The sequence below is a fragment of the Tachysurus fulvidraco genome, chromosome 13 (assembly GCF_022655615.1).
Source record: "Tachysurus fulvidraco isolate hzauxx_2018 chromosome 13, HZAU_PFXX_2.0, whole genome shotgun sequence".
Classification (NCBI taxonomy): Eukaryota; Metazoa; Chordata; class Actinopteri; order Siluriformes; family Bagridae; genus Tachysurus; species Tachysurus fulvidraco.
The window spans coordinates 24765446-24826828 of record NC_062530.1 but is presented as its reverse complement, the minus strand read 5'-3'; the positions used below and the strand labels follow the sequence as shown (position 1 = coordinate 24826828).

At 39.7% G+C, this 61383-nt stretch overlaps 7 protein-coding genes across 7 annotated transcripts; all 7 read right to left on the bottom strand.

Moving 5' to 3' along the window:
* Nucleotides 1–1712: 1712 nt before the first annotated feature.
* LOC113652527 (extracellular calcium-sensing receptor-like) lies at nt 1713–7535 on the bottom strand. The gene is made up of 7 exons (XM_027161640.2): nt 7269–7535; nt 5119–5270; nt 4714–5002; nt 3404–4153; nt 3090–3317; nt 2792–2915; nt 1713–2626 (listed from the first exon to the last, which is right to left on the bottom strand). The coding sequence occupies exons 1-7, from the start codon at nt 7533–7535 to the stop codon at nt 1713–1715; spliced, it is 2724 nt and encodes a 907-aa protein (XP_027017441.2).
* Nucleotides 7536–10933: 3398 nt separating this feature from the next.
* Nucleotides 10934–18243, bottom strand: LOC113652525 (extracellular calcium-sensing receptor-like). The gene is made up of 8 exons (XM_027161639.2): nt 18237–18243; nt 16521–16800; nt 14504–14665; nt 14056–14344; nt 12656–13405; nt 12341–12568; nt 12013–12133; nt 10934–11847 (listed from the first exon to the last, which is right to left on the bottom strand). The coding sequence occupies exons 1-8, from the start codon at nt 18241–18243 to the stop codon at nt 10934–10936; spliced, it is 2751 nt and encodes a 916-aa protein (XP_027017440.2).
* Nucleotides 18244–18597: 354 nt separating this feature from the next.
* Nucleotides 18598–23188, bottom strand: LOC113652524 (extracellular calcium-sensing receptor-like). Its single transcript, XM_047822804.1, has 7 exons — nt 23166–23188; nt 22233–22394; nt 21812–22100; nt 20336–21085; nt 20022–20249; nt 19677–19800; nt 18598–19511 (listed from the first exon to the last, which is right to left on the bottom strand). Exons 1-7 carry the CDS (start codon nt 23186–23188, stop codon nt 18598–18600), a joined length of 2490 nt encoding a protein of 829 aa, XP_047678760.1.
* Nucleotides 23189–28853: 5665 nt separating this feature from the next.
* On the bottom strand, nt 28854–33665 carry LOC113652523 (extracellular calcium-sensing receptor-like). The gene is made up of 7 exons (XM_027161637.2): nt 33607–33665; nt 32455–32616; nt 32017–32305; nt 30571–31320; nt 30252–30479; nt 29933–30056; nt 28854–29767 (listed from the first exon to the last, which is right to left on the bottom strand). The coding sequence occupies exons 1-7, from the start codon at nt 33663–33665 to the stop codon at nt 28854–28856; spliced, it is 2526 nt and encodes an 841-aa protein (XP_027017438.2).
* Nucleotides 33666–39682: 6017 nt separating this feature from the next.
* On the bottom strand, nt 39683–46136 carry LOC113652522 (extracellular calcium-sensing receptor-like). The gene is made up of 8 exons (XM_027161636.2): nt 46022–46136; nt 44629–44746; nt 43279–43440; nt 42830–43118; nt 41430–42179; nt 41116–41343; nt 40758–40881; nt 39683–40596 (listed from the first exon to the last, which is right to left on the bottom strand). Exons 1-8 carry the CDS (start codon nt 46134–46136, stop codon nt 39683–39685), a joined length of 2700 nt encoding a protein of 899 aa, XP_027017437.2.
* Nucleotides 46137–47337: 1201 nt separating this feature from the next.
* Nucleotides 47338–53615, bottom strand: LOC113652521 (extracellular calcium-sensing receptor-like). The gene is made up of 8 exons (XM_047822803.1): nt 53469–53615; nt 53003–53126; nt 50485–50701; nt 50061–50349; nt 49071–49820; nt 48755–48982; nt 48417–48540; nt 47338–48251 (listed from the first exon to the last, which is right to left on the bottom strand). The coding sequence occupies exons 1-8, from the start codon at nt 53613–53615 to the stop codon at nt 47338–47340; spliced, it is 2793 nt and encodes a 930-aa protein (XP_047678759.1).
* A 1966-nt stretch (nt 53616–55581) lies between these two features.
* Nucleotides 55582–58885, bottom strand: LOC113652520 (extracellular calcium-sensing receptor-like). Its single transcript, XM_047822802.1, has 7 exons — nt 58866–58885; nt 58553–58714; nt 58126–58414; nt 57220–57975; nt 56910–57137; nt 56660–56783; nt 55582–56495 (listed from the first exon to the last, which is right to left on the bottom strand). The coding sequence occupies exons 1-7, from the start codon at nt 58883–58885 to the stop codon at nt 55582–55584; spliced, it is 2493 nt and encodes an 830-aa protein (XP_047678758.1).
* Between the last annotated feature and the right edge of the window lie 2498 nt (nt 58886–61383).

Genomic DNA, 61383 nt, shown 5'->3' with positions numbered 1-61383 from the left:
AGACCAGAGGGTGCCTACCCAAGGAGTCCTCGGGGCCTCCTTGGGTAGGCACCCTCTGGTCTGTCGCTTTCTGTGTGGTGTCAGGTGGCTGAGGCCTTCCTGCAGACTGCCCCTTTCTTCCTGGGACCTCTCTGTGGTCCTGGAATGGCTGCTGGAAGCCCCCTGTGAGCCCATGGAGTGAGCCTCTAAGAAGTTTCTGACCCTCTGCTCCTAGCCTTGGCTTCTCTCAAGAGAGTGGGGGATTTGCAGGCCTTGGTCAATAGCCCAACACACCCCCACCACCCGCTTAGAAATTTTCCCCTGGCTTGTCCAAGGCTTCTCTGCACCCCAGGGCAGGATATTTCCCTAAGGTGCCCAGGATGGCTGGCTGTCCTCAACTCATTGAGTCAGCAGAACAGGAGAGGCTGCATTTGCTTTGCCCACTGAGGGCCTTGAGGACTTATGTCCACCGCTTTAGCTCACGGAGTAACTAGTCCACCCTTTTTGTCTGTCTTGGGCCAGAATAATAGTAATCTGGTTTCCAAGCAGCACCTGGCATACTGGGTAGTGGAGGCCATTAACTCAGGCCTATGAGGTGCATGGACTTGCCTCGCCACTTGGCATAAGGGCTAACTCCGCTAGGGGTATTGCCTCATCCAGTGCCTTGGCCAGGGGTGTTCCCTTTGAAGATGTTTGTGTTGCAGCAGGTTGGTCCTCTCTGCACACCTTTATCTGGTTCTATAACCTGCGCTTGGACCCCAATCCAGGATCCCAGGTCCTGCAGGGCCTCGATGGTCTGTTCCCAGTCTGCTCGTGCTCTCTCACGGCCTCTGGCACAGTCATCAACAAGTGCGTGGCAATGTGGGTATTGGCGTTCCCATAGCGTCAGCACTGATGCAGTGTGGTTATATGGATTTTAATAACAGGTCTGAACAGCAATATGTTGGCTATCCATGATCCAAATCATGAAGGATGCATGTTAATGTCATGTAAGAATTGGACCCAGACAGGTCAGGTATTTACCCAGGCTTTTCACCTTCTAATGTGACAACTTCTGCAAACCCAGATGTGATTTCTCTGAATCCTTTCTGCTTTGGACTTTCCTCTATCTGTAGGGTCAGTCTTCACAGAACCTCCAAAAACAAAACCACCTTTGCCACCATTCCACATGATCTGCCTCCAAAATCTGAATTAGACTAAATAAGCAAATTGGCTAAATTGCGTGAGAATTTTTGTCTACTCTTATGGGGTTAACTACCAGTCTACAGTGCCCAAAAGTGATCTGATAGGGACCATAGAAGATACCTTTTAAGCGTAAATGATTACTTATCATTCATCACATAGTACAACCATATTTTGTTAGTTGCAGTTTATTTTCAGTTCTGTCATTATATATGCATTTATTTGCAGGATTGTTGATGTATGCTACTAAACACTCTTCTCTTTTTTCATGAGCATTGACACATCAGAAATTGTTTGTGCCAATTAGATAATTGTACTAGACCTATGATTACAAACATGCATATTGCTGAACACAGGATATATTCTAGGACAGAAATAAAACACAATTCAAATTTTTGCATGATTAGTTTAATCAGGTCCCAATCATATCTATGTTAGATTTTTTAAATTAAGTATATTACACAATTTCTAAATATGATTTAGTTAATTATGTATTCAAGTTAAACATTCTTCAAGAAAATCACAATGAATATAGGTGCACAGTTTCTTTCTCATAGTGATTTAGATGCCGGTTTCCCCATCATATTTTTCTTTGTGTTCAGTTCAGGTTTAAACAGAATAATATAACATTTAGGTGTAAATATACAAAATAGTAAAGCAAAACTGGAGGCCAGAATAGCAAATATCTCCACAGCTACAGTGAATTTTCCAGGTGAACTCACATAAGCTGGAATAAATGTGAACCAAACTGCACAGAATATCAGTATGCTGAATGTGATGAATTTAGCTTCATTAAAATTATCAGGCAGCTTCCTAGCTAGAAAAGCTAAAACAAAGCACAACAAAGCAAGAACTCCTATATACCCCAACACAGCCCAGAAACCTATAGCTGAGCCCAAACTACATTCTAATATAATCTTTTCCTTGTAGTAGTTCATGTTTTTATAGGGGAAAGGAGGAGAAACAGTTAGCCAAATTACACAGATAAGAACCTGAATGAGAGTGAAGGCAAGTACACTGAGTCTCTGCTGTGGAGGCCCAAACCATTTCATGACATTACTTCCTGGAAGTGTGGCCCTGAAGGCCATTAACACCACTACAGTTTTCCCCAGAACACAGGAGATACAGAGGACAAAAGTGATTCCAAACGCTGTGTGACGCAGCATACAGGACCACTTAGAGGGCCTTCCAATGAAAGTAAGTGAACAGAGAAAGCACAGAGTCAGAGAGAAGAGCAGCAGGAAGCTCAGCTCAGAGTTGTTGGCTTTAACAATGGGAGTGTCTTTTTCTATAAGAAATAAAATAGCTACTAACACAGATAATGTAGCTCCAAGCAAGGAAAAAAATACCAGTATTATCCCCATATCCTCTGTAAATGAAAGAAACTCTACAACCTTTAAAACACATTTATCTTTGAGAGCATTAGACCAAAATTCTTCTGGACACTGCTCACAGTTATTTGAATCTGCAAAATAATTATGGTTATCATCATTAGGAAGGAAAATATATTTTATCTGAAGGATTTATTTATTAATATTATTATAGAAGAACTGTATCTTAAATAATAAAAGTAGTATACAGAATGTACAATTGACAAATATTCTTTGTAACTTGGTTATGCTGAAATTACCTGTCTGGTTACTGATCTCTCCTTCTGCACATGGTACACAGTCATAGCAGCAGACGGGCCTTCCTTTCTGTGCTGCTTTCCTGGTTCCTGGAGGACAGCTCTCACTGCACACAGACCTTGGCTTCTAAAATACAATATATCTTGGCTACAACCTTGAAATAATAAGGTTTTATCTGTTTATGCAATAATTAATCATGTAGAATCAATGGGAGATAGAACAAAAAATGAAGGAGATCTATTTCTTTCTTTCTTTATTTATTTCAGTTAACATTGTATTTTATTAAAATACTGTTTTCACCTCTGTTTTCTCTCCAGCCCAGGCTATATCTTCAATATTTAGTACAAATTGCTGTCCAGCTGGCAGAGAGGAATCATAATAGCCCACAACCTTAAACACCACTTCTCCATTGAGCCCTCGTTGCCAGTTCAACACTTCATACTTTCCAGGCATTGCCCCAGTACTGTCGAACAAAATATGGTCTCCAATTTTAGTGGTAAAATTTAACTTTCTTAGAGACTCAACAACCTTCAGTTTGAAAAGAAAGCAAGTATTAATTCCAGGGTAATGTCAGTCATTGATATTGCCTGCCTTGCTTTTCATCTTTGTGTTACCTGCCATGATTGTATTGTTTCGTTTTTCTCACAGCTCTTTTCTGTGCATCTCAACAGGCTGTGCAGAGAATGTGCCACAGCATAAACTGCATTGTAGACATTATTTGTAAATCTCAGTTCTGATAAATCTTTACTATAATTTTTAAATTGAATCATCTCTTCATATTTGCTGCAGTAGCTTTCAGTCTGAGAAAACTTTCCATCTTTATCCAAGCAAGGGAAATCTTTTTGCCAAAATCCATTGAGAGCATAGTCAGCAAAGCCAGCAATTTTCAGCTTTCCCATATCAAATCCAATAGCTCCACCAAGTACAGTGACACTTGCTGGTGTTTCTAGGCCATCAGCAAAAATCCATGACATACCAACGATTTGGTAGCCCGTGAGATTATTTAAATTGAGCTGTTCTACTAGAATGGTTATATCAAAGGTGGCGAGAAATACAATGATTACTTTGGCTGTGCCTTTCTTAATAATATCAGCAATTTTTTTCATTTTAGAAGGAACTGACCGGTCAAACTTCTCAGAATACTCAACACATATTCCCTCCTCTTTGGCTGCTTTCATAAAAATAGCAATTCCACTGTTTCCATAATCATTATCACTGTTCACAGCTCCCACCCAAGTCCAACCAAAGTGCTTGACCAAATATGCCAGAGCTCTACCAAAGTAGTAGTTACTACGTATGGTCCTGAAGAAAGATGGGTACTCTTTTATGTCACTTAGACATTCACATGTAGCAGCATGGCTTACCTGAAGCAAGAAAGACAGGTAAAAATAATTAATGCCTGTTTGTTTTTCTGTGCATCCTACACCAAAAAGTCTCCACCAAGAGATAATTATGCACAAGACAGATAGACAAAACAAAAGAACACAAAATCAATTGTTATAAAGTAAAATCTTATAATGTATGATATGATGTATATGATGTATGATTGAGTTAATCCTGGAAACACTGCACATAATGCAAACACCATGTTACACCATTCACACACTGAAGTAACCACAGCATACAAGGGTAAAACATGCAAAAATCTACACAGGGGTTAACTCAATAACCCAAGCACCACTTTGCTTATGAGCCATATACGCTGTTCAAAATGGAATATATATATATATATATATATATATATATATATATATATATATATATATATATATATATATATATATATATATATCAAAGAGCCTCAGATTGATATATTGATATTTAACAAATAGAACAAAATAAATGTATCTTGACTTTAAATTTCTTTGTTAAAGTCTATAAAACCCATTGTTATTAAACAATAATTAAAACCATTAATCCTTACCACTGGGATCTGAAATGGTCCTGTAGTTTTTGTGAGTGCTACAGTAGGAGTAGACTCTGACTCTCCTATGATGGCTTGTACTACTGCTTGCCCAGAACAGGCACCATCTGCTGTCATGTCCTGACCGTTCATTAAAGCCATGGCTGCTTTCATAGATAACGAACCTGAGCGACAGCTGTCATAAATCCTGTAACCAACTGTGATATTTGGGAGCAAGCTGTTGCTTCTGTTGATTTCTTCAATGGCAAAAATCATAGCCTGAGTATGGCGTAATTCACGTAGGTCAAAGCTACAAATGAAATGAAAAGTAAAATTATAAAATTCAGAAATGCAATTTATTTTTTAAAGAACAAAATTCTAGATTTCCGATAATCACAATCATGTTAAAGTGTCCAACAAACAAACCTATTGCAGATTAAAGGTTGAGGTTCTTCAGTGTATGTCAATGACTGTATCTCTGTACCACGATGTATTGTAAATATTGCTCCAATGATCACATCTCCATCTTTAGATAGCAGAGGAATAGATGAGTTTTCCAGAATATGGCAATACTCTCCCTGTGCCAGGGTAAGAGAAAAGAGTAGTACAAGGAATAACATCACAAGGGTTTACACAGCTTTTGCTGCATTACTCTCAAAAGGATATCCTCATCATATATTTATTGGCATGCTCTGGGACTGCTGGGTATGACAATTTGGGTTGGACAAATCAGAGCGGTGGTGAGATTTGTGATGTCATTCAGGGATATTATGCTGCCTTCAACTCTCAGTTGAATTGAATTGAATTATTTCTGTGGTTAATTAATTAATTAAATAAGACCACAAAAAATATTTTCAGTCACTATTGTTGGTTTGTATATGCTGGGGCTGCACAAGCTGTGAAACAGTGTGGACAATCAGTGTGTTCATTTAATCATTTGGGTGATCACTAACCTTTAGGTTTCCTGTCATATTGCTCCTAAGTAGAAGCCTATAAGTTTTAGAAATTTGCTTTCAGAAATTTTTATCACTTCTAGAGATTTTATCACTTCTATACACATTTTAATATACTAAAACTAGGTATGTATTTATATCTTGTTGGAGACAAAGTTTCCTTACAAGGATAACGTAACATCCAACACAGACATATCCTTTCAAGACTACTGGAACTGAGTTTTCAGCATTAAATGTAATGTAATATAAACTATATTAAATATTAATATATATACTTTAATATTCTTATTCTTGCCTAATATAGTTAGATATTAAGACAAAAACTAATATAGAATTAGATTTATGAATTACATGTCCAGAAACTGTATCCTAAATAATAAAACAAGTATACATAACATACAATCAACTTTGGTTGAAACATGATCATGCTAAAATTACCTGTCTGGTTACTGATCTCTCCTTCTGCACATGGTATGCAGTCATAGCAGCAGACAGGCCATCAATTCTCTGCAGCTTTCGAGGTTCTTGAAGAACATCTCTCACTGCACACAGACCTTGGCTTCTATTATGAACAAAATATTACAGCTACAACTTGTAAATTGAAAGGTTTTATCCAGCAGTTCTATGCAGCTGTTGAGCTAACACTTTTTGTTTACTAATGATTCATAATATGCAGCTGTATGTATCTGTAATTTTTACTTTCATGCAGTGTATTGTTGCAGAAATCTTCATGCCAAGATCAATTGAGAGCATAGTTAGCTAAACCAGACCATCAAAACCAATGGATCCAGACAATATTCTGTATCATGTTGTGACTAGATTCACATCAGAAATCCATACCTCAACACCAATCATCTGGTATCCAGTGACAGTTTAAAATTAAATGATCTATTAAAATGTTCATAACTATGTACTGTAGACAAGAAAAAAGAATAGCCAAATTGCTTGACCAAATATGCCAGAGCTCTTCCCTAGAAGTCGTCACTCAATATGGTCCTGATGAAAGATGGGTACTGTATTTTATTATTTATAGTTTTTATTTTCTCCAGCAAGAAGGTATTATCTATTATTATGTCCTACATATATTATGTGTATAAATGTATTTGCCTACCAGCTCACTCAGAGACATGTACGAGGTCAGGCAGATCAAACCAAGATCGACACTGCTTTCAGACACTCTGTGTGCTGCATATTATATTGGTATTTTGTTCCCAAGAAGGATATGTGGCTGCATCCAATTTTGTACCTGCAAAATTAACTGTGAGTGCCTTTAATGCCTCATTTTCAGGCTGGCAAGCGGTCTTGGACAGGGGTCTTGGGAACCTTCCCAGGGTCTTTGGGATGGATTTTTTTTTTTTCATTTGGCACATAAATTGCCTGGAAAAGAGGGCCATGTTTCTAGCATTGAAACACTTTCTCCCACACTTCAGGGACTACCATGTGTTAGTGTACACAGACAGTACTGCTGTATTTTTATATATCAATTATCAGGGAGTTCTGGGTTTGCACTCTCTGTTCAGGTTGAAGGATCAGAATTTGTTCTGGGCAGAGACCAGCTTACTCTCGCTTAGAGCAATTTTCATCCAGGGGGCATGTAATTCTGGATGCAGACTTTTGACTTACTGGTGTTGAGGCCTGAGGAGTGGCATCTCCACCTGCAGGTGGTGGATTACATTTGTCAGAAGAGTCGACCCACTGTCCGCTATGGTTTACATGGTACAGACATGGCTTAGGCTCTATCTGCACCTTACCCCCATTAACTCTGCTCTGTCGAGTGTGCACGATCGAGTACAACTTGACTAGCTTCTCATTGACCCACTCAAATTTTGTTTGCTGACACAAAAGAGATATCTGTCCGGAAAGATCTCCTCTCTGAGGTGCAGGGGGCATTCCTACACCTTCAACCTAAGATGTGGAAGCCCTGGGTATAGCCCTGAGGGGGAGCAGTTCCTAGAGGCAGGCCTCTCATCTCAGGTAGTAGAGACTCTGTTCAATGGTAGTGATCCCTAGTGTAGAATAGTGTACACTGTGAAGTAGAGGCTTTTTCACCTCTGGTGTGATTGGTACCATCAGGACCCAGTTCAGTGCCCAGTTGCTACAATGCTGCAGATTCTGCAATCTTGAATTTCTCATGGGCCTGTCCCCCTCTACATTAAAAATCTATGTTGTTGCCATTGCTGCCAACAACAAACCTTCCCTCAAGGCCTCCTTGAGTAGGCACCCTCTGGTCTCTCATTTTTTTGCACAGTGCCAGGTGGCTGAGAACATCCTCTAGAGTGTGGATCCTGGGATCTAAGCTGCTGAGAAGTTTCTGACCATAAAGATGGCTCTGCTCTTAGCTCTTATATCTGCAGTCTATATTAGTCAACTCCACTTGCTTAGAATTTGTCCCTGGCATGTCCAAGGCTATCCGACACAACAGGGAGGGATGTTCCCAAGGTCCACAGGATGGCCAATCGTCCAGTCATCTTCCAGGCCTTTTGTCCTGTGCCCCATGAGTTGACAGAACAGGAGAGGCTGCACTTTCTGTGCCCATTAAGGACTTTGAGAACTCTGAGAAGCTGCTTCAAGCCAATAAATTGATGTATGTTCACACAGAGCTTCAGATGCAACTTTCTCAATAAAGCTGATTCATATAGGATCAGCCATGACGCAGCCTCTTGTTCCCTTCTCAGGGAAACGTGTTACATGTGTTACCTGGTGTAGATAGTTCATGTCCATCTTTTAACAATTCTGGGATTTTCTGGGTTTTCAAGGAAATGACAATATATTTTCTTTGCCTGGTAAAAACAAAGGATTAGTGCAAGGAATAACATCACAAAGTGTGCTCACAGACCAAAAAAAAAAAAAAAAATTACAGCCATTATTGTTGTTGTGTACATGCTGAGCCTGCATGTGCTCTTAAACTGAGTGTCAAATCTGTTTGCATTGTCATTTTTTTTGCATGTGTTAACTCACCCATAGAGGAATAGATATTGCTCCTAGACCTCTTTGTCAAGGATTGCTTAAGTAATTAGGCAATATCAGATAAATATGTATATATGAACAAAGGTGTAAACTTACGTGTAATGTAAACTATTTAACAATATAGATATAGAGCAAAATGTTATAAAGGTTGAATTTCCATGGTTACTCGAAGAATGGTGAATTACAAATATGTTCTGATGGCTAATGTCTAAGGTAGTGTATTACAGGGTAGTGTGATGGGCTGTTATGTGGAGAGTAAACACTGCGTGTTGTGTAATATGAAAGCTTATGAAATTGCTAAACAGTGTATGTCTGCTGTGCCCTTTTGTAATTTCCCTGCTTCTGCTCAAGGGCGATTATTTGCTGCCACACTCATGGGCTGACAGCTGTTTTTCTGCCATCCCAAATTGAACCTCGTGTTACTTTGCTATCTACATCATGATGTGTGTTAAAATGTTGCTGTCCATTCAGCACCCAGGTGGCAGTTAATTCAGGAGCATGTTTTGGCTGTGTGATGTGTGAGTCCCTCCTTAGCTTTGAGCCTAATGCTGCTTGATGCATGGGCCACAGGGAATATCTACACAATAGACCATTTCATTGGTAGACCTCTGCTCAGTGTTGCAAAAGTAAAGAGAGGTCCTGCAATGAGAGCAACCATTCGGTTACCCAGATATTCTCGTCCTTAGCCCTGACCATCCACTGCAGTGGAGCATGGTTGAGGAAATGTGTAAAGTGTCAGCCCAGATAGTAATGTTGATAGCCCACTTTATTGCAAGCACTTCTGTTTCAAGAAGTGAATCCCTTTTTTAGTGGGGTTTAGTTTTTCTGTCAAGTACAGACTGAGTGTTCCTCAACCTCCAAGGTTGTGGCAGGATGGTGTTCAGTCCCCTTTGTCCAGCTGACTTGTGTGGCTTGGCCATTGGAAAAAAGAATTTTATTGTCATATTTACACAGTAAAACTCTTTCTTTGCATATCCAAATTTCTGAGGTCCCCTGGAGCAGAGTGGGTTGAAGGATTTGGTCTTGGCTTGAACTCTAACATTCCAATCAACAACCCAGAGTCTTAAACACTTGAGCTACTCCCTCATCAGTTGAACATTTTAGAGCTCTGTTTGCCCGTTTGGGGGAGTGGAGGATGGCTATGTCCAGGTATGACACTGCAAACTGTCCACTGGGTCCAGGATAAAGTCTAAAGCCATTGCAGAACCCTAGACTGCTGCAGTTTTGAGTGGAAAGCGGTGGAAAATAAATTTCAGCAAACTGGTCAAAAAGCTTCATCAGCTCAGGATTGCTGGACAGGCCAAGGTTACTGATCTCTCAGATCCTAGGAAGCCTGCTGTTCTCCTCAACGGGGATAGTGGTGGCATTAGGTGAGGTTAGAGTGTCTGGCTCAGTCAGCGGTAAATTTGGGAGTTATGTGGGAATGGCATGGCTTATGTCATGCTTGCTTGCCATCTCCAGGGTGGCCATTGCATACTTGAGGGACTCCAGCTTCTCTCTAGGGGTGTTGGGAGCTCATATCTCAATGGACTTCCTTAGCCATATCCTGTTCAGGCTGAAGCCACCTTTTAACACTATGTGGCAAGGTGTCCATCTGAGTTTGTCAACGTGTTGGGAACCTGGCCACAATGCACTAGGATCTCTCTTTTGAGCACTCTGTAGCCTCTACTGGCAAGAATAAAAAATTAGGAGCCTATAAATTGGTCCTACCCAGACTGGAATAAGGCCGAATATCCTGACTCCTGTAGGAGTTTTTCTGTAGGGTCAGTCTTCACAAATCCTCCAGACACAAAACTACCTCAGCCACCATTCCATGTGTTCTACCTCCAATATCTGAGTCAGACTAAATAAGCATATTGGCTAAATTGCATGAGAATTTTTGACTAGTCTTTAGCTTCTGGTGTTAAATACCAGTCTACGGTGCCCACCTAAATGACTGTACTGATAGAGACCATAGAGGATGTATTTTTACTTGATTACTTGATTTTTACTTGATTTTTTTGCATGATTACTATTTACTTCTCCCATTCATCACCTAGTACAACCATGTTTTGTTCAAATTATTTGTGCCAATTAGATAATTGTACTTGACCTATGATTACAAAGATGCATATTGCTGAAAACAGAATATATTCTATGACAGAAATAAAACACATTTCAAATTTTTGCATGATTAGTTTAATCAGGTCCCAAGCATATATATATTAGATTTTTTAAATTAAGTATATTAGACATTGTCTAAATATTATTTAGTTAATTATGTATTCAAGTTCAAAATTATTCAGCAAAATGACAAGGAATATTACTGAACAGTTTGTTTCTCATAGTGATTTAGATGCTGGTTTCCCCATCATATTTTTCTTTGTGTTCAGTTCAGGTTTAAACAGAATAATATAACATTTAGGTGTAAATATACAGAATAGTAGACCAAAACTGGAGGCCAAAATAGCAAATATCTCCACAGCTACAGTGAATTTTCCAGGTGAACTCACATAAGCTGGAATAAATGTGAACCAGACTGCACAGAATATCAGTATGCTGAATGTAATGAATTTAGCTTCATTAAAATTATCAGGCAGCTTCCTAGCTAGAAAAGCTAAAACAAAGCACAAGAAAGCAAGAACTCCTATATACCCCAACACAGCCCAGAAACCTATAGCTGAGCCCAAACTACATTCTAATATAATCTTTTCCTTGTAGTAGTTCATGTTTTTGTATGGGAAAGGAGGAGAAACTGTTAACCAAAGTACACAGATAAGAACCTGTATGAGAGTGAAGGTGAGTACACTGAGTCTCTGCTGTAGAGGCCCAAACCATTTCATGACATTACTGCCTGGAAGTGTAGCCCTGAAGGCCATTAACACCACTACTGTTTTCCCTAGAACACAGGAGATACAGAGGACGAAGGTGATCCCAAACGCTGTGTGACGCAGCATACAGGACCATTCAGAGGGCTGGCCAATGAAAGTAAGTGAACAGAGGAAGCACAGAGTCAGAGAGAACAGCAGAAGGAAGCTCAGCTCAGAGTTGTTGGCTTTAACAATGGGAGTGTCTTTTTCTATAAGAAATAAAATAGCTACTAACACAGTTAATGTAGCTCCAAGCAAGGAAAAAAATACCAGTATTATCCCCATATCCTCTGTAAATGAAAGAAACTCTACAACCTTTAAAACACATTTATCTTTGAGAGCATTAGACCAAAATTCTTCTGGACACTGCTCACAGTTATTTGAATCTGCAAAATAATTATGGTTATTATCATTAGGAAGGAAAATATATTTTATCTGAAGGATTTATTTATTAATAGCATTATAGAGGAACTGTATCTTAAATAATAAAAGAAGAATACAAAATGTACAATTGACAAATATTTTTTGAAACTTGGTCAGGCTGAAATTACCTGTCTGGTTACTGATCTCTCCTTCTGCACATGGTATACAGTCATAGCAGCAGACAGGCCTTCCTTTCTGTGCTGCTTTCCTAGTTCCTGGAGGACAGCTCTCACTGCACACAGACCTCGGCTTCTAAAATACAATATAATTTGGCTACAACCTTTTTTACCTGTTCATGCCATCATTTCATGTTTAATAATATAATATCCACAGCTATACAGCTTTATACTTTTTATGTGAAGCACTATTGATGTTTCATGTAGAATCAGTGGGATATAGAACAAAAAACAAAGAACTTACAGTTAAGATTATATTTTATAAAAATACTGAATTCACCTCTCTTTTTCCTCCTCCCCAAACTATATCTTCATGATTTAGTACAAATTGTTGTCCAGCTGGCAGAGAGGCATCATGATAGCCCACAACCTTAAACACCACTTCTCCATTGAGCCCTCGTTGCCAGTTCAACACATCATACTTTCCAGGCATTGGCCCAGTGCTGTCGAACAAAATATGGTCTCCTATTTTAGTGGTAAAATTTAACTTCTTTAGAGACTCAACAACCTTCAGATTTGAAAAGAAAACAAGTATTAATTCCAGGGTAATGTCATTCATTGATATTGCCTGCATTGCTTCTCTTCTTTGTGTTACCTGCCATGATTGTATTGTTTTGTTTTTCTCACAGCTCTTTTCTGTGCATCTCAACAGGCTGTGCAGAGAATGTGCCACAGCATAAACTGCATTGTAGACATTATTTGTATATCTCAGTTCTGATAAATCTTTACTATAGTTTTTAAATTTTATCATCTCTTCATATTTGCTGCAGTAGCTTTCATTCTGAGAAACCTTTCCATCTTGATCCAAGCAAGGGAAATCTTTTTGCCAAAATCCATTGAAAACATAGTCAGCAAAGCCAGGAATTTTCAGTTTTCCCACATCAAAAGCAATAGATCCACCAAGTACAGTAAAACTTGCTGGTGTTGCTAGGCCACCAGCAAAAATCCATGTAACACCCATGATTTGGTAGCCAGTGAGATTATATACAATAAGCTGTTCTATTAGAATATTCATATCAAAGGAGGCGAGAAATAAAATGATTACTTTGGCTGTGCCTTTCTTAATAATATCAGCAGTTTTTTTCATTTTAGATGGAACTGACCAGTCAAACTTCTCAGAGTACTCAACACATATTCCCTCCTCTTTGGCTGCTTCAAGGAAAATAGCAATTCCACTGTTTCCATAATCATTATCACTGTTCAAAGCTCCTACCCAAGTCCAGCCAAGGTGCTTGACCAAATATGCCAGAGCTCTACTCTGGTAGTAGTCACTATGAATGGTCCTGAAGAAAGATGGGTACTCTTTTCTGTTGCTCAGACATTCACATTTGGAAGCATGGCTTATCTGAAGAAAGAAAGACAGTTAAAAATAATTCAGGCATGTTTGCATTTTTGTGCCTCTTACAAAACAAAAGATATGTACAAGCCTGTTCTGACAGATAAACAGAAGAACACAAAAACAAGTTTTATAAAATAAAAGCTTTATGATGTACAATATTTCCTCTTGTATATTTAGGCAAATACTGATGATAGGTTGAATAGCATTTATTGATTGAGCATTTCCTGTGGGTACTAAGTTAATCCTGGAAACATTGTGCATAACACAAAGACCATGTGACACCATGCACACACTGCTTAACACAAATGGACAATGTAAATATTTAATTTGCATTTTTATAGACAGGTGCTGGAAATGGGGAACCCTTACACACATGGTAACCCAAGCAGAGGATTGAACCCGGTTCCGACTGCACCACTTTTATGCGATGTGCATATACTGTATGATTACATGATTATTAAAATGTACCTACTTATGAAAAATGAGTTTTAATTCTGATTCAAAGAGCCTCAGATCTGTGAATTGATATTTAGCAAATAGAATAAAAATAAATATATAATGACTTGAAATTTCTTTGTTAATAAAGATCATCTCAAATTCATATTTATGTCTAAAAAAATTCATTATTTTAAAACAATAAATTACTTTCTCCTTACCACTGGGATCTGAAACGGTCCTGTAGATTTTGTGAGTGCTATAGTAGGAGTAGATTCTGACTCTCCTATGATAGCTTGTACTACTGCTTGTCCAGAACAGGCACCGTCTGCTGTCATGTCCTGGCCATTCATCAAAGCCATGGCTGCTTTCATAGATAACAAACCTGAGCGACAGCTGTCATAAATCCTGTAACCAACTGTGATATTTGGGAGCAAGCTGTTGCTTCTGTTGATTTCTTCGATGGCAAAAATCATAGCCTGAGTATGGCGTAATTCACGTAGGTCAAAGCTACAAATATACATACATGAAAATCACATCAAATTTCAAATATTTTTTTCATAAAATGAAAAGAAAAATTATAAAATTCAGAAATGCAAATCATTTTAAAGCATAAAATTACTGATTCCCCATAACCTTAATCATGTTAAATTGTCCACTATAACAAACCTATTGCAGATTAAAGGTTGAGGTTTTTCAGTGTATGTCAATGACTGCATCTGTGTTTCACGATGTATTGTAAATATAGCTCCAATTATCACATCTCCATGTTTAGACAGCAAAGGATTTGATGGGTTTTCCAGAATATGGCAATATTCTCCCTTTGCTAGGCTAAAAGAAAAGAGTAGTACAATGAATAACATCACAAAGTGTTTCCACCGCTTTTGCTGCATTACTCTCAAAAGGATATCTTCATGATATATTTATTGACATGCTCCGGGTCTTCTGGGTATGACAATTTGGGTTGGACAAATCAGAGAGGTGGTAAGATTTGTGATGTCATTCAGGGACATTATGCTGTCTGCACCTCTCAGTGATTTCTGTTGTAATTAATTCAATAAAGAAAAAAAATATTTTCAGCCACTATTGTTGGTTTGTATAATTTGGGCCCACATGACCTGTCAAACAGTGTGGACAATCTATCTGTTCATTCAATCATTTGTGTGATCTCTAACCTTTAGGTGAATTTCTGTCATATTGCACCTAAGTAGAAGCCAATAAGTATACGCTTTCAGATACATCAGATTTTAGCACTTCTATACACATTTCTATACTAAAACAGGTGTTTTTTAAATATCTTATATTGAGTTTCCTTACAAGGATAGTGTATCCTCCAACATGGATATATCCTTTCCAGACTACTGGAGCAAGCCCTCAACTGAGATTTGCTTCTTTGCATTTTATATTGCATGCATTTAAACTTTGGTATGAAAAATTGACAGTTTGTAACTATTCATGTGAGTTCTGAACCATCTTTATTGAAAGTTTTGTTCTTCAGTGAATTTTTTTATATCTGGTATTTTGTCCCTGCCCTCTTCTTTGAGCACTTTTAAATATTGTCTTGGATTTGACATTTTGATCTCTGTGTTTTGTGGTAAGAACTGTTGTGACCCTGTCAGTAATCCTCATGCATACTGTATGCATCTTTATTATGGTTGGGGTGCACTTATAATAGTAACTTGTTTTTTTGTTGTCAGAAAGTATTGTTGAGTTTCCCATTTTGTTGAGTTTCCCATTTCCCATTGTACAACCTAGTACAATGGGTGTGGGCTTTCCACAACCATTGTACTAGGTTGTCCAAAGCCGTTGCAGAACCTCAGGCTGCAGAAAAGGGGTGGATGAAAATATGTCAGCAAACTGGTCAAACAGCTCCATCATCTCAAGATCACTGGACAGGCCAAGGTCACTGAGCTCCCAGATTCAAGGAAGTCTGCCATTCACCTTGATTGAGATGGTGGTTGCATTGGGTTAGGTCAAATTATGGGGGGCACAGCCAGTTTAATAGGGCTTGACAGCTTATTGTGGGCCTAGAGGGTCTGGTTCATGCTTCCTTTCCATCTCAAGGGTGGCCATTGCATACTGGAGGAACTCCAGCTTCTCACTGGGGGTGCTGGAACCTCATATCTCTATGGACTTCAGGTCATTTAGTGACAGAGGGCTCATAAAGTGGTCCATTACCAGTTCCTTAACAACTTCCTTGGCCATATGCTGTTCAGGCTGAAGCCACCTTTTAGGGGAGGTGTCCATCTGAGTCTGTCAGGGTGTTGGGAAACTGGCCAAAATGCACCAGGTTCGCTCTCTATATCACAACATAGTTCACGTTCAAGTTTCTTTATTTGTCATTTTCGCTACATGTTGAGACATGCAGTGGAAAGAGATGTTGTGTCTCACAGGTCAAACAGTGCAACATCCATACAGACATTAAACAATTAAACAAGACATTTATAATTTAAATACACAAAAGAATATACACTCAAGCAGTAAATATAGGTATGAAGACTACAATGCTTCCTTGATATTGTACACATGCAACAGGAGGCATTCAAGGTCAGCCATTTTTAATGTGCCAGTGTCAGTGTGCTAATACTGGGGAGAGTGTGACTGGTGGCAGTCAGTAGGGTCACGTCACAGGAGGCCTGTGTATATTCAGGGGGTGGCAGTGGAGCTTTGAGTTCAGGGCTCTGACAGCTTGGGGGAAGAAACTGTTCCGCAGTCTAGTGGAGCAGGTTCTGATGCTCCTGCACCTTCTTCCTGAGGGTAGAAGCTGAAAGATGCTGTAGGAGGGATGGGTGGGATCCCTGCCATGCTTTTGGCCCTGCTGAGGCATTGCTTCATGAAGATGTCCTCGATCGAGGGGAGAGGGGTGGCGATGATCTTTGTGGCTGCATTCACTATCCTCTGAAGGGTCTTGCGATCAGCTGCACTGCAGTTCCCATGCCATACAGTGATGCAGTTGGTAGCCTCTTCTGGCAAGAACACAAATTAGGAGTCTATGAATTGTTCCTACCCAGAGTGGAAGGATCGAGTATGCAGGCCCAGTTCTCCTTGTAAGATTCGTCTCAGAAACCGACTCACAAAAGGCCTGCAGGTAGGTCTTGATATTTTACATGCTGTTAAGTTTCATGAAGAGGCACTAGGCATGATGAACAGGCAGTCAAGTAGAGGAATGGCAGTGATTGTGGGGGCTGTGTCAGGATCTAGCCCAGACTTTTTTCCATGTGCCTTTTGTTTACGTTTTGTGTTCATATGTCTGCCCCACCCTTGTCTATTCTTTCCCCATCTCAGCACACCTGTCCCTTATGTGTCCCTTATGTAAAAGTCCGGGCTAGGTCCTGACAGTAACAACCCCCCACCTAACAACAAACTAATTAATATGGGAGCATTTTTTTATTAGTCTTTCTGCCCTTTTAACCCCTGGATTTGGACTTTTGTTTCATTTTTATTCTTTTTTGGTGGACATCGCTTTGCATTTGTTCTGGTGTGAGATGCTGCTCTGCTTCCTGTTTCCCGTGGAGGACAGCGTCTCACTTCTTGGCTGCGGAGGGTGTCACCAACCTAATTTTGCTTTATTTTTATTTTTTGGTGTCCTGCGACATCGCCCCACACCTGTTCTGGTGGGGGACGTCACTTCACTTCGTGTTTTTCCGTGGAGGACGCCGTCTCACTTCATGTCCATAGGGGTGTTGCAGGCCCATATGTTTGCCATATTTTGTTTTATTATTTTCTTATGCTATGTGGTGGAGAATTTTCACTCCCTCCCTTTCTCCCTTTCTGGGTTTCTGGACATGGGTCTGGCCGTGGCTTGTCCTGAGTGGTCGCTTGGCTGGGGACAACACTCGGCACTTCTGCTTGGCTGGGGATTAGACTCTGCACTTCTGTTCAGCTGGGGACGTCAATTGGCACTTCTGCTGGGCTGGTTTTGAATGTCTCTCGACGCATCTGTTTCGCTGTGGACATTGCTCGGCACCTCTTTTGTTTTGCTTTTTGTTTTGTCAGTGTTTGGTTTTGTTTGTTTTAATAATAAACATTGTTTCTTTTACTATCCTGCATATGGGTCTGTTTTAACCCCAGTACTCTGACAGTCTGTCCATTTTTGATCCAAATCATGAAGGATGCATGTTAATGCCATGTATGAATTGGACACAGTCAGGTCTGTTAGTTATTCAGGCTTTTCATGTAATGTGACCCCTTCTGCAAACCCAGATGTGATTTCTCTGATTCCTTTCTTTTGTGGACTTTCCTCAATCTGTATGGTCAATTCTCACAGAACCTCCAAACACAAAACCACCTCAGCCACCATTCCATGTGCTCTGCCACCTATATCTGAATCAGACTCCATCAGATCACTAGTTGGCAGATGGAGACTATAGAAGATGCATTTGAAAAGTAAATGATTACTTACCATTCATCACCTATTACAACCATTTTGTTTGGGAATTTTATTCTCAGTTCTGTTATTGTATTTATTTGTAGGATTGTTGGTTTATGATAATGTGCACTGGGCAAAGCAATCTGTTTTCATGGACATTGATAGATCACAAGTTTGTTGTTTGTGCCAATGAAATAATTGTATTAGATTTATGATTACAAACGTGCATTTTGCTGAACAAAGAATATAGTTCTATGGACAGAAATAAGACACAATTCAGATTTTTGCAATTCAGATGATTACTTTATTCAGCATCCCAAGCATATCTATATTAGATCCAAGTTCAACATTCTTTAGCAAAAATGACAATGTAAAAGGCTGAACAGTTTGTTTCTTAAAGTGATTTAGATGCAGTTTTCCCCATCATATTTTTCTTTGTGTTCAGTTCAGGTTTAAACAGAATAATATAACATTTAGGTGTAAAGATACAGAATAGTAAAGAAAAACTGGAGGCCAAAATAGCAAATATCTCCACAGCTACAGTGTATTTTCCAGGGGAGCTGACATAAGCTGGAATAAAAGTGATCCAAACTGCACAGAATATCAGTATGCTGAATGTGATGAATTTAGCTTCATTAAAATTATCAGGCAGCTTCCTAGCTAGAAAAGCTAAAACAAAGCACAAGAAAGCAAGAACTCCTATATACCCCAACACAGCCCAGAAACCTATAGCTGAGCCCAAGCTACATTCTAAAATAATCTTTTCCTTGTAGTAGTTCATGTTTTTGTATGGGAAAGGAGGAGAAACTGTTAACCAAAGTACACAGATAAGAACCTGTATGAGAGTGAAGGCAAGTACACTGAGTCTCTGCTGTGGAGGCCCAAACCATTTCATGACATTACTGCCTGGAAGTGTAGCCCTGAAGGCCATTAAGACCACTACTGTTTTCCCCAGAACACAGGAGATACAGAGGACAAAGGTGATCCCAAACGCTGTGTGGCGCAGCATACAGGACCACTCAGAGGGCTGACCAATGAAAGTAAGTGAACAGAGGAAGCACAGCGTCAGAGAGAAGAGCAGCAGGAAGCTCAGCTCAGAATTGTTGGCTTTAACAATGGGAGTGTCTTTTTCTATAAGAAATAAAATACCTACTAACACAGTCAATACGGCTCCAAGCAAGGAAAAAAATATCAGTATTATCCCCATATCCTCTGTAAATGAAAGAAACTCTACAACCTTTAAAACACATTTATCTTTGAGAACATTAGACCAATATTCTCCTGGACACTGCTCACAGTTATTTGAATCTGCAAAATAATTATGGTTATTATCATTAGGAAGGGAAATATATTTTATCTGAAGGATTTATTTATTAATACTATTATAGAGAAACTGTATCTTAAATAGTAAAAGAATGATACAGAATGTACAATTAACAAATATTCTTTGAAACTTGTTGAGGCTGAAATTACCTGTCTTGTTACTGATCTCTCCTTCTGCACATGGTATACAGTCATAGCAGCAGACAGGCCTTCCTTTCTGTGCAGCTTTCCTGGTTCCTGGAGGACAGCTCTCACTGCACACAGACCTCGGCTTCTAAAATACAATACAATTTGGCTACAATGTTGGAATAATACGATTTTATGTGTTTATGCCACAATTGCATGTTAAATAATGAAATCTTGTAGAATCAGTGTGATATAGAACAAAAGATAAAGGCATTTATTTATTTATTTATTTATTTGTTTGTTTGTTTGTTTATTATTTTATTTATTTATTTCAGTTAACATCGTATTTTTTTTAAATACTGCATTCACCTCTCTTTTCTCTCCAGCCCAGATTATATCTTCATGATTTAGTACAAATTGCTGTCCAGCTGGCAGAGAGGCATCATAATAGCCCACAACCTTAAACACCACTTCTCCATTGAGCCCTCGTTGCCAGTTCAACACATCATATTTTGCAGCCATTGCCCCAGGGTTGTCGAACAAAATATGATCACCTATTTTAGTGGTAAAATTTAACTTTTTTAGAGACTCAACAACCTTAAGATTGAAAAGAAAACAAGTATTAAATCCAGGATAATGCCAGTCATGGATATTGCCTGCATTGCTTCTCTTCTTTGTGTTACCTGCCATGATTGTATTGTTTTGTTTTTCTCACAGCTCTTTTCTGTGCATCCCAACAGGCTGTGTAGTGAATGTGCCACAGCATAAACTGCATTGTAGACATTATTTGTAAATCTCAGTTCTGATAAATCTTTATTATAATTTTTAAATTGAATCATCTCTTCATATTTGCTGCAGTAGCTTTCAGTCTGAGAAACCTTTCCATCTTTATCCAAGCAAGGGAAATCTTTTTGCCAAAATCCATTGAGAGCATAGTCAGCAAACCCAGCAATTTTCAGTTTTCCCATATCAAATCCAATAGATCCACCTAGTACAGTAAAACTTGCTGGTGTTGCTAGTCCACCAGTAAAAATCCATGTAACACCAATGATTTGGTAGCCGGTTAGATTATATACAATAAGCTGTTCTGTTAGAATGTTCATATCAAAGGAGGAGAGAAATACAATGATTACTTTGGCTGTCCCTTTCTTAATAATATCAGCAGTTTTTTTCATTTTAGAAGGAACTGAGCGGTCAAACTTCTCAGAGTACTCAACACATATTCCCTCCTCTTTGGCTGCTTTCAGGAAAATAGCAATTCCACTGTTTCCATAATCATTATCACTGTTCACAGCTCCTATCCAAGTCCAGCCAAGGTGCTTGACCAAATATGCCAGACCTGTACCAAAGTGGTAATTACTAAGTATGGTCCTGAAGAAAGATGGGTACTCTTTAATGTTACTAAGACATTCACATGTGGCAGCATGGCTTACCTGAAGGAAGAAAGACGGGTAAAATAATTAATGCCTGTTTGCTTTTCTGTGCTTCCTACACCAAAAGTTCTCTACCAAGAGATAATTATGCATGAGACAGATACAGTAGAAGAACACAAAATCAAGTGTTATAAAGTAAAAGCTTATAATGTATTATATGATGTATAGGATGTATGACATTTCTTCTTGTATTCTCAGGCAAATAATGATGATAGGAAAAATAACATGTATTCATTAAGCTTTACGACTCAGTCCTGGTCTGGTTTCCTGTGGGTACTGAGTTAATCCTGGAAACACTGCCCTTAATGCAAACTCCCTGTTACACGATGCACACACTGAAGAAACCACAGCATACAATTGTAAAACATGCAAAAATCTACACAGGGGTTTATGTAATATACTGTTTATGTAATATGCTGTATATATATATATATATATATATATATATATATATATATATATATATATATATATATATATATATATATATATATAGCATAAACATTTATGTTTGAGGAAAAATAAACATGATTATTATAATTTACCTAATTTGTTTCAAATCTAATTCAAAGAGCCTCAGATCTGGGGATTGATATTTAACAAATAGAACTAAAATAAATATATAATGACTTTAAATTTCTTTGTTAATAAAGATAATCTCATATGCATATTTAAGTCTATAAAACCCATTGTTATTAAACAATAATTAAAACCATTAATCCTTACCACTGGGATCTGAAATGGTCCTGTAGTTTTTGTGAGTGCTACAGTAGGAGTAGACTCTGACTCTCCTATGATGGCTTGTACTACTGCTTGTCCAGAACAGGCACCATCTGCTGTCATGTCCTGACCGTTCATCAAAGCCATGGTTGCTTTCATAGATAACAAACCTGAGCGACAGCTGTCATAAATCCTGTAACCAACTGTGATATTTGGGAGCAGGCTGTTGCTTCTGTTGATTTCTTCAATGGCAAAAATCATAGCCTGAGTATGGCGTAATTCACGTAGATCAAAGCTACAAATATACATACATGAAAATCACATCAAATTTCAAATATTTTTTCATAAAATGAAAAGTTTTGTATTCAGAAATACAAATCACACAACCCACAACCGCAATTATTTTAAATTGTCCACTATAACAAACCTATAGCAGATTAAAGGTTGAGGTTTTTCAGTGTATGTCAATGACTGCATCTGTGTTTCACGATGTATTGTAAATATTGCTCCAATAATCACATCTCCATGTTTAGACAGCAAAGGATTTGATGGGTTTTCCAGAATATGGCAATATTCTCCCTTTGCCAGGCTAAAAGAAAAGAGTAGTACAATGAATAACATCACAAAGTGTTTCCACTGCTTTTGCTGCATTACTCTCAAAATGATATCTTCATGATATATTTATTGACATGCTCTGAGTCTTCTGGGTATGACAGTTTGGGTTGGATAAATCAGAGAGGTGGTGAGATTTGTGATGTCATTCAGGGACATTATGTTGTCTGCAACTCTCAGTTATTTCTGTTGTAATTAATTCAATAAAGACCACAAAAAATATTTTCAACCATAAAAAAAATATTTTTGGTTTGTATATTTTGGGCTCACATGACCTGTCAAACAGTGTGGAAAATCTGTCTGTTCATTCAATAATTTGTGTGATCTCTAATCTTTAGGTGAATTTCTGTCATATTGCACCTACCTGGAAGCTAATAAGTATTAATTTTCAGATACATCAGATTTTATCAATTCTATACACATTTCCATAATAAAAACAGGTGTTTATTTATATCTTGGTGAAGACGGAGTTTCCTTAGAAGGACAGTGTATCCTCCAACATGGATATATCCTTTCCAGACTACTGGCTGACGTGTTTGCTTGCTCCGTGCTCAAATGTTGGATTTTTCTTCTTTTTTGTGTGTTTCTTGTTTTTCTGCAGTGCATAAATGTCATGCATTGCTAACATACAACAAAGTCATTGTTTGCTCCCAGAGTCACCACCGAAACCATCCCGGGGGCCACGAAGCACCAGGCTCGAGTGAGTTAGCTGACACCAGGAGAGCGCTTCGGAGATGGTGACGCAAACGAGGCAAGAGCGGAGGGCTCCATGCTAGGCTAAAAGCTCACACTAGCTGCCTGCTAGCGAATGTGTGGCCCATGGAAAACAAACTGGACGAGCACCGAGGATTACAACTCAATGGGAAATCAGAGAGTGCTGCACCCTGATTTTCACCGAGACCTGGCTCTCAGACAGAGTCCCAAAGGACAACATTCAGCTACAGACTCACTCTGTTCACCAAGGCGACCAAACGGCCGCGTTCGGTAAGGCTAATGGGGGAGGGGTGTGTGTTTGTCAACAACTTGTGGTGTGGAGATATACAGACAGTTGATGAACACTGTTCACCAGATGTGGAGTTTCTACTGCTGAAGTGCGATCTTTATTATCTACTATGGGAATTTACTGCTGTGTTTTTGGCCACTGTTTACATCCCCCCGCGAGCTAACTCCACGGCAGCACTCAGCAAACTCCATGACTTCATCAGCACATTAGAAACGGCTCATCCTGTTTTTATTGTTGCTGGCGACTTCAACCAGTGTAGTTTACAGACTGTATTCCCCAAATACCACCAGCATGTGGACATTCCCACCCGTGAAAGAACACTCTGGACCATGTTTACAGCAACGTACTTGGTGCATACAGGGCTGCACCCCACCCCCACTTCAGGCGCTCAGACCACATCTCTTTGTTCCTGTACCCTGCTTACAGACAAAGACTGAAACAAGCACACCCTGTCACCAAACAGGTTAAACTCTGGACCCCAGAAACTGAGAGCACCCTGCTCGACTGTTTTGCTCTGACAGTCTGGGATGTGTTTAAAGGTGCAGCTACTCTGGAGGACTCTTCCATCAGCGTACAGAACTATGCTGAGTATATGACTGGGTACATCAGCACTTGTGTCGATAACCCACCATACAAATCAGGAAGTTTCCAAACCAGAAGCCCTGTATAAACAGGTACGTCACATGCTGCGTGCTCGATCTCTTGCATTTAGATCAAGCAATGAGACCGAGTACAAAGCTGTGAAGTATGGACTGAGAAAAGCCATTACAGTGGCCAAGAGGCAGTACAGAGAGGAGCTGGACAGCTTCTATTCTACTGCTGACTCGGGGCGGATGTGGCAAGGCCTGCAGCACATCACAGACTACAGGACCACCACCAACAATATCACCTCAACAGACAGCCTGCTGGATGACCTCAACACATTCTACACCTGCTTTGAGGCCCACAGCTACACTGCAGAGAGGGGGCTCACACACACTTGGACCACCCAACCCCTCTCCCCTCCACCAACCATATCAACAACCCATGTACACAAAGCTCTGAGGAAGATCAACCCCCGCAAAGCAGCAGGACCAGACAACTTTCCTGGGCGGGCCATCAGAGCATGTGCCAACGAGCTGATGTTCTCACCTCCATCTTCAACCTCTCCCTCAGCCAGTGCACCGTTCCTTCGTGCTTTAAAACCATGACTATCGTCCCCCTGCCTAAGAAGAGCCCACCCACCTGCCTGAATGACTACAGGCCAGTGGCATTCACTCCAATCGTCATGAAGTGTTTCGAGAGAGTGGTGCTGGCCCACATTCAGAGCAGCATACCAGACACTATTGACCCCTGCAGTATGCCTACCAGCCCAAAAGGTCCACCTCGGATGCCATTGCTACTGCCATCAACTATTCCCTCTCTTATCTGGAAAATAAGGACTCATACCTAAGGATACTCTTTATCGACTACAGCTCCGCCTTCAACACGGTCATCCCCCACAAACTCACCCACAAACTGTCCACACTTGGTCTGCACCCCACCCTCTGTGACTGGCTCCTAGACTTCCTGACTGGCAGGCCTCAGTCTGTCAGGATTGTTAGTATTACTTCAGCCAGTATCATCACAAACATTGGCACTCCACAGGGATGTGTACTCAGCCCCATCCTCTACACCCTGTTCACCTTCTACTGTGTCGCCTCCCACAAGGACAACATCATCCTGAAGTTCGGGGACAACACTACAGTGATAGGACACAGCGCTGGCGGTGACGAGGCAGCCTACAGGAGGGAGGTGGACAGTCTGGTGTCATGGTGCGGAGACAACAACCTCACCCTCAACACGGACAAGAGGACATGAGAAAGGAGAGGAGAACGCATCAGCCACTGTTCATCCGGGAGCTTGAAGTGGAGAGGGTGACCAACTTTAAATATCTGGGTGTCCACATCAGTGAGGACCTCACTTGGACACCTCACATCACGCAGCTGGTCAAGAAGGCCCAACAGCGGCTCTATTTTCTGAGGAGGCTGAGGAAGTTTGGCATGTCGCCTAAGATCCTCAGCAACTTCTACAGCTGGGTCATCAAGAGTGTCCTGACCAACTGCATCACTGTGTGGTACGGCAGCACTACTGTCATGGACCGCAAATGCCTGCAGAGAGTGGTGAAGACTGCGCAGAAGGACTCCACTGCCCTCTCTGCAGAGCATCTACCACCGCAGAGTACACAGGAGAGCTGCTTCCATCCGCACCCCAGCATGGACTCTTCACTCTTGTACCCTCAGGACGGAGGTACAGAAGTTGTGGAGGAAATTCTATTCTATTAATCAAAGATAATAGTTCAAGTGAACCTTTCCCTAAGTTGCAGAGAAGAACACAGCAGAGTCCTGTGGAATATCAAACTTCTTTATTCAATACACTTGCAAGTATGAAGTCAGTCTGTACAAGTCTGAACAGAGTGAGTTACTTGGATGTAAGACAGTTCTCCATTTATACATGGAGCTGTCTGTGTGTGTCTTCCACTGTGCGTGACTTCCTCTAATCTTGTCTTTGCACAAGCAGTGCAATGGTCACTCCGTTAGCCTCCGTTATTTCCACACACCTGTAGCCTGCAAAATTCTTGTCTCTTCAGCCTAGTGTGCAACTGGAAACAGATCAGTTCCCCTTTGTTACTTTTTTGCTGTTGTTAGTTTTTGGTGTGTGAGCGTATTGCTACAGAATATTCAATGTTCATTTTTGTTATTCACAACATTTTCTATTACAAAGTGTAAAATGCAGGACCTCAAGACTGAAGAACTCTTTCTTCCCCTCTGCCATCAGACTCCTATACAGCTGACAGGAGTTTGCAACCATATACATAACTGTTTACATTGAATTACATTTTTGCACATAAATTTTTTTTTCAGAACTGCATTACAGTACCTCACCGAGAACTGCACTACCTCACTTTATTGCCTCATTCAGAACTGCACTACCTCACTTTTTATTGCCTCTATTAAGAACTGTACCTCACCTTTATTGCCTTTATTGCTCTTATTTTTTTGCTCTTATCTTCTTTTTTTCTATTTTATTTTACTTTACTGTATGACATTTAGTGTGGACGGCAAAGTAAGAATTTCATTGTGCAGGGAAACTGTCTGTCTGTCTGTGCATATGATAATAAACACTTTAAAACCTTTGAAACCTTGGAGCAAGCCCTCAGCTGAGATTTGCTTCTTTGCTTTTTATATTGCTTGCATTTAAACTTTGGTATGAAAAATCACAGTTTTTTCTTCACTGATTTTTTTGATATCTGGTATTTTGTCCCTGCCCTCTTCTTTGAGCACTTTTAAATATTGTCTTGGATTTGACAGTTTGATCACTTTGTTTTGTGGTAAGGACCAGAACTGTTGTTACCCTGTCAGTAATCCTCATGCATATGCATCTTTATTCTGGTTGGGGTGCACTTGTTTTTTTGTTGTCAGAAAGTACTGTTGAGTTTCCCATTTTGTTGAGTTTCCCATTTCCCATTGTACATTCTAGTACAATGGTTGTGGGCTTTCCACAACCATTATACTAGGTTGTCCAAAGCCGTTGCAGAACCTCAGGCTGCAGAAAAGGGGTGGATGAAAATATGTCAGCAAACTGGTCAAACAGCTCCCTTCTCTCAAGATCACTGGACAGGCCAAGGTCACTGAGCTCCCAGATTCAAGGAAGTCTGCCGTTCACCTTGATTGAGATGGTGATTGCATTGGGTGAAGTCAAATTATGGGGGGCACAGCCAGTTTAATAGGGCTTGACAGCTTATTGTGGGCCTAGAGGATCTGGTTCATGCTTCCTTTCCATCTCCAGGGTGGCCATTGCATACTGGAGGAACTCCAGCTTCTCACTGGGGGTGCTGGAACCTCATATCTCTATGGACTTCAGGTCATTCAGTGACAGAGGGCTCATGAAGTGGTCCAGAACCAGTTCCTTAACAACTCCCTTAGCCATATGCTGTTCAGGCTGAAGCCACCTTTTAGCACTATGCAGTAAATGCCCAACCCTTGTCTATTCCTTCCGGCTTCAGCATATCTGTCCCTTATGTGTCCCTTATGTAAAAGTCTGTACAGTAACAACCCCCCCACCTAACACCAAACTAATTAATATTGGAGCATTTTCTCTGCCCTTTTAACCCCTGGATTTGGACTTTTGTTTAATTTGTATTCTTTTTCGGTGGACATCGCTTCGCATTTGTTCTGATGTGGGATGCTGCTTTGCTTCCTGTTTCCCATGGAGGACACAGCCTCACTTCTTGGCTGCGGAGGATGTCACCAGCCAGATTTTGCTTTATGTTTATTTTTTGGTGTCCTGCCACATCGCCCCACACCTGTTCTGGTGAGGGACGTCGCTTCACTTCCTGTTTTTCCGTGGAGAATGCCGTCTCACTTCATGTCCATGGGGGGTGTTGCAGGCCCGTATGTTTGCCCTATTTTTTTTTATTATGTTCTTTTCCTTTGTTGTGAAGGATTTTTCACTCACTCCCTTTCTCCCTTTCTGGGTTTCTGGACGTGGGTCTGGCCGCGGCTTGTTCGGAGTGGTCGCTCTTCTGGGGACATCACTCGGCACTTCTGCTTGGCTGGGGATTAGACTCTGCACTTCTGTTCAGCTGGGGACATCAGTTGTCATTTCTGCTTGGCTGGGGATGTTGCTCGGCACTTCTATTCCGCCGAGGATGCCACGCGGCCCTTCTGCTTTGTTGTGAATGTCGCTTGGCCTTTCTGTTCGGCTGTGAACAATGCTCGGCCCTTCTGTTCAGCTGTGGACATTCCTCGGCACCTCTTTTGTTTTGTCTTTTTTTTGTCAGTGTTTGGTTTTGTTTGTTTTATTAATTTGTTTTATTAATCAGTAAATAAATGTTTCTTTTACTATCCTGCATTTGGGTCTGTTTTAACCCCAGTACACTGAAAGGCTGTTCATTTTTGATCCAAATCATGAAGGATGCATGTTAATGTCATGTATGAATTGGACACAGACAGGTCTGTTAGTTATTCAGGCTTTTCATGTAAAGTGACCCCTTATGCAAACCCAGATGTGATTTCTCTGATGGAGACTATAGAAGATGCATTTGAAAAGTAAATGATTACTTACCATTCATCACCTAGTACAAGCATTTTGTTTGGGAATTTTATTCTCAGTTCTGTTATTGAATTTATTTGTAGGATTGTTGGTATATGATAATGTGCACTGGACCAAGCACTCTTTTTTCATGGACATTGATAGATTACAAGATGTTTGTGCCAGTGAAATAATTGTATTAGATTTATGATTACAAAAATGGATTTTGCTGAACACAGAATATATTTCTATGGACAGAAATAAGAAACAATTAAGATTTTTGCATGATCATTTTATTCAGGTCCCAAAAATATCTATATTAGATCCAAGTTCAACATTCTTTAGCAAAAATGACAATGCAAAAGGCTGAAAATTTGTTTCTTAAAGTGATTTAGATGCAGTTTTCCCCATCATATTTTTCTTTGTGTTCAGTTCAGGTTTAAACAGAATAATATAACATTTAGGTGTAAAGATACAGAATAGCAGGGCAAAACTGGAGGCCAAAATAGCAAATATCTCCACGGCTACAGTGTATTTTCCAGGAGAGCTGACATAAGCTGGAATAAAAGTGATCCAAACTGCACAGAATATAAGTATGCTGAATGTAATGAATTTAGCTTCATTAAAATTATCAGGCAGCTTCCTAGCTAGAAAAGCTAAAACAAAGCACAAGAAAGCAAGAACTCCTATATACCCCAACACAGCCCAGAAACCTATAGCTGAGCCCAAACTACATTCTAATATTATTTTTTCTTTGTAGTAGTTCATGTTTTTGTATGGGAAAGGAGGAGAAACTGTTAACCAAAGTACACAGATAAGAACCTGTATGAGAGTGAAGGCGAGTACACTGAGTCTCTGTTGTAGAGGCCCAAACCATTTCATGACATTACTGCCTGGAAGTGTAGCCCTGAAGGCCATTAACACAACTACAGTTTTCCCCAGAACACAGGAGATACAGAGGACAAAGGTGATCCCAAACGCTGTGTGACGCAGCATACAGGACCACTCAGAGGGCTGACCAATGAAAGTAAGTGAACAGAGGAAACACAGAGTCAGAGAGAAGAGCAGCAGGAAGCTCAGCTCAGAGTTGTTGGCTTTAACAATGGGAGTGTCTTTTTCTATAAAAAATAAAATTGCTACTAACACAGTTAATGTAGCTCCAAGCAAGGAAAAAAATATCAGTATTATCCCCATATCCTCTGTAAATGACATAAACTCTACAATCTTTAAAACACATTTATCTTTGAGAGCATTAGACCAATATTCTCCTGGACACTGCTCACAGTTATTTGAATCTGCAAAATAATTATGGTTATTATCATTAGGAAGGGAAATATATTTTATCTGAGGAATGTATGTATTAATACCATTATAGAGGAACTGTATCCTAAATAATAAAAGAAGGATACAGAATGTACAATTAACAAATATTCTTTGAAACTTGTTGAGGCTGAAATTACCTGTCTTGTTACTGATCTCTCCTTCTGCACATGGTATACAGTCATAGCAGCAGACAGGCCTTCCTTTCTGTGCAGCTTTCCTGGTTCCTGGAGGACAGCTCTCACTGCACACAGACCTCGGCTTCTAAAATACAATATAATTTGGCTACAATGTTGGAATAATAAGATTTTATGTGTTTATGCCATAATTGCATGTTAAATAATGAAATTCTGTAGAATCAGTCGGATAGAACAAAAGATAAAGGCATTTTTTTATTTGTTTATTTATTCATTAAATTATTTCACTTAACATTGTATTTTATTAAAATACTGCATTCACCTCTCTTTTCTCTCCAGCCCAGATTATATCTTCATGATTTAGTACAAATTGCTGTCCAGCTGGCAGAGAGGAATCATAATAGCCCACAACCTTAAACACCACTTCTCCATTGAGTCCTCGTTGCCAGTTCAACACATCATACTTCGCAGCCATTGCCCCAGTGTTGTCAAACAAAATATGGTCTCCTATTTTAGTGGTAAAATTTAACTTTCTTAGAGACTCAACAACCTTCAGTTTGAAAAAAAAAAAAAAACAGGTATAATACCAGGATAATGCCAGTCATGGATATTGCCTGCATTGCCTCTCTTCTTTGTGTTACCTGCCATGATTGTATTGTTTTGTTTTTCTCACAGCTCTTTTCTGTGCATCTCAACAGGCTGTGCAGAGAATGTGCCACAGCATAAACTGCATTGTAGACATTATTTGTATATCTCAGTTCTGATAAATCTTTACTATAGTTTTTAAATTGTATCATCTCTTCATATTTGCTGCAGTAGCTTTCAGTCTGAGAAACCTTTCCATCTTTATCCAAGCAAGGGAAATCTTTTTGCCAAAATCCATTGAGAGCATAGTCAGCAAACCCAGCAATTTTCAGTTTTCCCACATCAAAACCAATAGATCCACCCAGTACAGTAAAACTCGCTGGTGTTGCTAGTCCACCAGAAAAAATCCATGTAACACCAATGATTTGGTAGCCGGTGAGATTATTTAGAATTAGCTGTTCTATTAGAATGTTCACATCAAAGGAGGCGAAAAATACAATGATTACTTTGGCCGTGCCTTTCTTAATGATATCAGCAATTTTTTTCATTTTAGAAGGAACTGACCGATCAAACTTCTCAGAATACTCAACACATATTCCCTCCTCTTTGGCTGCTTTCAGAAAAACAGCAATTCCACTGTTTCCATAATCATTATCACTGTTCAATGCTCCCACCCAAGTCCAGCCAAAGTGCTTGACCAAATATGCCAGAGCTCTACCGTAGTAGTAGTCACTACGTATGGTCCTGAAGAAAGTTGGGTACTCTTTTATGTTGCTCAAACATTCACATGTGGCAGAAGGGCTTACCTGAAGAAAAAAAGACACGAAAAAGAAATTAAGGCCCGTTTGCATTTCTGTGCATTTTACACTAAATGTTCTCTACCAAGAGAAAATTATGTACATTTTTGCCTTTTTTAATTATGCGATTTCTGACAGATAAATGGAACAACTTAAAAGGAGGTGTTTTAAATTAAAATCTTGTTTATTATGTACAATATTTTCTCTTGTATATTTAGGCAAATACTGATGGTAGGAAGAATAAAATTCATTCACAGAGCTTTACCACTCAATCCCACAAATCCTGGTTTGATTTTTAGTGGGTAGAGAGCTAATCATGTAAACATTGTGCATAATACACAAATAGACAATGTAATGTTGACATTTTGCTTGTCTGCATGTTAATGGACAGTGGGTGGAATTGGAGATCGCTGAGGAAACCCCACAAACAAGCTTAAAACATGCAAAACTTTACCCTGATGTTAACCCAAGTACAGAAATGATATATTGCATAAACATTTATATTTGAGGAATAGTAAACATGATTATCATAATTTAGCTACTTATGAGAAATGAATTTCAATTCTAATTCAAAGAGCCTTGGATCTGAGGATTTATATTTAGCACATTGGACAAAATATAAATATATAATGACTTCAATAAAGATCTCATATGCATATTTAAGTCTGTAAAATACATTGTTATTAAACAATTATTAATCCTTACCACTGGTATCTGAAATGGTCCTGTAGATTTTGTGAGTACTATAGTAGGGGTAGACTCTGATTCTCCTATGATTGCTTGTACTACTGCTTGTCCATAACAGGCACCATCTGCTGTCATGTCCTGACCGTTCATCAAAGCCATGGCTGCTTTCATGGATAACAAACCTGAGCGACAGCTGTCATAAATCCTGTAACCAACTGTGATATTTGGGAGCAAGCCATTGCTTCTGTTGATTTCTTCAATGGCAAAAATCATAGCCTGAGTATGGCGTAATTCACGTAGGTCAATGCTGCAAATATACATAAAAATCATATGAAATTTTCAATAATTCTTTCATGAAATGAAAAGTAAAGTAATAAAATTAAGAAATGCAAATTATTTTAAAATTTCTAGATTCCCCACAGTTGCAATCAGGTTAAATTGTCCAATACAACAAACCTATTGCAGATTAAAGGTTGAGGTTTTTCAGTGTATGTCAATGACTGCATCTGCGTTTCACGATGTATTGTAAATATAGCTCCAATTATCACATCTCCATGGTTAGACAGCAAAGGATTTGATGGGTTTTTCAGAATGTGGCAATATTCTCCCTTTGCCAGGCTAAGAGAAAAGAGTAGTACAAGGGATAACATCACAAAGTGTTTCCACTGCTTTTGCTGTATTACTCTCAAAAGGATATCTTCATGATATATTTATTGACATGCTCTGGGTCTTCTGGGTATGACAGTTTGGATTGGACAATCAGAGAGATGGTAAGATTTGTGATGTCACTGAAAGACAGGATGCTGCCTGTAAATCTCAGTTATTTCTGTTGTACTTTATTCAATAAAGAATTCAAAAAATATTTTCATCCACAATTGTTGCTTTGTATATTCTGACCAATTTGTTGCTTTGTATATTCTGACCAATTTGTATATTCTGGGCCTGCATGAGATAGCAAACAGTGTGGACAATCTGTGTGTTCATTTAATCATTTGCGGGATCTATAACCTTTAGGTGAATTCCTGTCATATTGCTCCTATGTAGAAGCCTATAAGTATTCGCTTTCAGAAAAATCACATTTTATCACTTCTATACACATTTTAATACAAAAACATATGGTAAGTATTTATATTTTGGTGGAAACAGTTTCCTTACAAGGATATTGTAGCATCCAACACAGATATATCCTAACCAGACTACAGGAGTTTTGCTTATTTGCTATTTAAAGCACATGTTTTTATATTTTGCTATGGAAAATCACAGTTCGCAAACTATTTATGTGAATTCTGAACCTTGTTTATTATATATTTTGTCTTCAATGAATTTTGTGATATCTGGTATTTTGTCCCTGCTCTGTTCTTCGAGCATTTTAAATATTGTCTTAGATTTGACAGTTGTGACCCTGTCAGTAATCCTCATGCATATGGATCTTTACTCTAGGTGGGGTGCAAGAAGGATAAGTCCTCACCCAATGCACAAACTCTATGGCTGGTATGGCTGGGACTATTCCCTGCCTGAACACCAGGGGGACATTCTGGTAAACTTTGTTTACCTGTGCCATGTGTCTTTGTTTTTGTTTTTTATATCACGTTTTAGCCCCGACCTTACTTTATCCAGTCCTGCATCTGCACAACTGATCCTTGTGTTTCTATGATTGTCACCTCCATTTATACCTGTTGTCTTGTGCCTGTTATTCACTGAGTCGTTGTGTTTGTGGTCATGGTTTCCTAGTTTCCTAGTGTTTCTAGCACTTTGTTATTTTTCCCCTAATTAAACCCCTTTTTACATAGGACTTCTATTCGCTAGAACATTTGTTTTTTGAAAGAAACTTTATTTATAATTTATATTTATATTATTAATATAGTTATTTATAATAACTTTATTTATGTATTTACCTCTTTTTTCTCCAGTCCAGACTATATCTTCAGGGTTTAGTTAAATGTTCTAGCAAATATAAATCAAATTCTTAGCGAATATATATATATATATATATATATATATATATATATATATATATATATATATATATATATAAGATAGTCTGCTCCAATACTCTGCATTCATTCATTCATTCATTCATTCATTTTCTACTGCTTATCCGAACTTCTCGGGTCACGGGGAGCCTGTGCCTATCTCAGGCGTCATCGGGCATCAAGGCAGGATACACCCTGGACGGAGTGCCAACCCATTGCAGGGCACACACACACTCTCATTCACTCACGCAATCACACACTACAGACAATTTTCCAGAGATGCCAATCAACCTACCATGCATGTCTTTGGACCAGGGGAGGAAATCGGAGTACCTGGAGGAAACCCCCGAGGCACGGGGAGAACATGCGAACTCCACACACACAAGGTGGAGGTGGGAATCAAAACCCCAACCCTGAAGGTGTGAGGTGGACGTGCTAACACCCCCCCCCCCCCAATACACTGCATCAAAGTAAAAACTACAGATCCAAGCAGCTGCATATTATGCATCATAATTAAACAATGTTGGCTCAACAGCTGCATGGAACTGCTTGATTAAACCTTACAATTCATAATAGAAACCAAGGCATCATAGTAGATTACAACCTTAAATTCCTTGTCCACTTATCCCTCATTGCCAGTTCAACACATCATATGTGTAGCAATTGCCACAGTGCTGTCGAACAAGAACTTTGATTATACAATTTACCTTTTTAGACACTCAACAACTTGTGAACAGAAAGAAAATAAGTATATATTTCATGACATCAGTCATGAATATCACTTGCCTTGCATCCATTCCTTGTGTTACCTGCCAAGACTTATTTCTGTGTATTTCAACAAGCTGACCCTGTTGAGGGTTAGTACTCCACCACAATGCAGGCATGTCTGTCTTCTGCCCTGGTGGCTTCCATCCTGTCAGCAGAGAAAGCTATTTGGCTAGGTCAAAATCTCTTTGGCTGTTCCAGCTCTGGCTCAGGTTTGAGCTTTCTTCCATGCAGGCATCACCTCAGGGTTATAAGGGTTACATGCCACAGGCTTCATACCCTTATGTGGAATGAAGTAATTTATAATGAAGTGCATGTCCCTTAGTGCCCCTCCTTGAACCGCCACCTTATTGTGGTGGAGGGGTTTGCGTGCCTGAATGATCCTAGGAGCTATGTTGTCTGGGGCTTTCTGCCCCTGGTAGGGTCTCCCAAGGCAAACAGGTCGTAGGTGACAGGCCAGACAAAGAGCCGTTCAAAAACCCTTATGAAGAAAATTAAAACAAGGTCCATGACGTTGCCCGGTATGGCGCAACCGGGGCCCCACCCTGGAGCCAGGCCCGGGGTTGGGGCTCGCTTGCTCATAGCTCCCCAGCTCAGCAGCAATGTGTTGGAGTTCACCCCAGTGAACGAGAGGGTCGTTTCCCTGTGCCTTCGGGTCGGGGATAGGTCTCTCACTGTTATTTGTGCTTATGGGCCAAATTGCAGTGTAGAGTACCCAACCTGCTTGGCATCTCTGGGAGGGGTGCTAGAAAGTGCCCCGACCGGGGACTCCGTCGTTCTACTGGGAGACTTCAATGCTCACGTGGGCAGCGACAGTGACACCTGGAGGGGCGTGATTGGGAGGAACAGCCCCCCCGAACTGAACCCGAGTGGTGTTCTGTTATTGGACTTCTGCTAGTCACAGTTTGTCCATAACGAACACCATGTTCAAGCATAAGGGTGTCCATCAGTACACATGGCACCAGGACACCCTAGGTCGGAAGTCGATGATCGATTTTGTGGTTGTTTCATCTGACCTCCGGCCGTATGTCTTGGACACTCGGGTAAAGAGAGGGGCAGAGCTGTCAACTGATCACCACCTGGTGGTGAGTTGGGTCCGATGGCAGGGGAGGAAGTTGGACAGACTTGGCAGACCCAAACGTACTGTGAGGGTCCGCTGGGAACGTTTGGCAGAGTCTCCTGTCAGAGAGATCTTCAACTCTCACCTCCGGCAGAGTTTCAACCAGATCCCGAGGGAAGTTGGAGACATTGAGCCCGAGTGGACCATGTACTCCACCTCCATTGTCGATGCAGCTGCACGGAGCTGTGGCCGTAAGGTCTCCGGTGCCTGTCGTGGCGGCAATCCCCGAACACGGTGGTGGACCCCGGAAGTAAGGGATGCTGTCAAGCTGAAGAAGGAGTCCTATCGAGCCTGGTTGGCTCGGGGGACTACGGAGGCAGCTGATAGTTACCGGAGGGCCAAGCAAGCTTCAGCCCGGGTGGTTGCAGAGGCAAAAATTCGGGTCTGGGAGGAGTTTGGTGAGGCCATGGAGAAGGACTATTGGTTGGCCTCGAAGAAATTCTGGCAAACCGTCCGGCGCCTCAGGAGGGGGAAGCAGTGCCCTGCTCACACTGTTTACAGTGGGAGTGGGAATCTGCTGACTCGACTGGTGACATCCTCGGATGGTGGAAGTACATCCGAGTACTTTGAGGATCTCCTCAACCTCACCAACATGTCTTCCATTGAGGAAGCAGAGGCGGAGGGCTTGGTTGTGGACTCGTCGATCCCCCAAGCTGAGGTCACTGAGGTAGTTGAGAAGCTCCTTGGTGGCAAGGCACTGGTGGGTGGATGAGATCCGCCCTGAGTACCTTAAGTCTCTGGATGTTGTGGGGCTGTCTTGGTTGACACGCCTCTGCAACATCGCGTGGCGGTTGGGGACAGTGCCTCTGGACTGGCAGACTGGGGTGGTGGTCCCTCTGTTTAAGAAGGGGGACCGGAGGGTGTGTTCCAACTACAGAGGGATCACACTCCTCAGCCTCCCCAGAAAAGTCTATGCCAGGGTACTGGAGATGAGAATTCGACCATCTCTATACCCTCGCCAGGCTGCTGGAGGGTTCATGGGAGTTTGCCCAACCAGTCCACATGTGCTTTGTGGATCTGGAGAAGGCATTCGACTATGTCCCTCGTGGTGACCTGTGGGGGGTGCTCTGGGAGTATGGGGTCCGGGGCCCTCTGCTAAGGGCTGTCCGGTCCCTATATGACAGGAGCAGGAGTTTGGTTTGCATTGTGGCAGTAAGTCAGACTTGTTCCTGGTGCATGTTGGACTCTGGCAGGGCTGCCCTTTGTCACCGGTCCTGTTCATTTATATGGACAGGATTTCTAGGCACAGTCGGGGGCTGGAGGGAGTTCGGTTTGGGGACCATGGGATTTCGTCTCTGCTTTTTGCAGATGATGTTGTTCTGTTGGCTCCCTCAAATCAGGATCTCCAGCGTGCACTGGGACGGTTTGCAGCCGAGTGTGAAGCGGCGGGGATGAGAATCAGCACCTCCAAATCAGAGGCCATGGTTCTCAGCCGGAAAAGGGTGGCTTGTCCGCTTCAAGTTAGTGGAGAGCTCCTGCCTCAAGTGGAGGAGTTAAAGTATCTTGGGGTCTTGTTCACGAGTGAGGGAAGGATGGAGCGGGAGATCGACAGGCGGATCGGTGTATCTTCTGCAGTAATGCGGTCGATACACCGGTCTGTTGTGGTGAAGAAAGACCTGAGCCGCAAGGCGAAGCCCTCTATTTACCAGTCGATCTACGTTCCTACCCTCACCTATGGTCATAAGCTTTGGGTCATGACCGAAAGGACAAGATCCCAGATACAGGCGGCCGAAATGAGTTTCCTCCGCAGGGTGGCTGGGCGCTCCCTTAGAAATAGGGTGAGGAGCTCGGTCACTCGGGAGGAGCTCAGAGTAGAGCCGCTGCTCCTCCACAGCGAGAGGAGTCAGCTGAGGTGGCTCGGGCATCTGTTCCTCCTGGACACCTTCCTGTGGAGGTCTTCCGGGCATGTCCAATCGGGAGGAGGCCCCGGGGAAGACCTAGGACACGCTGGAAGGACTATGTCTCTTGGCTGGCCTGGGAACGCCTCTGTATTCCCCCAGAAGAGCTGGAGGAAGTGTCTGGGGAGAGTCTGCTTAGTCTGCTGCCCCCGCGACCCGGTCCCGGATAAACGGTAGAAAATGGATGGATGGATGGATGGATGGATGGATGGATGGATGGATGTTTTATTAATAAACCATGTGTCAGAAAACCGGGGTTAAAAAGAGACCCAAATGCAGGATAGTAAAAAATCAAGGTTTATTAGTTAAACGGTTTATTAAAAAAAAAAAAAACACAGACCAGACAAGGCAAAACAAAAGACACATAAGGGAAATGTGTGTGGAGGTGGAAAGGAATAGACAAGGGTGGGGCAGACACATGAACACAAAACGTAAACAAAAGGCACATAGAAAAAGTCCAGGCTAGATCCTGACAGTAACAACCCCCTGCTTCCTGTTTCCCGTGGAGGGCGCCGCCTCACTTTTTTGGCTGCAGAGGAGGTGACCAGCCAGATTTTGCTTTATGTTTATTTTTCGGTGTCCTGCGACATCGCCCCGCACCTGTTCTGGTGGGGGACGTCACTTCACTTCCTGTTTTTCTGTGGAGGACGCCGTCTCACTTCATGTCCATGGGGGTGGTGCAGGCCCGTAGGTTTGCTCTATATTTTTTTAGTATTTTCTTTTGCTTTGTGGTGGAGGGTTTTTCCCTCCCTCCCTCCATTCCTTTCTGGGTTCTGTACCAGGGTCTGGCCGTGGCTTGTCTGCAGTGGTCACTGGGACTTTCTGCTTGGTTGTGAATGTCGCTCGGATGTTCTGTTCAGCTGTGGACGTTACTTGGCCCTTCTGTTTGACTGTGGACATTGCTCGGGTCCTCTGCCCCGCCGAAGTGATCATGTTTCCCTCAGATATTATGACTGATACAAGATTGGCTCGAGGGGGGTGTACTGTCAGGTTCTAGCCCAGAGTTTTTTACCTGTGCCGTTTGTTTATGATTTGCGTTCACGTTTCTGCCCAACCCTTGTCTATTCCTTCCCGCGTCAGCAAACCTGTCGCTTATGTGTCTATTTGTCTTTGGTATTTAGCCATGCCACATTGCCTTTAGCAAAAAATCCTTGTCTTTTGTTTTGCCAGTGATTGGTTTTGTTTGTTTTATTAATAAACCATGTTTCTTTTACTATCCTGCATTTGGCTCTGTTTTTACCCTGGTTTTACTCTGACAGACTGTCCATTTTTGATCCAAATCATCAAGGATGCATATTAATGTCATGCATGAATTGGACACAGATAGATCTGTTAATTATCCAGGCTTGTCATGTAAAGTGATGCCTTCTGCAAACCCTTATGTGATTTCTCTGATAGCTTTCATTTATGGACTTTTCACAATCTGTATGGTCAATTTTCACAGAACCTCCAAACACAAAACCACTTCAGCCACCATTCCACATGCTTTGCCACCTATATCTGAATCAGACTCCATCAGATCACTAGTGGGCAGACGGAAACTATAGAAAATGCAACTGAAAATTAAATGATTACTTAAGATTCATCACCTAGTGCAACCATTTTGTTAGTTTATTCTCAGTTCTGTTATTGTATTTATTTGTAAGATTGTTGGTGTCTGCTAAAGTGCCCCGGAACAAGCACTCATAGCCTTTTACATGGACATTGATACATCATAAATTATTTGTGCCTATGAAATAATTTTATTAGATCAATCATTACAAACATGGATGTTGCTGAACACAGAATATATTTCTATGGACAGAAATAAGACACAATTCAGATTTTTGCATGATTACTTTAATCAGGTCCCAAGCATGTCTATCTTAGATCCAAGTTCAACAGTCTTCAGCAAAAATGAAAATGCAAATGGCTGAACAGTTTGTTTCTTAGAGTGATCTGGATGCAGGTTTCCCCATCATATTTTTCTTTGAGTTTAGTTCAGGTTTAAACAGAATAATATAACATTTAGGTGTAAATATACAGAATAGCAGAGCAAAACTGGAGGCCAGAATAGCAAATATCTCCACGGCTACAGTGAATTTTCCAGGTGAACTCACATAAGCTGGAATAAATGTGATCCAAACGGCACAGAATATCAGTAGGCTGAATGTAATGAATTTAGCTTCATTAAAATTATCAGGCAGCTTCCTAGCTAAAAAAGCTAAAACAAAGCACACGAAAGCAAGAACTCCTATATACCCCAACACAGCCCAGAATCCAATAGCTGAGCCCAAGCTACATTCTAATATGATCTTTTCCTTGTAGTAGTTCATGTTTTTATAGGGGAAAGGAGGGGAAACTGTTAGCCAAATTACACAGATAAGAACCTGTATGAGAGTGAAGGCAAGTACACTGAGTCTCTGTTGTAGAGGCCCAAACCATTTCATGACATTACTTCCTGGAAGTGTAGCCCTGAAGGCCATTAACACCACTACAGTTTTCCCCAGAACACAGGAGATACAGAGGACAAAGGTGATCCCAAAAGCTGTGTGACGCAGCATACAGGACCACTGAGAGGGCCGACCAATGAAAGTAAGTGAACAGAGGAAGCACAGAGTCAGAGAGAAGAGCAGCAGGAAGCTCAGCTCAGAGTTGTTGGCTTTAACAATGGGAGTGTCTTTTTCTATAAGAAATAAAATAGCTACTAACACAGTTAATGTAGCTCCGAGCAAGGAAAAAAATATCAGTATTATCCCCATGACCTCTGTAAATGAAAGAAACTCTACAACCTTTAAAACACATTTATCTTTGAGAGCATTAGACCAATATTCTTCTGGACACTGCTCACAGTTATTTGAATCTGCAAAATAATTATGGTATTTATCATTAGGGAAAAAAAAATTATCTGAAGGATTTATTTATTAATAGCATTATAGAGGAACTGTATCTTAAATAATAATAGGTGGATACAAAATGTACAATTAACAAATATTCTTTGAAACTTGATCATGCTGAAATTACCTGTCTGGTTACTGATCTCTCCTTCTGCACATGGTATACAGTCATAGCAGCAGACAGGCCTTCCTTTCTGTCCAGCTTTCCTGGTTCCTGGGGGACAGCTCTCACTGCACACAGACCTCGGCTTCTAAAATACAAAATATTTTGGCTACAACCTTGGAATAATAAGATCTTATTTGTGCATGCCATAATTAAATGTTTAATAATGAAATCTACAAGTTATTTGAAGCACTGTTGATTCATGTAGAATCAATGGGATATAGAACAAAAAATATTTTTGTTAATTTATTTATTTTACTTATTTGTTTGTTTGTTTGTTCATAACAGTATAGATTATATATTATTAAAATACTGTATTCACATCTCTTTTCTCTCCAGCCCAGACTATATCTTCAGGATTTAGTACAAATTGCTGTCCAGCTGGCAGAGAGGCATCATAATAGCCCACAACCTTAAAGACCACTTCTCCATTTAGCCCTCGTTGCCAGTTCAACACATCATACTTTACAGCCATTGCCCCAGTGCTGTCGAACAGAATATGGTCTCCAATTTTACTGGTAAAATTGACATTTTTTAGAGAATCAACAACCTTCAGGTTGAAAAGAAAACAAGTATTAATTCCAGGATAATGCCAGTCATGAATATTGCCCGCATTGCTTATCCTCTTTGTGTTACCTGCCATGATTGTATTGTTTTATTTTTCTCACAGCTCTTTTCTGTGCATCTCAACAGGCTGTGCAGAGAATGTGCCACAGCATAAACTGCATTGTAGACATTATTTGTAAATCTCAGTTCTGATAAATCTTTACTATAGTTTTTAAATTGAATCATCTCTTCATATTTGCTGCAGTAGCTTTCAGTCTGAGAAACTTTTCCATCTTTATCCAAGCAAGGAAAATCATTTTGCCAAAATCCATTGAGAGCATAGTCAGCAAACCCAGCACTATTCAGTTTTCCCACATCAAATCCAATAGCTCCACCCAGTACAGTAACACTTGCTGGTGCTCCTAGTCCACCCGCAAAAATCCATGACTTACCAACAATTTGGTAGTCAGTGAGATTATTTACATTGAGCTGTTCTACTAGAATGTTTATATCAAATGTGGCGAGAAATACAATGATTACTTTGGCTGTGCCTTTCTTAATAATATCAGCAATTTTTTTCATTTTAGAAGGAACTGACTGGTCAAACTTCTCAGAATACTCAACACATATTCCCTCCTCTTTGGCTGCTTTCATAAAAATAGCAATTCCACTGTTTCCATAATCATTATCACTGTTCACAGCTCCCACCCAAGTCCAACCAAAGTGCTTGACCAAATATACCAGAGCTATACTGTAGTAGTAGTCACTACGTATGGTCCTGAAGAAAGATGGGTACTCTTTTATGTTGCTTAGACATTCACATGTAGCAGAATGGCTTACCTGAAGAAAGACAGGTTAAAAATAATTAATGCTTTTTTGCTTTTCTTTGCATCTTACACCAAATTTTCCCTACCCAGAGAAAATTAGGCACAATACAGATAAACAAATGGAAAACCACAAATTCAAGTGTTATAAAGCAAAAGCTGGTATATAATGTATATTTCCTCTTATATACCCAGGCAAATACTGATGATAGGAACAATAACATTCATTCATTGCGCTTTACTTCTCAATCCTGGTCTGGTTTCCTGTGGGATCTTTAATCCTGGAAAAACTGTGCATAATACCCTGTCACACTATGCACATATTGTTCAACACAAAGTGACATTTTAATATAGTCATTTTGCTTATATGCATGTTTATTAACAGTGTATGGAAATGGAAAATCCTGAGGAAACCACAGCATACAAGAGGTAAAACATGCAAAAATCTACACAGAGGGTAACCCAAGCACCACTTTGCTTAAGAGTGATATATGCTGTTCAAAAACAAATGTATATATATATTTAATTTCTATTCTAATTCAAAGAGCCTCCGATCTGGGCATTGATATTTAGCAAATAGAATAAAAATAAAGATCATCTCATATGGATATTTAAGTCTATAAAATTCATTGTTATTAAACAATAATTAAAACCGTTAATCCTTACCACTGGGATTTTAAATGGTCCTGTAGTTTTTGAGAGTGCTATAGTAGGAGTAGACTCTGACTCTCCTATGATGGCTTGTACTACTGCTTGTCCAGAGCAGGCACCATCTGCTGTCATGTCCTGACCGTTCATCAAAGCCATGGCTGCTTTCATAGATAACAAACCTGAGCGACAGCTGTCATAAATCCTGTAACCAACTGTGATATTTGGGAGCAAGCTGTTGCTTCTGTTGATTTCTTCAATGGCAAAAATCATAGCCTGAGTATGGCGTAATTCACGTAGGTCAAAGCTAAAAATATACATAAAAATCATATGAAATTTCTAATATTTCTTGCATAAAATGAAAAGTGAAGTTATAAAATTGAGAAATGGAAATTATTTCAAAGCACAAAATTTTAGATCAATCACAATCAATCAAAAACAATGTTAAACTGTCCACTGTAACAAACCTATTGCAGATTAAAGGTTGAGGTTTTTCAGTGTATGTCAATGACTGCATCTGTGTACCACGATGTATTGTAAATATTGCTCCAATTATCACATCTCCATGTTTAGATAGCAAAGGATTTGATGGGTTTTCTAGAATATGGCAATATTCTCCCTTTGCCAGGCTAAGAGAAATGAGTAGTGCAAAGAATATCATTACAAAGTGTTTGCAATTCTTTTGCTGCATCACTCTCAAAAGGATATCTTCATGACCTATTTATTGACATGCTCTGTGTCTTCTGGGTATGACAATTTGGGTTGGACAAATCAGAGAGGTGGTGAGATTTGTGATGTCATTCAGGGACTGGATCCATGCTGTCTGCAACTTTATTATTTTTGTTGTTAATTCAATAAAGACCTCAAAAAATATTTTCAGCCACTATTGGTGGTTTGTATATGATGGCCCTGCATGAGCTCTCAAACAATTTTGGCCAGACTGTGTGTTCATTCAATGATTTGTGTGATCACTAACCTTGAAATGAATTTCTGTCATAGTGCTTCAAAGTAGAAGCCTATAATTATTAATTTTTAGAAAAATCAGATTTTATCACTTCCATACACATTTTAATAGTAAAACAGGTGTGTATGGTACGTATTCATATCTTGGTTGAGACAAAGTTTCATTACATATCTAATAATAATCTTGAATTTTTATTCTGTTAATTCTTTTTCTTTTATTATTCCTTATTTCTTTTATTATTCCTTATTGTTTATGTTCTGTAAAGCTGCTTTGAGACAATGTCTATTGTAAAAAGCGCTATACAAATAAACTTGAGTTGAATTGAATTGAATATAAGGAGAGCATAACATCCAACAAAAACATATCTCAGACTTCTGGAGCAAGCCCTCTACTGAGTTTTGCTTCTTTGCTATTTATGCATTTAAATTATGCATATTAATAAATAGATTATGCACATGCATTTGAACTTTGCTACGAAAAACTACACAAGGATATGTATATACAGTAACCTGGTTCCCTGAGAAGGGAACGAGACACTGTGTCAGGGCTGATGCTATGTGAATGTTTCTTTGAAGAAGTGGTGTCTGAAGCTCTGTGTGCACACGTCAGTTTAAAGGCTCGGAATGGACAAGTGTTTATGCACCATCGAGTCGATATAATGCAATCTATGTCACATTACTCCAGCTTCTATTTGTCTGAAGGAAGCGTGAGTGGACACCTGGGGCGTGGCCATTGATGCAGTGTCTCGATCCGTTCTCAGGGAATTGGGTTACGTACGTAACCTGGTGTAATTCTCTTTCGAGGGGATTCAACGCTGCATCAGGGCTGACTCTATGGGAACGTCAATACCCACACTGCCATGCACTGGTCGATGACTGTGCCAGAGGCCGTGAGAGAGCACGAGTGGACTGGAAACAGAAGATCAATAGCCCTGTAGGACTTGGGATCCTGGAGTGGGGTCCAGGACCAGCCTGCCACAGCACAAATATCTTTAAGGGGAACACCCCTGGTTAAGGCACTGGATGAGGTGATACCCTTAGTGGAGTGAGCACTGATGCCAAGAGGTGTGACAAGACTGTGCACCTCATAGGCCTGAGTTATTATCTCCACAACCCAGTGTGCCAGGCGCTGTTTGGAAACTGGATTACCCCTGTTTCGTCTCCCCAAACAGACAAACAGCTAGGAGGAATTATGCCTCAAGCTTGAGCGGTTGACATAGGCTCTCAAGGCCCTTACTGGGCAAAGCAAACGCTGCCTCTCCTGTTCCAATGACTCACTGGGGAGAGAACAGTAGGCCTGTAGAATGAATGGACAACCCGCTACCCTGGGCACCCTAGGGACATATCCTACCCTGGGGTGCAGGATAGTTTTGGACATGCCAGGGCAAATTCTAGGCAGGCAATCAACGGGGCCTGAAAATCTCTCACCCTGTTGAGGGAGGTCTTCAGGGTCAGAAACTTGTCAGAGACAGACTCCTTGGCCTTAAAGGGGGCTTCCAGCAGCCCCTCCAGAACCACAGATTGATGTGTGAGCCCCCCTTAGCCCTGAGCCTACTGTTGCTGGATCCATAGGACACAGGTACATCTACACAACAGGGCATTTCAGTGGTAGACCTCTGCTCTATGTTAGACCAGGAAAGAGAGGTCTTTGTGTGGCTTTGCCATCAGGAATAAAAAGCCTTAATTATTGTCACATTTACACAGTGAAATTCTTTCTTTGCAAATCCCAAATTCTGAGGTTTGAATCAGAGCACATGATACAGCACCCCTGAAGCAGAGTGGGTTAGGGGATTTGGTCTGTGCTTGAACTCAAAATTTCCAATCAACAATCTGGAACCTTAACCACTTCAGCTACCCCTTTATCAGTTGAACATTCTAGAGGTCTGTTTGCCTGACCAGGTAGGGGAGTGGATGATGACTATGTCCAGGTTTGACACTGCAAAATGTTTCATTGGGTGCCCTTGAGCAAGGCACCGAATTCCCCCAACTGCTCCCCGGGCGCTGTAGCTTAAATAGCTGCCCACTGCTCCGGGTGTGTGTTCACGGTGTGTGTTCACTGCTGTGTGTGTGCATGGGTTAAATGCAGAGTACGAATTCTGAGTATGGGTCACCATACTTAGCTGTATGTCAAGTCACAAGTCATTAGCCAGGCATTAGCCAGTTTAGAAGGGGTTATCAGCTTATTGTGGGCTTAGAGGGCCTGACTCAGTCACAATGGGCTTTTTCTTGATGGGGCCATTGTTGTACCTGCTTTACCTAATTCCCAGCTCGTTTCATGCTTGCTTGTCATCTCCAGATCTCCAGGGTGGCCACTGCATACTTGAGGGACTCCAGCTTCTCTCTGGGGGTGTTGGGACCTCATATCTCTATGGCCTTCTAGTCATGATGTAGACAATCACCAGTTCCATAACAACTTCCTTAGCCATATCCTGTTCAGGCTGAAGCCATCTATTAGCACTATGTGGCAAGGCGACCATCTGAGTCTGTCAGGGTTTTGGGAATCTGGCTACAATGCACTAGGATTTCTCTTTTGAGCACAACATAGATGGCAGCCTCTACTGTCAAGAATGCAAATTTGGAGCCTATGAATTGGTCCTACCCAGAGTGGAAGGGATCAAGTATGCAGACCGAGTTCTCCTTGTTCCATTCATCACTGAAACTAACTTCCTCAAAGGTCTGCAGGCAGGCCTTAACATCATAAATGCTGTTAAGTTTCATGAAGAGGCACTGGGCATGATGAAGAGGCAGTTCAGGAGAGAAATGGCAGTGATTGTGGGGATCTATTACAGGTTAGTGGGGTGAGTCTGCCTCATTTCATATAGGTTTAAGAAAAAGGATTTTTGGACTGTTCGGCCTGAAAATAAATGCAACAGAAAGCTAATGGAGTATTTATGTGTGACTCACATTCCCCTGTAGAAATCATATATGAAATCTGAATGTAAATGGTAATACAAGATGGATTTTAATACCAATTTGGTTGTCCATGTTCAATCCAAATCACAAAGGATGTCAATGTTTCTGTCATGTTAATGTCATATATCAATTGGATCCAGACAGGTCTGGTAATTATCCAGGTTTTTCATGTATTAAAGTAACCCCTTCTTCAAACCCAGAGGTGGTTTGTCTGACTCTGTTCTTTTTTGACTTTCCTCAATGGGCAGTCTTCACAGAACCTCCAAACACTAAACAACATCAGTCACCATTCCACATGCTCCGGCTCCTATATCTAAATTAGACTGAATAAGCATATTTGCTAAATTTTGTATTTGTATTTATTTGCACGATTGTTGGTTTATGCTAATGTACACCGAAACAAGCACTCTTCCTTTTTTTAATGGACACATCACAAATTACTTGTGCCTATGAGAGAATTGTATTAGATCTATGATTACAAACATGCATGTTGCTGAACACAGAATATATTTCTATGACAGAAATAAGACACAATTCAGATTTTTGCATGGTTACTTTAATCAGGTCCCAAGCATATCTACAGTATATTAGATCCAAGTTCAATATTCTTTAGCAAAAATGACAATGCAGATGGCTGAACAATTTGTTTCTTAAAGTGATTTAGATGTCGTTTTCCCCATCATATTTTTCTTTGTGTTCAGTTCAGGTTTAAACAGAATAATATAACATTTAGGTGTAAAGATACAGAATAGTAAAGCAAAACTGGAGGCCAGAATAGCAAATATCTCCACAGCTACAGTGTATTTTCCAGGAGAGCTGACATAAGCTGGAATAAATGTAATCCAAACTGCACAGAATATCAGTATGCTGAATGTGATGAATTTAGCTTCATTAAAATTATCAGGCAGCTTCCTAGCTAGAAAAGCTAAAACAAAGCACAACAAAGCAAGAACTCCTATATCCCCCAACACAGCCCAAAAACCTATAGCTGAGCCCAAACTACATTCTAATATAATCTTTTCCTTGTAGTAGTTCATGTTTTTGTATGGGAAAGGAGGAGAAACTGTTAACCAAAGGACACAGATAAGAACCTGTATGAGAGTGAAGGCAAGTACACTGAGTCTCTGCTGTGGAGGCCCAAACCATTTCATTAAATTACTGCCTGGAAGTGTAGCCCTGAAGGCCACTAGCACAACTACTGTTTTCCCCAGAACACAGGAGATACAGAGGACAAAGGTGATCCCAAACGCTGTGTGACGCAGCATACAGGACCAATTAGAGGGCTGACCAATGAAAGTAAGTGAACAGAGGAAGCACAGAGTCAGAGAGAACAGCAGAAGGAAGCTCAGCTCAGAGTTGTTGGCTTTAACAATGGGAGTGTCTTTTTCTATAAGAAATAAAATAGCTACTAACACAGTTAATGTAGCTCCAAGCAAGGAAAAAAATACCAGTATTATCCCCATGACCTCTGTAAATGAAAGAAACTCTACAACCTTTAAAACACATTTATCTTTGAGAGCATTAGACCAATATTCTCCTGGACACTGCTCACAGTTATTTGAATCTGCAAAATAATTATAGTTATTATCATTAGGAAGGAAAATATATTTTACCTGAAGGATTTATTTATTAATAGCATTATAGAGGAACTGTATCTTAAATAATAAAAGAAGGATACAGAATGTACAATTAACAAATATTCTTTGAAACTTGATCATGCTGAAATTACCTGTCTGGTTACTGATCTCTCCTTCTGCACATGGTATACAGTCATAGCAGCAGACAGGCCTTCCTTTCTGTGCAGCTTTCCTGGTTCCTGGAGGACAGCTCTCACTGCACACAGACCTTGGCTTCTAAAATACAATATAATTTTGCTACAACCTTGGAGCAATATGTTTTTTTCTCCTTATGCCCTAATTGCATGGTTTGTAACGGAATTTAAGCAGCTTTTCAGCTTTATACATTTTATTTGAAGCATTATTTAGGTGTCATATAAAATCAGTATAGAACTAACAGTAATTTTATTTACTTATTTAGATACTTAGAAATTGCAAATAATGTATTCACCTCTCTTTTCTCTCCAGCCCAGATTATATCTTCATGATTTAGTACAAATTGTTGTCCAGCTGGCAGAGAGGCATCATAATAGCCCACAACCTTAAACACCACTTCTCCATTGAGCCCTCGATGCCAGTTCAACACATCATACTTTGCAGCTGTTGCTCCAGTGCTGTCGAACAGAATATGGTCTCCAATTTTAGTGGTAAAATCTAACTTTTTTAGAGATTCAACAACCTTCAGATTTGAAAAAAAAAACAGGTATTAATACCAGGATAATGCCAGTCATGGATATTGCCTGCATTGCCTCTCTTCTTTGTGTTACCTGCCATGATTGTATTGTTTTGTTTTTTTGACAGCTCTTTTCTGTGCATCTCAACAGGCTGTGTAGTGAATGTGCCACAGCATAAACTGCATTGTAGACATTATTTGCATATCTCAGTTCTGATAAATCTTTACTATAGTTTTTAAATTGAATCATCTCTTCATATTTGTTGCAGTAGCTTTCAGTCTGAGAAACCTTTCCATCTTTATCCAAGCAAGGAAAATCATTTTGCCAAAATCCATTGAGAGCATAGTAAGCAAAGCCAGCAATTTTCAGTTTTCCCACATCAAATCCAATAGATCCAGAAAGTACAGTAAAACTTGCTGGTGTTGCTAGGTCAATAGCAGAAATCCATGCAACACCAATCATCTGGTAGCCAGTGAGATTATTTAGAATTAGCTGTTCTATTAGAATGTTCATATCAAAGTAGGCGAGAAATACAATGATTACTTTGGCTGTGCCTTTCTTAATAATATCAGCAATTTTTTTCATTTTAGAAGGAACTGACCGGTCAAACTTCTCAGAATACTCAACACATATTCCCTCCTCTTTGGCTGCTTTCAGAAAAATAGCCATTCCATTGTTCCCATAGTCATTATCACTGTTCACAGCTCCCACCCAAGTCCAGCCGAAGTGCTTGACCAAATATGCCAGAGCTCTACCCTGGTAGTAATCACTTGGTATTGTCCTGAAGAAAGATTGGTACTCTTTTTTGTTGCTCAGACATTCACATGTGGCAGAAGGGCTTACCTGAAGAAAGACACGTAAAAACAATATAAACATAATATTTGTGTTTTTGTGTGTCTTACACACAAAGTTTTTTTTTGTTCCCCCAGTATGTACTGTAGTACAATAATTGATATTTACAAAGAAGATTAAAAAAACAACTGTATAATTACACAATTGTTGAAATTTCTTTGTTAATAAAGGTCATAGGTATATTATAACTTTAATTGTTATTAAACAATAATTAAAACCATTACTCCTTACCACTGGGATCTGAAATGGTCCTGTAGATTTTGTGAGTGCTATAGTAGGAGTAGACTCTGATTCTCCTATGATGGCTTGTACTACTGCTTGTCCAGAACAGGCACCATCTGCTGTCATGTCCTGACCATTCATCAAAGCCATGGCTGCTTTCATAGATAACAAACCTGAGCGACAGCTGTCATAAATCCTGTAACCAACTGTGATATTTGGAAGCAAGCTGTTGTTTCTGCTGATTTCATCAATTGCAAAAGTCATAGCCTGAGCAATGCGGAATTCACTAAGGTCAAAGCTACAAATATACATAAAAGTCATATGAAAATTCAAACAGTAAAGTAATAAAATCAAGAAATGCTAATTATTATAAAACAGAAATTTCTAGTTTTCCCATAATCCCAATCATGTTAAAGTGTCCACTATAACAGACCTATTGCAGATTAAAGGTTGAGGTTTTTCAGTGTAAGTCAATGACTGCATCTCTGTACCACGATGTATAGTAAATATAGATCCAATTATCACATCTCCATGTTTAGACAGTAGAGGATTTGATGGGTTTTCCAGAATATTGCAATATTCTCCCTTTGCCAGGTTAAGAGAAAAGAGTAGTACAAGGAATAACATCACGAGTGTTTGCACAGCTTTTGCTGCATTACTTTCAAAAGGATGTCTTCATGATATATTTATTGACATGCTCTGGGTCTTCTGGGTATGACAATTTGGGTTGGACAAATCAGAGAGGTGGTGAGATTTGTGATGTCAGAAAAAAACAGGATGCTGCCTGCAAATCTCAGTTATTTCTGTTGTTATTAATTCAATAAAGACCCCTTTTTTTTGTTTGTTTTTTTTCTTTTTTTTGGAAGATGCTGGGCCTGCTTGGGCTGTCAAACAGCTTGGAGTGTTGTATGCCTGGTTTGTCAGTTTGGGTCATATTGCCTATATACTGTATATTAATTTATAACTTTTTAATTTTTACTTTTATATGCATTTTAAGACTAAAACAGCTGTTATGTTTTATATCTCGCCGGAGACATATTTCTCACCATGATTGTGTACAGTAGCATCCAACACGGACATATCCTTTCCAGACCACCAGAGGGAGTCCTCGCCTGAGTTTTGTGTCTTTGCTATTTAAAGCACATGTATTTTAACTTTGTTATGAAGTCTCTCAGTTTGCAGGGTGTTCATTGGAGCACTGAGCTTTCAGTTAAATTTGTGATATTTGCTATTTTGCCCTGTTCTTATGATGTTGTCTTGGACAACCTTTTACAACTTGATCAGAGGAGTGTTTTTAAGGTAAGGACCTGAACTATTGTGACCCTGTCATGGATCCTCATTCATATGGATCTTTACTCATATAAAGGTGCATGATTTATGGGGTGCACTATTCAGGATCACTTGTCTTTGATGTTAGGGAGTTTGTAAGCCATTTAAGGGCCACACCATTCAACCCGAACCCTCACCACCCCCACCCAACCCGATTTCTACAATCAGTCGGTTCTATTACCTTGTCCAATTTGAACTGCTTCTCCTAACATCAGTATTCTCCACCCATAATTTTTGACATCGATATTATAATATGTTTAAAATACTCTAAATATTTCTATAATATTTATTCTCTTGCAGTAAGATGCTCATGATGTTTTTCAAATAAAAGTATTGTGTAAATTGTAAAGAAGAATTTTTGGCTGGTGTAAAAGCAAATGGTCAAATTACATGAATTCTCCAATGTTCAGAAGGAAAACATATTTTTTTAGCCCATCCATCATCTAGTACAAGCATATGTATACTTTGTTTGTGGAGACTATATGAAATATATAGTGTAGATATATATGCTTTGGGCCTATTAATATTGCAGTGTAGGGGTGATAGCTCTGTGGTTAAGACATTGGACTTCTGATCAGTAAGTTGAGAATTCCCAACACCATCATGCTGTCACTGCGGGGCCCTTGAGCAAGGCCTTTAACCCGCAATTGCATATTGTAAATGTAAATATGAGAGATTTTTTTCTTCCCCTTTTTGATAGACACTGACATGTCACAAACACCGACAAGACAATTTTATGCCAATTAGATAATGGATCTATATTCTTTATATTCAGACATGCATTTTTGTATATGTGTGTGTGTGTGTGTGTGTGTGTGTGTGTGTGTGTGTGTGTGTGTGTGTGTGTGTGTGTTTCTATGAACAGAGATCAGACACAGTTTTTATTTTTTTTTATGTTTAATCCATTTTTATCCATATCCAGATTAATTCTAATTATTTAGTATTGATTGATATAATGTTCTGATCATTTACTCGATTATTATTATTCAACCTGGAAGTGTGTCCGTACAGGTTTAACATTCTTCAGCCGAAATGATAAGTTGTTTGTTTGTGTAAAATTTAAGTAACATGTTTCTTAGAATTATTTCTATTACTGCCTGGAAGTGTAGCCCTGAAGGCAATTAGCACGACTATTGTTTTCCCCAGTACAGATACAGAGACACAGAGGACAAACATGATCCCAAATGCTGTGTGACGCAGCATACAGGACCACTGAGAGAGCCGTCCATTTGAAGTCAGAGTCAGAGAGAAGAGCAGCAGGAAGCTCAGCTCAGAGTTGTTGGACTTAACAGTGTGGCTGTCTTTTTCTACTATAAATAAAATAGTTACTGACACACTTAATGCAGATTCAAACACATAACAAAGTATGAGTCCTATCCCCATAAGCTCTATGACTTTTAAGACACATTTATCTCTGTCAGCATTAGACCATTCTCCTGGACACTGCTCAGTCTTATCTGAATCTGCAAAATAATTATTGTTATCATCATTAAGAAGGAAATGTATCTTCTGGATTTATTTATGAATGCTATTGTTCAGAAACTGTATTCTAAATAATAAAATAAGGATACAGAATGTACAATTAACAGTCTTCCTTTGAAACTTGGTTATGCTGAAATTACCTGTCAGGTTACTGATCTCTCCTTCTGCACATGGTATACAGTCATAGCAGCAGACGGGCCTTCCTGTCTGTGCAGCTTTCCTGGTTCCTGGAGGACAGCTCTCACTGCACACAGACCTCGGCTTCTAACAGCAATGAATAATATATTTGAGACAGAACTATATAAACATGTTCACATATTAATACTCTATTTAAAATAAGACCACCAAATGATCAAATTCTTATCACAATTCCAAGTTGTTTGGGGTTTTATTTATTTATTTATTTATTTATTATTTATTTATTTATTTATTTATTTATTTATTTATTATATTTATATATATTTGTTTGTTTGTTTGTTTGTTTGTTTGTTTTTACTGGCCAGCATTGTTTTTTATCCTTTGAAGCAATAATTCTCACATATTTAGTGACATGAAGATAATATTAAAATTGTATGTATGTATTATTGTGTGTAACACTGTATGTACCTCTATTTTCACTTCAGTCCAGACTGTATCTTCAGGGTTTAGGACAAAACGTTGTCCACTTGGCAAAAACACAACATAATAGACCACTGCCTTATGCTGCACTTCTTCTTCTTCTTGCCAGTTCGCCTCGTTGTATTTAGGCGTCATTACCCCTGTGCTGTCAATCCACACTTCTTCTATCGCAGTGGTGCAATCTAACTTTTCTAGAAACTCATCAATCTCCAAAGGGAAAATAAATTAAGCATCAATTTCATGACAAAATCAGTCAGTGTTACATCTTGCTGTCAATTCTCTTACCTGACATGATTGTATTGTTTTGTCTTTCTCACAACTCTGGTTTTCTCTGCATCTCAGCAGGCTGTGTAGAGAATATGCCAGTTCCACAGTAAAACCTGTATTGTATATATTTTTTTCATATCTCAATTCTGATGTATCATCATTGCAGTTTTTACATGGAATCAAATCTTCATACATGCTGCAGTTGTTCTCAGTGTGAGAAATTATTCTCTCTGTATACAAGGAAAGGCACACAGCTCACAAACCAATATTCAATTACAACATTATCAGCAAAACTGACAGAGCAGATATCATCCACTGTCATGTATGTCCTTACCATTCATCATAGCCATGTCTGTCTTTATAGATAAAAATCTTGAACCACAGTTGGCATAAATCCTGTAACAAATTAAAATACTCATGATTAAGCTTTTTTTTTTTTTTAAATCAGTCTTAGCAAGGTGTTAAATCTCTGAGGTAAAAAAACTCTCCAAACATATAATGGCTTATCTAATCTAAATCTAAAAGAAATACAATGCTGAAAAAAATGCAGATTTCCAAGATCACCAGAACAAACCTAATGCAGATTAAAGGCTGATGTTTTTCACTAAGTGGCAGTCTGGCAGTCTGAATACCACTATATGTTGAAAATACAGCTCCGATGATCACATCTTCATCATTAGAAAGTGTTAGATATTCTGGAATTTCCAGAATATGATCATTTTCCCTCTTTGCCAGGCAAAGGGAAAGGAGCAGTACAAGGAATAACATCACAGATTTTGTTCAGTGGGTTTGCTGGATCTGTTCTTAACAGATATATTCTTCATATATTTATAGACATGCTCTGTATATTCTGGTTTATGACCATTCAGTCTGGACAAATCAGAGCAGTGACGAGCTTCGTGATGTCATTAAGGGACAAATTATTATTCAAATGATATACAACCACTGCTGTAGGCTTGTGCATGCTGGGCCTGCTTGTGCTCTGAATCTTTCCATTTCTTGTATGTGTTCACTGATCAGTAAATGGCAATGACAGCTAGATGCCTATGACAACATCATTAGAGTCAAATATTGATTGAATAAAGTGGAAGTGCTTTGAGGCCTGGGGGAAATTTATAGACAGCAATTAATTAATAAACTGGCAAAATGGCCAAGCCACATACAACCTCATGCATGGGACAACATGTAATTACAGTCCCTCAATATCTCTCCAAACATCTTGAATGGAGACATACAGTAACAAATCTGTTGAAGGCTTATGGTTGATGTTTGCTGTCAGGTGCTTATAGTGTACTGGGTGGACAGACACCAGAAAGATGTGGTGGATTCTAAGTGAGGTGCCGCGTCCCATTGTGCACCTTATTACAATTCAGGGGACTCTTTATTGCTAGGAAGTGATCCACAGAGACCCTCTTAACCATCAAAATTAATTAAACAAACATTAAGGCAGCTCTGCTTATGTTTTATATATATATATATAGCATAATAGCATTTCTGGACACAATCATACATGTTTAAATTTTAACTAACAAATGTACCCACAAAGATAGGAATAACTGACAGGTTTGGGCTATTACATTTGACAGTTTTAAAATCTGCAGCTTTAGTTTCAAAGCTAAAAAAGAAAATGATTCAATTTGTATTCTGAGGTAAATGTTATGGTAATTTTTCATAGTGCTGTGTGTGTGTGTGGGGGGGGGTGTGTGCGTGTGTGTGTGTGTGTGTAATACAATGATAGCGACAAACACAATAGATTTTTAATGATTTTTTTTATATGATCTCATCTATATTGGTGCTTATATTTATAATACATGCAAAAATAATTGTAGGTTTCTCAAAGTGATTTAGATGCAGTTTTCCCCATCATATTTTTCTTTGTGTTCAGTTCAGGTTTAAACAGAATAATATAACATTTAGGTGTAAATATACAGAATAGTAAAGCAAAACTGGAGGCCAGAATAGCAAATATCTCCACAGCTACGGTAAATTTTCCAGGTGAACTCACATAAGCTGGAATAAAAGTGATCCAAACTGCACAGAATATCAGTATGCTGAATGTGATGAATTTAGCTTCATTAAAATTATCAGGCAGCTTCCTAGCTAGAAAAGCTAAAACAAAGCACAAGAAAGCAAGAACTCCTATATACCCCAACACAGCCCAGAAACCTATAGCTGAGCCCAAACTACATTCTAATATAATCTTTTCCTTGTAGTAGTTCATGTTTTTGTAGGGAACAGGAGGAGAAACTGTTAACCAAAGTACACAGATAAGAACCTGTATGAGAGTGAAGGTGAGGACACTGAGTCTCTGCTGTGGAGGCCCAAACCATTTCATTAAATTACTGCCTGGAAGTGTAGCCCTGAAGGCCATTAACACAACTAATGTCTTGCCCAGAACACAGGAGATACAGAGGACAAAGGTGATCCCAAACGCTGTGTGACGCAGCATACAGGACCACTGAGAAGGCCGACCAATAAAAGTAAGTGAACAGAGGAAGCACAGAGTCAGAGAGAATAACAGCAGGAAGCTCAGCTCAGAGTTGTTGGCTTTAACAATTGGAGTGTCCTTTTTTATTATAAATAAAATAGCTACTAACACAGTTATTGCTGTTCCAAACAAAGAAAAAAATACCAGTATTATCCCCATATCCTCTGTAAATGAAAGAAACTCTATGACCTTTAACACACATTTATCTCTCTCAGCATTAGACCAATATTCTTCTGGACACAGCTCACAGTTATTTGAATCTGAAAAATAATCATGATTATTCTTATTAGAAAAGAAAAGAAATATTTGTCAAGGTTTCATTTACTGATGGGATTTTTCAGGATCTGTATCCTAAATAATAGGAGGATGATGCAAAATGTACAACAGAAGTAATGTCTTTGAAATTTGGTCAGGCTGAAATTACCTGTCTGGTTACTGATCTCTCCTTCTGCACATGGTATACAGTCATAGCAGCAGACAGGCCTTCCTTTCTGTACAGCTTTCCTGGTTCCTGGAGGACAGCTCTCACTGCACACAGACCTCGGCTTCTAATTATCAAAAATGAACATACTGTATACATATACATACACATTTATATAATTTATCTTTGTGTTGTTTGTGTATAACAATTTTTGGATATATTTAAACCAAGCATTAGACAAAATTATCTTTACCTCTTTTTTGCCTCCAGCCCAGACTACATCTTCAGCATTTAGAACAAACTGTTGTCCACTTGGCAGAGAGGCATCATAATAGCCCACAACCTTAAACTCTACTTCCCCACCAAATCCTTTTTGCCAGTTGACCACATCATATTTCGCAGCTGTTGCACCAGTGCTGTCGAACCAGACATCTTCTCCAGCTTTGGTGGTGAAATTGACTTTTTTCAGCGACTCAAGGACCTTTAAAAGAAAACAGAGAACAGTGACATTCATTTAATGAGAGCGTTGATAACTTTCCTTCTGGTTTTGCTTTTCGTGTTACCTGCCATGATTGTATTGTCTTGTCTTTTTCACAACTCTGATTCTCTCTGCATCTCAGGAGGCTGTGTAGAGAATGTGCCACAGCATAAATTGCACTGTAGATGTTATTTGCATATCTTAGTTCTGGTATGTCTTCATTGTAGTTTTTAAAGGGGATAATTTCTTCGTATCTGCTGCAGTACTTTTCACTTTGAGACATGTTTCCCTCTGTCTTCAAACAAGGGATATCAGTTTGCCAAAACTCTTTAATAACATAATCAGCAAAACCAGCAATGTTCAGTTTTCCCACATCTAATCCAATGGATCCAATCAGTACATTATAAGTTGCTGGAGTTGCTAGATTGATCGCAGTAATCCATGACTCTACACCAATCATCTGATAGCCAGTGACATTCTTCAGAATAAGCTGATCTATTAGAACATTCATATCAGCTTGTGCAATAAATATAATAACTACTTTGGCTGTGCCTTTCTTTATAATATCCACCACTTTTGTGATTTTGGCAGTGTCTGAGCGGTCAAACTTCTCAGAGTACTCAACACATATTCCCTCCTCTTTGGCTGCATTCAGAAAAATGGCCATTCCATTATTTCCATAGTCATTATCACTGTTCACAGCTCCCACCCAAGACCAGCCAAAGTGCTTAATCAAATATGCCAGAGCTCTACTCTGGTAGTAATCACTTGCTATGGTCCTGAAGAAAGACGGGTACTCTTTTCTGTTGCTCAGACATTCACATGTAGCCCCATGGCTTATCTAAGTAGACAAAGATAATTCCTTAAAGTCAAATTTTGTCAGAAGTTAGAATTGACCTACCTTATATTTATTTTCACTTAGCACATGTTTCATTGGCTAAATAATTGGGAAAATAATATAACATGGGGTGTAACAGTATTTGTTTCTTACCACTGGGATCTGAAACGGTCCTGTAGTTTTTGTAAGCACTATAGTAGGGGAAGACTCTGACTCTCCTATGATGGCTTGTACTGCTGCTTGTCCAGAACAGGCATCATCTGCTGTCATGTCCTGACCGTTCATCAACGCCATGGCTGCTTTCATAGATAATAATCTTGAGCCACAGTTATCATAAATCCTGTAACCGATTGAGATATTTGGGAGCAAGCGGTTGCTTCTGTTGATTTCATCAATTACAAAAGTCATGGTCTGAGCAAACCGCAGTTCTCTTAGATTAAATCTGTCAAAATAGATTGCAGAGGATAAAAAATACAAAGGACATTTAAAATAAAGTTTAAACTAAAATAAATGGTAAAGACAATATTTAGTCATTTTTCTTGCAGGATATTTCTTGCTTCAGTTTTCCACTATAACAAACCTAATGCAGATTAAAGGTTCAGGTCTTTCAGTATACTGTACTGATGGATTTTGTATACCACTGTGTATTGAAAATAAACCTCCAATTATCACATCTCCATCTTTAGCCAGTAAAGGTTGTACTGGGCTGTCCAGAATATGGCAGTTTTCCCCTTTTGCCAGCCTAAAAGAAAACAAGAAAGCATAGAAAAACATCACTAAGTTCATTTTTTTTTTTTTCATATGAATCCACAGCAGCTGTCATATTCACCAATTTTATAAACATGCTCCGGTCTCATCTGCATATGATTGTTTAATTTGGACAAATCAGAGACCCTAAACTTGGTGACGTCATTGCCGTTAAACTCCCAGGAATTGCTGGTAGGTCACATTTCTCATACTTGTAACAACTAATGTTTCTAATAGTTCTATAGAAGCTATTTATTTCAATAGATATTCTAACTTTATTCTAATAAATAATATGCTAAGCAAAGGAAAGTTCACCTGGTTCTACCAAATCTTTCACCCAACAGTCATGGTCTGGATGAGAGTCCCCTAAACAAAAAGAATCATAACACAAATCTCTATGTCAATCAAACGTTCCTCCCTTTTAACAAAATCTTCTTGTAGCAGGATGGGTATTGGAGAAGTGGGGGTCTACAGCACTCTTTCCCCATGATGTATTTTCCAAGGCATACCTGTATATATTCAAGGTGACTGCTTCAACATATGGCTGGCTAAGATGTGAGTGGTGGCTCAGCATTCAGGCTCTCCTGACTGGAGAGGATCAAGTATTGGCCTGTAGACTGTTCATGCAAGCCAACCTTTAGAATATCTTTGCTCAAGTTGGTCAGTCTGTCCCTATAGGAGCATCACCAGGGATGCTAATCAGTGGTTTTGAAGGGATAGGATCAGGCAATTATCTTTGTCCAGAAGCAGCTCAGTTGCTGTCAGCACGGCATGTAGCTGTAGCCAGTGCAATCAGAGAATGTCAACGAACAGGTCACCCGACACTCCTAAACGTCCAGCTGGTGCAGTCAGATGCCGATACCATGTGAGTCATATGGAGAGGACTTTGAGAGACTTGACCATGCATTACAGACCACATCAATTTCTGTGTGGTAAATATGGTTGCCACAACAATGGTATGCGTTTTTCCCCCTATACCAACCATGGGTCACAAAAGGTCTAAACACCTAGTTGTAATAGAAGAAGAGGGCTTTCAGGGCAATTATGAGGGAAAAAGGAGAAAAGGAAAAAGATGGTAACAGGTACAAGCCAGTATGGAAAATGCAGAAGAACAACATGAAAGTGGTGAGGAAACAGCTATAAACTCCAACTCAATTGATGAGAGACATGGGAAAACTCTACAGAGGCAAGACTTTGAGGCCTGATACAGCCTTTTATTGTTCTGATTACTTAGGTTAGCCATTTATGTGGAATGTTACAACAACTGTTCTCTCTTTCCCTAAGAGTACAGAGAGTGTCTTAGCTCTAGAAAATCTCCCTGGATTATTCCAATAAAAAAATGGACACCCCAGCTGTATTATTGACTACAGACCTATTGACCATCATTCTCTACATATTAACTTTACAATCCAACACTAGCTTATTCCATCTGCAAACATTCCCTGATAAAGCCTCCATTTTAGGTTGGACAATTCTCAGAGATTATTTAGCATGTAAATGACCGGTGGAAGAGTTTATCTCATTGTGCAAACAACCAATTTGAATCTTAACATCGGGGAGACAAAAAAACTGATCCTCACCACTTGTGAATGTTTTTTTCTGAATGTGTTTGTTATCATGTGTCAATCACAACACCTATCTCTCTACTGTACTGTATATAATCACTGAATTACAACCCTATATCTGTTACACCAGCCACAGACAATTCACAACCTTGCCACCAGAGGGCACCCCCTCTGATCTTGAAACACTTTTTGCTGACCATTTCCATTTAACAGACTATGTAAAGCATCTGGAAACTCACATTGCAAAGCCTTACAGCTTGTCTGTTCATTCTATGAAGTGCTATTTACACCTTGATTGATTTCCACATGTGATATTTGACTACATTGTTTCTCTGTTTTGAATAGCCCTCTGTCCTTCTTATTTGATATACTTGCACCTTGACCATAGGTTTGGATCTGTTTACCAGTTTTCACCTGTGTCTGCTGTGTGTACGAACTGGACCTGCTTATAAAATTAGGGAGCATAGAAGACTTTATTATCATCACATATACATTACGGCACAGAGGAATTCTTTTCTTCGCATATCCCAACTCAAACGGTTGGGTTTGGAACGCAGGGCCAGCTACAATACAGAACAATACTTTTAGCAGGGAAGGTTAAGTGTTTTGTTAAATTGCACTACAGTTGCAGCTCGGTAGTACTGGGGCTTGATCCACGACTTTCCAATCAACAACCCAATGCTTTAGCCACCACTGCCCACTATTATTCACAATATTTTAGAATCTAACATTTCTTCTGAGTCTGCTTCATCACTGTACATAGTAAAAACAAAACTTGGACAACTCGTACAAAACCACACATTCCTAAAAATCGTATTGTTCTGAAAACAAGGCATTGGGAGAATTTGCTGTGGTTTGTAAACTATGACATCTGCTTTTGGGCCTTCATGACAGACATAGTTAGCTAAAAGTTTTATTCTGTACACTAAATAAAGAAAAGAGCAGTTCATATACAGTAGGTCTTATGTTTAGTGGTGTATGATGTGGTCTTTGGAGACAGCCAAATATGTAAGAGTCCTGAACTTCAAAAGATTACAGATAACATTCTGTATTTATTCATAACACTACTGATTGTTTGTGCATTCTCTGTACGATTACT

Bases quoted from the DNA above. Each gene is read 5' to 3' on its own strand.
- LOC113652520 (XM_047822802.1), bottom strand. From the start codon at position 58,885: ATGACGTCACCAAGTTTAGG. The intron at 58,415-58,552 runs GTTTGTTATAGT...CTATTTTGACAG, and splicing joins GAACCTTTAATCTGCATTAG to ATTTAATCTAAGAGAACTGC. The intron at 57,976-58,125 runs GTAAGAAACAAA...TTGTCTACTTAG, and splicing joins GACCGTTTCAGATCCCAGTG to ATAAGCCATGGGGCTACATG.
- LOC113652521 (XM_047822803.1), bottom strand. From the start codon at position 53,615: ATGACGCCTAAATACAACGAGGCGAACTGGCAAGAAGAAGAAGAAGTG. The intron at 50,702-53,002 runs GTAATTTCAGCA...AAAGTAATGCAG, and splicing joins AGAGATCAGTAACCTGACAG to CAAAAGCTGTGCAAACACTC. The intron at 49,821-50,060 runs GTAAGGAGTAAT...GTCTTTCTTCAG, and splicing joins GACCATTTCAGATCCCAGTG to GTAAGCCCTTCTGCCACATG.
- LOC113652525 (XM_027161639.2), bottom strand. The intron at 14,666-16,520 runs GTCAGAGCCCTG...CTTTTCTTTTAG, and splicing joins ACAGTTTCTTCCCCCAAGCT to CCTAGCAAAGGGAGAATATT. The intron at 11,848-12,012 runs GTAATTTCAGCC...ATTATTTTGCAG, and splicing joins AGAGATCAGTAACCAGACAG to ATTCAAATAACTGTGAGCAG.
- LOC113652522 (XM_027161636.2), bottom strand. From the start codon at position 46,136: ATGAGGTCCCAACACCCCCAGAGAGAAGCTGGAGTCCCTCAAGTATGC. The intron at 43,119-43,278 runs GTTTGTTACAGT...GTATATTTTTAG, and splicing joins CAACCTTTAATCTGCAATAG to CTTTGACCTACGTGAATTAC. The intron at 40,882-41,115 runs GTGAATACAGTA...TTTGTATTTTAG, and splicing joins GGGCTGGAGAGAAAAGAGAT to AAGCCGAGGTCTGTGTGCAG.
- LOC113652527 (XM_027161640.2), bottom strand. From the start codon at position 7,535: ATGCCCCCTGCACCTCAGAGAGGAGATCTTTCCGGACAGATATCTCTT. The intron at 4,154-4,713 runs GTAAGGATTAAT...TTCTTGCTTCAG, and splicing joins GACCATTTCAGATCCCAGTG to GTAAGCCATGCTGCTACATG. The intron at 3,318-3,403 runs GTAACACAAAGA...TTCAAACTGAAG, and splicing joins AAACAATACAATCATGGCAG to GTTGTTGAGTCTCTAAGAAA.
- LOC113652524 (XM_047822804.1), bottom strand. From the start codon at position 23,188: ATGGAGCCCTCCGCTCTTGCCTC. The intron at 22,395-23,165 runs GTTTGCGTCACC...CTTTTCTTTTAG, and splicing joins GAGCCCTCCGCTCTTGCCTC to CCTGGCAAAGGGAGAATATT. The intron at 22,101-22,232 runs GTTTGTTATAGT...GTATATTTGTAG, and splicing joins CAACCTTTAATCTGCTATAG to CTTTGATCTACGTGAATTAC.
- LOC113652523 (XM_027161637.2), bottom strand. From the start codon at position 33,665: ATGGAGGTGACAATCATAGAAACACAAGGATCAGTTGTGCAGATGCAG. The intron at 30,480-30,570 runs GTAACACAAAGA...TTCAAACTGAAG, and splicing joins AAACAATACAATCATGGCAG to GTTGTTGAGTCTCTAAGAAA. The intron at 29,768-29,932 runs GTAATTTCAGCC...ATTATTTTGCAG, and splicing joins AGAGATCAGTAACAAGACAG to ATTCAAATAACTGTGAGCAG.